Source organism: Papaver somniferum, chromosome 5 (genome assembly GCF_003573695.1).
Source record: "Papaver somniferum cultivar HN1 chromosome 5, ASM357369v1, whole genome shotgun sequence".
Lineage (NCBI taxonomy): Eukaryota > Viridiplantae > Streptophyta > Magnoliopsida > Ranunculales > Papaveraceae > Papaver > Papaver somniferum.
In genome coordinates, this window is record NC_039362.1 from 78,871,303 (window position 1) to 78,943,075 (window position 71,773).

The window sequence follows — 71,773 nt, forward strand, 5'->3', positions numbered from 1 at the left end:
ATAGAAAAACAAAGAAGTCAGTAACAAACAGATTCAACCTAGTTAATACTGAAATCCAAACCTTTGTTACTATTTTGTTTGATATCAACTTGAAGCATGCATCATTGTCATACGAAGTTCGAGTAAGGATATAATAAAGATAAGTTAACAAGTTGATTAACTATGTACTCTAATGTCTAATATTTTATGTTAAGTTATCATGTTAATGTTTAGTTTTTCTTTTTCAGAAAATGAAAGCTTGGATCGAGTACCGTGAAGACAAGAAGAAACCTTTTAAATTCGATGCATTGTATGAGAAATTGAAAGATGTTGTATCTTGCTATAATCTTGAATGAATATATCAGTGCGAACATTTATTTAAATAAGCTGAATAGTCTTAAATTCAAAAATCAAATGGATACAATAAGATTAAAGTTAACAAACACTTTAATTAAATAAAAGTTTCTTGAAATTAAAATTACAACTAATTAACAACACCAATAATTAACTAATAACCTGGACAACTAATTAACCATTAAACACGACAACTAATAACCAAGAAAACCAACTAACCTTCTTAAGAAAGTCAATTAAATAACTAATTACGAGGATCGTATCCCAATCGGGTACATATTTCCTCCTGCACCTTTGTTACTGCATATTTCTTCCATTCAGGCAGGTTTTCCACATCCATAAATAATATTTCCATATCTTTATGCCTAATGGACATTTCTTCATTGTGGGATTTTTTCTCTCTCGCCAAGGTATCCCTTGTCCCATTTTCAACTAGCTGGCGCATTAACTCATTTTCAACTAATTTTTCTTCATGTTTGGCTGCATCCTTCTTCTCAAAATACTGAATCATGTTGCTCCAGCCTCGTTCTGCAACTTTAGCCATGGAATTTTCCATCTTAGCCTTGTCTCTGCTAAGTCCCCTGGCTTTATCTTTGGAGAAAAAAACGTGGTTGTGTTTGGGTTTCCGTTGTTGTATCTGTGCCATCACCATCTTCACTTTCTGAAACAACCATAGGAGTCGGAGTGGGCTGACTAGGTTCACCATGATGGGACCTTAAATTCTCCGGGTCGCAACCTTCAACATGCTGCCTCAAAACAGCAAAAACCGCGTCATGTTTCCAAGGTTTTCCACCCCTTCCTTCAACAAACTTAGCCTTGTCTCTGATAAGTCCCCTGGCTTTATATTTGGCAAAAAAATGTGGTTGTGTTTGTGTTTTCGTTGCTGTATCTGTGTCATCACCATCTTCACTTTCTGAAACAACCATAGGAGTCGGGGTGGGCTGACTAGGTTCACCATGATGGGACCTTAAATTCTCCGGATCGCAACCTTCAACATGCTGCCTCAAAACAGCAAAAGCCGCATCATGTTTCCAAGGTTTTCCACCCCTTCCTTCAACAAACTTCATTCTTGATTCTATGTACTGCAGCCATATATTGAGAAAGTGTCAATGAAGTAAATCACTGTATTTATATTTTCGTATGAAATGAAATTAAAATTAATAACCTTGTTTGTATGAGGAAACTTACTATTTGTTCATCATTCCATCCACTAGGCGGGTTCCTGAGAAAAGCCGCCACTATTGCAGCAAATCTTCTGCAATCTGACTTGATGGCACTCATTCTATTTTGAAGCGCTTTCCGAGTCCGGTTTGTATGAGTGCCAAAAGTACGGTGGTATTCCGGTTCGATTTTATCCCAGAAAGTTTCTGAATCTTGATATTTACCGACTACTGAATCCGTTGCAAACATAACATAAGCCTTTACAATTGCCAAATCTTCTGCTCGTGTAAAATTAACCATTATGTTTTCGAGCAAGTACAATGAATTAAACCAAAATATAAAATAATTCCAAAAAGATAAGATTTTGAAGTGATTTTGAGCTTAGTGTGGTAATATGATGGCTAGAAAAAATCACATATATATAAGGCGTTTTGAAAAAATAACCGTTGGATAAAAACGGTTTATGATTAACCGTTTTTGATTTCTGTCCGCATGAACATTCAAGTCGTTGAAGATCTAATGGACTAGAATTTTAACGGCTAACAATCGACCGTTTAAACGGTTTATAGTTAGTCGTTTTACTTTGGCTGTTGTTAGATCATCAACGGTCTTTTAAATCTAACGATTATCTTTAATAACGGCTAACAATTAACTGTTTTTTCCAACAATTCAAATTTGAAACCATTATATATATCAGAAGCTGTGGTTTACTTCACTACCATCAAATATAAATCAAAAAAATTCACTACTCAAGTTTCAAAGTTCAATTTATCAAATTTTTTGGTTTACATTTTATTAATTTTTGTTTGTTTGTAGAAAAAATAATGGTTAATCTTAGTGAACAAGAAGATATTAAACTTGTGAGAAGCTTTTGCACTATAGTAGATCGATCAGATTTTTCGGATATGCAAGCTGAAATTTTTTGGAAGATCAGTCGGTAGAGTTTCATTCAGGAGGGGGTGTGACCCAAATATCTGCGAATGCTCTTCGGTGTCGCCTAGCTTTCCTTAAGATGAATTGCAGGGTTTTTAGGAACTGTGTACGCGAAGCAAGTAATGACATAGGGTTAGCCAGAGTTAAGTATACTGAGCAAGGAAGGGGAATATTTTGTCACTCAAGCATTAATGATATATTTGAAGTGCATTTTCATATCAATCCAGAACATATCTTATATTCTACCGAGTTATCTAGAGAATATAATATGCTTATTTTATAGGTTATCTTATTGTTGTGTGTTTCTAGGTTATGTTGTTTAATAAATGTAATGTATTGAATATTTTCCTGCAAATGTAATGTTTTGAATATTTTCCTGCAAATGTAATGTTCTTGTTAACTTAAATTTAAATTTGAATTTGTAGTAACCATGTCTCATCGCTCACATAAATAAAAAAATATTTAATAAAATCATTCTGAATCGGAGCCCAAAAAAACTTGTCTAGGGTCGTAGTGGTCTTGATCAACATCAACCTCGTCCGTGTCTTCTCCCGAATCCAGCTCGTTGTCTATCGCATCTCCAGGCATTTCACCATCCCGTAGACCTTGACCATGTCGTTCCCATATATGAGATGCAAGATCCGTACGAAGTCTCTCCTGAAGAACTGGGTTTTGTAATGACTCGCTTGTCTGCCTCAAGTATCCGACTATAGGTGCATGAGGTGGGTATGGCACATATTTCCACTCCGGGTCACGATGTTCATCCTCTACAACGATATTATGCAATATCAAGCAGGTTCTCATGATCGATTTCATATCTTGCTTTTCCCAGTAGTTACATCTATGGTAAAGGATCCTAAATTTACTTTGCAGTGTCCCAAATGCCCGTTCCACATCTTTCCTCTTTGCCATTTGATATTTGTTAAATAACTCGAGAATTGGAATACCACTGGGTGCACCGTAAGCTTGGACTAACACATAGTAACTCTTATAAATTCCATCCACTAAATAATACCCTTGCGTGTACTGGTTCCCAATGATAGTATAATGACAAGGTGGTGCAATACCATTGAGATTGTCATCAAACAAATTAGAGGACTTCAAAACATTAAGATCATTGCTTGATCCACCCACTCCAAAATACCCATGCCAAAACCACTTATCGTATGAAGCAACCGCCTCAAGAACACGAGTGGGATAACTTTTGTGTCATGTGTGTGTTCCCGCCTCGTCCATCGGACACACCCTCCAACCCCAATGCATACAGTACAGGCTACCAAGCATTCATGGAAAGCCTCTAGCTGTGTTTTCCTTCATCAACCACTTGATATCATTCACAGTTGGACGTCTCATGTATTCCGCATTAAACCCAAACATAATTGCATCACATAACTTCTTAATATAATAGTAAATAGTAGAAGCAGCCATACAAGTATAATCGTCAATGCTATCGGGTGGGATACCTTTATAAAGACACTTCATAATGGCATGCATTTTCATGTGTGGGCTATGACCTGGAATTCTTGCAGAATCTTTTCTTTGTCGAAAGTCGGGGTCAACCTCACATATTTTGTGCATAATCTTTAAGAAAAAGGGTCGATACATACCTAAACGACCATGAAAATTTGTCGGTCCCCAAGTGCAACCATCATTGAAATAATCCTGCATCAACCTTGCATCCGCTTCGACACGATTTCTATTGATTGATTCTCTCTTCGTCACTTGGGTTGGAACGGGTTGATGCAAATTATGAGTATGTTGTAGCATACATTGATATAGCATGAGAAGATTTTGATTTGTATCTTCGTCATATGAATCATCGGCCAGACGAACCCCCAATTTGTACATATATCTCCTTAAAGACATTCTTCAATCAACCACATGTTTGATGGTGAAAACAGTTTCTGCAGATTTTGGTAATTTCGAGTGTGTGGGTGATAAACGAGTCTAAACTCTAAACAATGTACTGCAAGGGAGTACTTTGATTCGAGAGATCAATCTGTACAAATCCAGCCTAAACAAATAAATGGCCGTTCCAGACTTGATTCGGTCACAAATTGAAGGAGAAGGGTTGGTCTAGGGAGGTAAGTGAAGAGAGTGTTGATACCAGAATAGTTGATTCTGGAAAAGTAGTTGTTTGACGACTTGTATCAGAAAGTGGAAAGCTAACAGACGGGAAAGCTAACAAGTGATTCTGAGTGTTGTATTCTCCTGACCAAAAAACTTGTCCTTTGGTGGAAATAGGTGAGACCTATATATACAAATCGCAACGAAACGTACCCTGGTCTCGTAAAAAGTGGAAACGGTTGAGTAAATGGAAGAAAGCGGTAACGGGTAATGCCTGGAATTGATGTTTCCATAATGAAGGAAACGTTTCACCATTACTTCTTGTATTTACTAACCGCCTCACTCTTATGACACTTTCTTGTAACGGGCGTAGTATACGCCGCACGCTGTAAACCGCCAGACCAATACTCTGATGAGTATCCCCCAGTTTGTGACATGTTTTGATGTATCGTGTGTTTTGTGTAGCAGGTTGCTATTGTTTGGCAAGTTGAGCTTGGGAGGCTTGTCGGCTCGGTGGTGACATTCGACGGTCGAGATTTTTCATCTTGAGAGTGGTTACCTTACGCTGGTAGCTAGTGGTGTGGCCACGGTGCTGGCATGGATTGTGCATGCTCTTGGCATGGATAATTAGGGTTTGGTGCCGTGACCATAGAATTGGCATAGCTAAGTGTGGTCGTGGCCAAAGAGTTGGAAGTGTATCCAAAGGTTGCCACAAGTCGTTTGGTTTAGTGGCGATCTTGTACGGATGAGATTTGCATCTCAAAAGGAAGGATAGCCGTTGATTGCTGCAACCTTCCGTTTGGCAGCCAGCGGCATGGAGGCATGGTTGTCATGGCTTTGGCGTGGCCAAATTAGGGCTTTGGCACCGTGGACAAATTAGGGTTTTTGGAACCGTGGCCAAGAGTTGGCACCGTAGCCAAGAGATTGCCACAAGTCGTTTGGTGGCAAATTTGTATGGCTGAGATTTGCATCTCAGAGGGAAGGGTAGTCGTTGATTGTTGCAACCCTCCGTTTGGTAGCCAGCGGCATGGAGGCATGGCCAGCGTGGCTTTGGCATGGTTTAGGCGCGACCAAGCTAGGATTTTGGCATAGTTTTAGGCGTGACCAAAATTAGGGTTTTGGCATAGTTTAGGCGCGACCAAAATTAGGGCTTGGCATTGGGCCAAAAGTTGCCACGCATTTGGTGGAGAACTTGGACGACTGAGATTTTCATCTCAGAATGAAGGGTGGCCGTTGATTCTTGCAACCCTTCGTTTGGCATCCAGCGGCATGGAGGCATGGACGACGTGGCTTTGACATGGTTTAGGCGCGACCAAGGTAGGATTTTGGCATAGTTTAGGCGCGGCCAAAATTAGGGGTTGGTATTGGGCCAAAAGTTGCCACGTGTTTGGTGGCGAACTTGGACGGCTGAGATTTTCATCTCAGAAGGAAGGGTGGTCGTTGATTGTTGCAACCCTTCATTTCGCAACCAGCGGCATGGAGGCATGGCCGGCGTGGCTTTGGTGCGGAGGTGTGGCTTGCATGGCATGCCATTGGCACAATGGTGCGGCTGGCATGGTTGGTATGTTTTTGGCGCAGAGATGTGGCTGGCATGGCATGCCATTGGCACGGTTGTGCTGCTGGCATGGTTGGCATGCCTTTGGCACGGAGATGTGGCTGGCATGGCACGTCATTGGAACGATGGTGCGGCTGGCATGGTTGGCATGCCTTTAGCGCGGAGATGTGGCTGGCATGGCATGCCATTGGCACAATGGTGCGTCTGGCATGGTTGGCATGCCCTTGGCGCGGAGTTGTGGCCGGCATGGCATGCCATTGGCACAGTGGTGCGGCTGGCATGGTTGTCATGTCTTTGGCGCGGAGTTGCTGCTGGCATGGCATGCCATTGGAACGGTGGTGCGGCTGGCATGGTTGGCATGCCTTTGGCACGGAGATGTGGCTGGCATGGCATGCCATTGGCACGGTGGTGCGGCTGGCATGGTTGGCATGCCATTGGCACGGTGGTGCGGTTGGCATGGTTGGCATGCCTTTGGCGCGGAGATGTGGCTGGCATGCCTTTGGCGCGGAGATGTGGCTGGCATGACATGTCATTGGCACGGTGGTGCGTCTGGCATGGTTGGCATGCCTTTAGCGCGGAGATTTGGCTGGCATGGCATGTCATTGGCACAGTGGTGCGTCTGGCATGGTTGGCATGCCTTTGGCATGGAGTTGTGGCCGGCATGGCATGCTATTGGCACGGTGGTGCGGCTGGCATGGTTGTCATGCCTTTGGCGCGGAGTTGTGGTTGGCATGGTGGTGCGGTTGGCATGGTTGGCATGCCTTTGGCGCGGAGATGTGGCTGGCATGGCATACCATTGGCACGGTGGTGCGGCTGGCATGGTTGTCATGCCTTTGGCGCGAAGTTGTGGCTGGCATGGCATGCCATTGGCACGGTGGTGCGGCTGGCATGGTTGGTATGACTTTGGCGCGGAGATATGGCTGGCATGGCATGCCATTGGCACGGTGGTGCGGCTGGCATGGTTGGCATGCCTTTAGCGCGGAGTTATGGCTGACATGGTTGGCATGCCTTTGGCGCGAAGATATGGTTGTTAGGGTTTAGTGTGTCGAAACCCTAGTTTAAAATATTTGGCACGCGTGATTGGTACGTTTGGCTAGCATGCACGGCTGGCATGTGTAGAGATGATGCCAGTCAGTATCGAGGGGTATGCCGTGGAGCATGGTATTTACATAAAAAAAGGTACCCCGGTAATTTTTCGCAGACATGTTGCATGGTTTAATAAATTTGCTAGTGGCGACATTATTACTCAAGTGTGACATCACTGTTTGACTAAGGTTTTACGATTATAACCCTAAACTAAAAACCACCATGAACATTAAGTCTCCTGCTTAGCTCGGAACAAGGGCATTATTGCGAGGTAAGCATAAGATGGTGACAGATAAGGACAAAACGAAATGGCAAGTCATGAAAAGATGGTCAGGAAGATTCGTCTAACCTTTTCGAGAGGTAAGGAGAATTCGTGATTCCTGTGTTGGTGGCTTTGCATAGATTCTGCTTGTGGTGCTGCTAGCTAGGCCGCAGAGTGGTAGTGGTGGTTGCTGTTCGGGATGCAAACAGTTGGAGTCAACTTGGCTAGGCTGGGGAACACGGAGTTGTTGGCGTTGCTGGATTGGCTTCGCAAGTCGTTGGCATGGTGTGGCTTAAAACAGATTCGCTGGCGTTGGTCGGCTTGGAATGGGAGCCGCAGGTATTGTGCGGCTTGGAATGGAGCCGCATGCATTGTATTGGCTCGGAATGGAGCCGCCAGCGTAGTATTGGCTTGGAACAGGGCTGTTAGCGTAAAATTTGGCGTGGGCGCTGGCTTGGGCTTGGTGTGGCGTGGGTGCTGGCATGGTGCGGCGTTGGCTTGGCACGACTCTGGCTTGGCGTGGCGCGGATTGTTGGCAACGTGAAACTTGTTCTTGCGGGCCCAATTTCCTTTTTCCATACATAGCTCAAATAGGAAATCCTTTCCTCATTCAAATTCCAAAAGTGTCACGCCTATAAAAGGGTTTGCTCTCCTTTTTATCTCGCATCTTTGTTCTCACGTCCTTGCGCTAGCGGTAGAGTGGTAGCAATAAAGCAGGCAAGCATATTCCAGGTATGTATTCCAGCGTTTCTCTTTCAATCTTTTTTTTTATTGGTGCAAACCCTAGCCATAGGTGTATCTTCCATGAACTTGTAGAAATATTTCAGCGTGAACACCGCAGTAATGTTAGCCACCTCAATGATTATGCAAAATAGGCGTGCACGGGCGGGTGACTGCCACCAATTCCTTTTCCACGAAAACCTAGTTTTTAGGGTTTCCTCCTTTTCCTTGGGGTGACTGTGTGCATAGTTTCCGCGGTGGGCGCGCTTTCTTGGCCGGGTGCGTACTTTCCGCTGCAAGGTCCGACTTTGGCAAGGGGCATGCTTTCCGCGGCAACGTATGGTTTGCTAGTCCCCATTTCTTCGGTTATGAGCGTTATGGCTTGCAACTTAAAACAAATTGGTCCGCGTCCAAAATGGATTCTCCTTTGTTGATAAAATAGTTTTCATGCACTTTGTAGTAACTTCTCTTCGTACCCCTTTCTTTGTTGTAGTTGAAAGCGTAAGCAGCTTAAGAAGGTTTCTTTAAGATGTCACCTGAGAAAATCTCTGCCGCGGCTTTGAAAAATATTGGCAGCTCTAAGCCAAACATGGATGATGAATTTTTCACAACGTCCGCCACAGCTAGGAGAAATCATCCTAAGTTTGTGCCCGTCCTTCTGACCGGTTCAGAGGGTGAAGGAGACACCCAGTCGGTTCGACCAGGTTGTGTAATAGGATTTTTCCTTCAGAGGTAAGAGTATCTTGCTTCTTCCATTGACTTCAGAATCTGTCAGAGTCCGTTGCGCTCTTTCGACAAGTGGATGCAATTCATGATAAGTCAGGATTGCGTAAAAGCAAATTAGATCAAAGTGCAAATCATTGGCGTTTTCACAGCTTCTGCGGCACTTCAAATCAGGAAAGATATCCCGAGATTAGTTGTTTTCATCTCCAGATGGTGTCCAGACACTCACACGGCCATATACAGGTGGGTGAAATGAATGTCTCTTTGGAAAGTGTGGCTGTCTTGCTGAACCTTCCCATAACAGGGAATCTTGATATCACCTTGTCTGAAGATGAAGAAAAAATGAACGCTGCTCTCGTTGCGAAGTCAAAAGGCTTTATCCGAAAGGAAAATGAGACGAGGTGTTTCTACAGCTGGTGGGTGTCTCAATGGTTCCCAGATGAGTCGGAGCCAGATAAAAAGAATAGTATGCTTCATGTCGCGACATTCTTGGTTCTTTGGTTATCCAGGGACATTTTTGACGACGACTCTGGTAAGAAGGAAATAAGACAGGGTCTCATTAAGTTTTCCATCAGATTAGCGAAAGGTGTTGTTCTCCCCATTGGCGGCTTGTTTCTCGGTTCTCTGTACACACATTTGGATCATCTGGTTGCGGACATGCGTGCTTCAAACGGCTACATGAAAGTGGAATCGTACGTCCATGTTGCTTTTCTTCAAGCGTGGTTGTGGGAGCATTTCGAGAAGTGCGCTCCCAAACCACTGGCTTTACTTCCCAAGTCTTGGGTTGGTTCTAGGATACTTCGCTGGGTGAACAGGCGCTCAAGATCTGGCTCGAACCTGGTTGACTTCCTTGACAACTCCTACACAATCAACTTTCGTCCATGGGATCCGGTGCATGGCTCCATAGTTCAAATAAACACTTTTGCCTCTGTTCCGAATACATCTTTGCTTTCTGAAAAGAATACAAGCATTGAGGAGGTTGTGTTCATGCGAAGTTGCACGCCTAGTTATGTACTGTCTTTCTTTCGAGGATCTTGTCAGGAAGTCTCTTACAACATTGACAGGGCGGCTCGACATATGGGATTTGACCAAGGGGTCCCGCTCTCTCGTCAGTAGGCCGTTCCAGAAAACTTGTTGCCACCTGCTTTTGATGCTAGTGCTCTTGCGCCAGGTATAAGTATTCCCTTCTTGCTCTCGACACGAAATACGATAACAACTTCTAAGTATAACATATTATGGCAGGAAGAGTTCCTTGATATTTATGGATTCGTGAATGACGTAGTGAAGAATACATGTTGTAAGCCTTCTGCTGCAACTTTAGCAAGACATCCATTGTTAAGGGATCCTTCCTCGCCCAAACGGAAATCTCCTAACACGGACACGGATAGTCCCCAAAAAAAGGTGCGAAGGTCGAAAGATCGCGTGGGTGGTTTTCGATCAGATTCAACGGCCCTTGTGACTTTCAGTTCTTCCAACGTTCGGGTATGTATTCTTTTTCTTGCCCACTCAGTCGGATTGTACAATTCTTTTGTTATTGAAAATATTTCCTTATTCCTTAACCAGGGCGTGAACGCCTTTCCCCAGCTTGCACGTAGTCAGAAAACGGCGGCTCTCGCAGCAGAGGGTGTCAATGCTGAGCCTCAAAGAACGGCGGCTCTCGCGGAAGAGGGTGACAATGCCGAGACTTCTTGCGGTGAAGAAGAGCTCGAAAAGTAGGAAAGCTCAGAATCTAGTGATGATGAAAATAACTCTTCCAACAGCAGCGCTGAGTCTTCTTCTAGTCAGTCTGAAAGTGAATCAGTGAGTCTTCCACGCATTCTTCTTCTTCCTTCCTCTTTTTTTTTTGTTTTGAAAAATGTCTAAACCACGATATCGCAGGGAGAACCCGCTCCTGAAGATGGCCCCGAGGCGGAATACCGTGGAGGTACAACTTTGTCTCCAACCGTGGCAGCTGCGCCTGGCGATCCGGAAATGAAGGTCGATCAAGATGAAGATGTTGTTGCGGCTCAAGTAGCGGAGAATGCTCCAGCGACCGCTGGCGTCATTGTAGCTAGGAATCCCTTGCCAGTTTCCGGTTCGGTTGCGGGTGTCGTTTTTACTCCTCCATACTTAGTTTCTTATCCAGATCATGTGTTGATCGGCGGCTTCAGCGTGCCAGCCAAATACGAGACGTTATATACCAAGATATGGGAAAGGCATGGACACATCACCACAACCAAAAAGGTTACTAGTCGGTTTGCGCTGGTCAAGCGTGTGGAGGAAGCTTTATCTTCAGTTGACGACATGTGCAGAGTGACTGGCCATACCGTTTCTGAGGACGTGGTCTCAAGCTGGAAGTTCCATCGTGATGTGTGCGTAGACCACGGGTTCAACGTTCCCTGGTTTGTTGAAGTTTTCTCTGAGATCGAAAAGTTGCAGACCATAGCGGCTGAAGGCCCTTCCGTGGATGAGGTCGCACAGTAGGAGCCAGAGATCAAAAGGTTGTCCACGGAGCTGAAGCCGAAACGGGCGGCTCTCGAAAGCACGGAGGAGGCTTTCTCCAAGAAGAGCAAGCCATTACTAGATGGTTTTCCTTGAATGTACTCCTGTCTTCTGAACTTCTTTATTTAGGCTTTTTTTTTTGAAAGGAGAACAGAGCGTCTGGTTCATGGTTCGATTTGAATTGATAGATAATCGTCTCTTATGAGAGTTTTGGATTATTCTTTTGGAATTAATTGTTTTCTTTTTTTTTTTTAGAATAATGTTGTTTTTGGTTATGACTATATGTGGCATAAATACCCCAGGAGAGTCATGGAGTTGTGAATGTTGTGTTTTCAGTAGAAAGTATGGGATGAAACATGGGGATAGCATGGCTGTCGGTTTCTACTTTCTATGTGAAAATTCTAGGTAGTAGAACATGCAACTCGTCTGACGAGACTTACTTGCTTTTCAGAGTCTCCCAACAAAATGGATCTCCCGGATGTAAATCTGAGTTTTTGTGGGCGGCGGCTCCGTGACTGTGAAAAGTCCCCAATCATTCCTAAGTCCCCAGTCGTTCCAGAGTCGTCTGATAACCGAGGCGGCGGCTCGTCTGCTTCCATCATCTCGATATCTGGGTTGAAAAGATGGAATCGAAAATCGGGAAATGATATTGTGACCGATAGATTAATCTCCCACTGTGGTCGCCAATTTTTTGAGGGTGAAAACAGTTTCTGCTGATTTTGGTAATTTCGAGTGTGTGGGTGAAAAATGAGTCTAAACCCTAAACAATGTACTGCAAGGGAGTACTTTGATTTGAGAGATCAATCTGTACAAATCCGGCCTAAACCAAGAAATGGCGGTTCCAGATTTGATTCGGTCACAAAGTGAAGGAGAAGGGTTGGTCTAGGGAGGGAAGCGGAGAGAGTGTTGAGACCAGAATAGTTGATTCGGGAAGAGTAGTTGTTTAACGACTTGTATCAGAAAGTGGAAAGCTAACAGACAGGAAAGCTAACAAGTGATTTATGAGTGTTGTATTCTCCTGACCAAAAAACTTGTCCTTTGGTGGAAATAGGTGAGACCTATTTATACAAGTCGCAACGAAACGTACCCTGGTCTCGTAAGAAGTGGAAACGGTTGAGTAAATGGAAGACAGCGGTAACTGGTAACGCCTGTAATTGATGTTTCCATAATGAAGGAAACGTTTCACCATTACTTATTGTATTTACTAACCACCTCACTCTTATGACACTTCCTTGTAACGGGCGTAGTGTACGCCGCACGCTGTAAACCGCCAGACCAATACCCTGATGAGTATCCCCTAGTTTGTGACATGTTTTGATGTCTCGTGTGTTTTGTATAACATGTTGCTATTGTTTGGAAAGTTGAGCTTGGGAGTCTTGCCGGATTGGTGGTGACCTTCGACGGTCGAGATTTTGCATCTTGAGAGGGAGGTTAGCCGTTGATTGTGGTTAACTTCCGTTGGTAGCCAGTGGCGTGGCCATGGTGGATAATTAGGGTTTGGTGCCGTGACCATAGAATTGGCATAGTTAAGTGTGTGTCGTGGCCAAAGAGTTGGCAGTGTAGCCAAAGGTTGCCACAAGTCGTTTGGTTTAGTGGCGAGCTTGTACGACTGAGATTTGCATCTAAGAAGGAAGGATAGTTGTTGATTGTTGCAACCTTCCGTTTGACAGCCAGCGGCACGGAGGCATGGCCGATGATGAGTGCCAAATATTGTATATATTTATCCCTTTTGTTGGCATTTTAACTCATCTTTTATGCATTAATTCTACATTTTATCCCATATTCTGTATTTTCATTGTTTTCAAGAATAAATATTTTTATTAATTAATTTTGCATTTTTAGGTAATAAATAAAGTTCGGATGAGTCGCGGAGCGAAAAGAGCAGAAAAGTAGTGAAAAGCCGGAAGAAATTACGCAAGGAAGCCGCGAAGAATGGTGCGCACAACCTCATTTTCTACACACAAAAGCGCCTCCGTTCTCAGCCATCAGATCATTTCTCAGAAGCATCCGACGGTCGCTCCCTCATAGAGCATCGAAATCTGATGTCTCTGCCGAGCACCACAGAGATGAAATTCCAAGCCTTCAGATTAGATGGTAGTTGAATCCAACGGTCGCTCCCTTGCTGTACATCGAAGATTGATATCTCCGCCTAACACTACAACACCTAACTCCATCTGGCATCGTTGATTTTGTTGTATCATATAATCCAACGGTCGCTCATCGCTTGCCTCCGCATCACCGTCCGATCTACCAATCATCATCGCATCCCACGGTCGAGATTCGCCAAACATCAAACTCGATGATCCCACTACACCTTAGTGACCGAACACTATACCCCAAACCAAACATCACCTAATCTCATTCTATCGACCCATCTCCACCATCACCACCCACCCTGTGCAGAACCACCACCATCTCCCTGTTCCCGCTCAACCACCACCACAACCACCTCTACCAACTCTCAAATCACTCAACCACTATAACCCATCTCCACTACCATCATTACCACCTATCTAGCCACCTAATTTCCCATTTTGATACACGTTTTTCTTCCAAAACCCTAACGTGTGAAAATTGGTAAATTAGGTTGATTTAGATGGACAATTGGACGTAGCTAGAGCATCAGGAGAGGAATTGGAGGCATGGGTCGACATCTACCAGTGTCATCAGTGATTAGGTAAACTTTAATAGAAATTTTTATATGAACCCTAATTCCATAAATTGGGGATTTTTGGGGGAAATGATGGTACTTCTAATTAGAAGCATGGGTCACGTATTAGGGGTGTTATCAGTGTGTTAGGTGAGTGAATTTTGGATTTTTGGGCAAAACCTAATTTCACTGATTTTGGGGGAAAATTGGGGGAAAGCCCTAATGATGTGGGTATAAATATGTGGTGAGGGATGTGTGTAAAAACTATGTTGGGATTAGCCTGCATCCAGAACTGCTAAGTTCTGTTAATTTTCATGTCCTGTTAATTTTCAGTTTACAACTCAATTTCAATTTCATGTTCAGTTCAATTCCCATGTTCTGTTAATATTGTTTTTCTTAGTTCAATCTGCTGCTTGTTTATGTCTAATGTTTTACAGTTCACTTGTTTTACAGTTCACTTGTTTAATGTTCATGTCTAATGTCTAATGCTTAATGTTTTACAGTTCACTTGTCATGTTTAATGTTTTTATTTTCATCTCCTGTTAACATGCATCCTGTTTAGATGTTGCTCACTGTTAGTATCAATTCACTATCATGTTTGTTGTTGCTCCTGTCACTGTCAGTTACATGATGGAATGCTAGGCTAGATTTCTTTGAAGCTTTATGCTAATTGTGCAATGGCAAGAAATCAGTGCTCATAGCAAGCTGATTTTCTTGCCATTCTTGTTGTATGCTTAGGTTGCTGTGTTGATTGTGCATTGGGAGAAACTAGTGCTTATAGCAAGCTAGTTCTCTTCCCATTCTATGTGATTGCCTGTTTTCTGCCTAGCTTGCTTCATTTCAGTTTCTTCACCACAACCCTGCCCTTGGCCTTAGGCCTTGGTTCATCTCATTTTGTTTTGCTTTTGTGCATTGTTTTGTTTTCTGCTGTTTAGTTCTTTCATTGCTTTGCATTGTTTGTTTCCCCTGCTGCTATTTCTTTTCCTGTTAATTGCTTCCTTTTTTTCTTGGCCTTGTGCTGCTGTGCAGTCCTGCTTTCACTACTGCACTGCTGTGCACTGCTTGTGCAGCTGCACTGCCAAGCTGCTACCTGGTGCTGCCACTTCCATTATGCCTTGCAACTGCTGTGCAGCTCTTGTTCTGCTGCAGCTGTTGCTGCCACTTCTTTCTTCTGCAGCTGCTGCTGCCATTGCTCTCTGTTGCTGCTGTAGCTGCCTCCCTGCAGCTCCACTGCTGCCTCCTCCCCAAAGGCTTAGCCACAGTTCACTAAGGCCCATTCCTTTAGTTAAAGCCCAAAGCCTAATTCATTGCTGTGCACTCAAGCCCAAAGCTCAACTCAAACTGAAGCCCAATTCAGTCAACTGTGGGCTTAACCAAAGCCCAGTTGTTTAAGACCAAAGCCCAAATTCATTAAGGCCCAATCCAATTCAGGCTTAATCAAAAGCCTAAGTTTAAGGCCTAAGCCCATTTGCACTTCAAAGAACAAACTGAGCCCAAGCTCAGTTCATTTTATTATGAACAAACCCATTAGTACTTTAAGCCCAACAGTTTCCAAAAGGCTTCTAAGCCCAAAGCAAATCTAGGAACCCAAATAGCTAAAACACTTCCGAAACACACCCGATCTCTGTGGATCGACCCGTACTTGCACGAGCTATAACTGACGACCGTGCACTTGCGGTATTACTGTAGGCCTCCGTTTTTATCACGCTTAATTTCTATGCCCTTTCGAGGCCTGCCAAGTTTTTGGCGCCGCTGCCGGGGATTGGTGTTGTGTTTTATCTGTGTTTTCTTAGCTATTTTGTATTTCACTGCATAGCATTTGCATCTGCATCTGCTTCATTTCATTTGTTGTTGGACCTGCTGATTCTGAACCTGTTTTTCCTCTGCTGGGACGCCACCAAGGAAAAGAACCAAAACCCAACTGGGTTTTTGCAACAATATCAGAGCAGCTGGGCTGTGCTAAAACGGTAAGCCTAAACCCATTCATTGAGAGAACCCAACCTGTGGGCTTCCAATTTTTAATTGTGGGCTTGTAATAATTAACCCAATTTTTTTGGGCTTTTTATTTTTCTATTTATGGTTTGTAATAATTTATTTGTGGGCTTGTATTTATTTTTTGTGGGCTTGTTTAAATTCTTTCATTGGACTTGTATTTTGAACTCTGGGTTTAAACCCAGCTGAGCTTGTAAGCATCAATTGGACTTGTATTCCACTCGAAAGTGGACCTCGAAACCAAAGTTTTAAAACAAACGTCGGGCCTTAACCAACTGGCCAAATTAAACTTTCAAAATTAAAACTTAGTGTTTCGTGGGCCGCAGCCTTCCATCCATTTCATTAGAGGCTTGCACAGTGGGCTTGCTCCCATACAAAAACCAAATTTTATTTTATTTATTTAAAAAAAAAAAAATTTTACTTTACTTTTTTCCCGTTTTAAAAAAAAAAAAAAAAAAAAAAAAAAAAAAACCTTTTGTTCCTTTTGTATATATTTTGCTAATCCAATTTGATCTCGGCTAAAATATGTTGGATTTTTGCCTTGAATAACGGAGTTTTAATTCTGCTTTCGCCGAAATCGGGTATTCTCTCTCCTTTTACTCTACTCAGCATGTCCCTTTCCATATGTTGCATTTTAATTCTTTCCATATTTTGAAACATTGAGGACAATGTTTAGTTTAGGTTTGGGGGTATAGAGTAGATACCATGATAATTTGCCATAATTGAAAACGAACTCCTTCTTTTTGAAAAAAATTGAAAAATTCCAAAAAAAAATTGAAAAATCAAAATTCTAAAAAAATTAAAAAATTGAAAAAAATCATAAAAATGGAGCTCATTTACCTTGAAATGTTGACTCTGTGCAAATATGTATTTTATTAGGAGTCTTAGTCTAGATATTTAGGCACCCTGATTCTAGCACAATTCACATAGTGATAAGAAATTTGCACGCGCACGATCTACCAATACATGTATGGCCTCGATCTTCAAGGTGTTGGATAGGAAGTTACGATTGCCAATCACTTTAGAATACTGAACGAAACTTGACTAGCTTGTTCTTTGGTTGGTTGGGATAGAAGGTGGAGGTTACATTAAGAAAGACAACCATCGAATTTAACTGGGTGCATCAAAAAGGGCTACCTCTTGCAAAGTGTCATGTAATCTTTTGTTTCCTTTTGTATATGTATCAAAAGTGTTTCCTCAAAAAAAAAAAAAAAAAAAAAAAAAAAAAAAAAAATCAAGTATTTATCAATTCCATCATCTCTTGTTCCAAAAATAAAAGAGAATAGTAAATGTAAATAAGAGTCATGTAATTTGTCATCTTTTGTTGTTTCTTTGTAATAAGCAAGGAGGGTGTATGCCATTGATGTACAACGCGAGAAATTGTGAAATACCTCCAACTCATTCACAATTCTCGTAAAGTCCGGACAGCTAGCTAGATTTCGACCTCAGTTCTTAGCCTGAGAAACTATCTCTTGGTGATTAGTAGTCATGACTTCAGATCTTTCTTTACACATGTGTAGATACACTTTACACTCTTATCACATGTCTTTTTTTGTTATCAGTGCTAGGATTGTGCCTTCGATAGCTAGATTGACATCTCCATTTTGCTGTGAGCTTAAACTGTTTTGCACATGTCACGTTTGATGGAATCTGAGCTTATATTTTGTCCTTAGGTTTTGTAGGCACACCTCTGGTAAACCTTCACGAGACTTCAACTCGTCCACTAGGGACACTTAGTGGTTTAAAAGGCTTAGTGCATACGCTAAATGCATTCGAGAGACCAGCGACAGTGGTATAGTTAGGATTTCCTTAGTTTTGTTTTACTTGAGGACAAGTAAAATTCAGGTTTGGGGGTATTTGATGAGTGCCAAATATTGTATATATTTATCCCTTTTGTTGGAATTTTAACTCATCTTTTATGCATTAATTCTACATTTTATCCCATATTCTGTATTTTCATTGTTTTCAAGAATAAATATTTTTATTAATTAATTTTGCATTTTTAGGTAATAAATAAAGTTCGGATGAGTCGCGGAGCGAAAAGAGCAGAAAAGTAGTGAAAAGCCGGAAGAAATTACGCAAGGAAGCCGCGAAGAATGGTGCGCACAACCTCATTTTCTACACACAAAAGCGCCTCCGTTCTCAGCCATCAGATCATTTCTCAGAAGCATCCGACGGTCGCTCCCTCATAGAGCATCGAAATCTGATGTCTCTGCCGAGCACCACAGAGATGAAATTCCAAGCCTTCAGATTAGATGGTAGTTGAATCCAACGGTCGCTCCCTTGCTGTACATCGAAGATTGATATCTCCGCCTAACACTACAACACCTAACTCCATCTGGCATCGTTGATTTTGTTGTATCATATAATCCAACGGTCGCTCATCGCTTGCCTCCGCATCACCGTCCGATCTACCAATCATCATCGCATCCCACGGTCGAGATTCGCCAAACATCAAACTAGATGATCCCACTACACACCTTAGTGACCGAACACTATACCCCAAACCAAACATCACCTAATCTCATTCTATCGACCCATCTCCACCATCACCACCCACCCTGTGCAGAACCACCACCATCTCCCTGTTCCCGCTCAACCACCACCACAACCACCTCTACCAACTCTCAAATCACTCAACCACTATAACCCATCTCCACTACCATCATTACCACCTATCTAGCCACCTAATTTCCCATTTTGATACACGTTTTTCTTCCAAAACCCTAACGTGTGAAAATTGGTAAATTAGGTTGATTTAGATGGACAATTGGACGTAGCTAGAGCATCAGGAGAGGAATTGGAGGCATGGGTCGACATCTACCAGTGTCATCAGTGATTAGGTAAACTTTAATAGAAATTTTTATATGAACCCTAATTCCATAAATTGGGGATTTTTGGGGGAAATTGATGGTACTTCTAATTAGAAGCATGGGTCACGTATTAGGGGTGTTATCAGTGTGTTAGGTGAGTGAATTTTGGATTTTTGGGCAAAACCTAATTTCACTGATTTTGGGGGAAAATTGGGGGAAAGCCCTAGTGATGTAATTGGGTATAAATATGTGGTGAGGGATGTGTGTAAAAACTATGTTGGGATTAGCCTGCATCCAGAACTGCTAAGTTCTGTTAATTTTCATGTCCTGTTAATTTTCAGTTTACAACTCAATTTCAATTTCATGTTCAGTTCAATTCCCATGTTCTGTTAATATTGTTTTTCTTAGTTCAATCTGCTGCTTGTTTATGTCTAATGTTTTACAGTTCACTTGTTTTACAGTTCACTTGTTTAATGTTCATGTCTAATGTCTAATGCTTAATGTTTTACAGTTCACTTGTCATGTTTAATGTTTTTATTTTCATCTCCTGTTAACATGCATCCTGTTTAGATGTTGCTCACTGTTAGTATCAATTCACTATCATGTTTGTTGTTGCTCCTGTCACTGTCAGTTACATGATGGAATGCTAGGCTAGATTTCTTTGAAGCTTTATGCTAATTGTGCAATGGCAAGAAATCAGTGCTCATAGCAAGCTGATTTTCTTGCCATTCTTGTTGTATGCTTAGGTTGCTGTGTTGATTGTGCATTGGGAGAAACTAGTGCTTATAGCAAGCTAGTTCTCTTCCCATTCTATGTGATTGCCTGTTTTCTGCCTAGCTTGCTTCATTTCAGTTTCTTCACCACAACCCTGCCCTTGGCCTTAGGCCTTGGTTCATCTCATTTTGTTTTGCTTTTGTGCATTGTTTTGTTTTCTGCTGTTTAGTTCTTTCATTGCTTTGCATTGTTTGTTTCCCCTGCTGCTATTTCTTTTCCTGTTAATTGCTTCCTTTTTTTCTCTTGGCCTTGTGCTGCTGTGCAGTCCTGCTTTCACTACTGCACTGCTGTGCACTGCTTGTGCAGCTGCACTGCCAAGCTGCTACCTGGTGCTGCCACTTCCATTACTGCCTTGCAACTGCTGTGCAACTCTTGTTCTGCTGCAGCTGTTGCTGCCACTTCTTTCTTCTGCAGCTGCTGCTGCCATTGCTCTCTGTTGCTGCTGTAGCTGCCTCCCTGCAGCTCCACTGCTGCCTCCTCCCCAAAGGCTTAGCCACAGTTCACTAAGGCCCATTCCTTTAGTTAAAGCCCAAAGCCTAATTCATTGCTGTGCACTCAAGCCCAAAGCTCAACTCAAACTGAAGCCCAATTCAGTCAACTGTGGGCTTAACCAAAGCCCAGTTGTTTAAGACCAAAGCCCAAATTCATTAAGGCCCAATCCAATTCAGGCTTAATCAAAAGCCTAAGTTTAAGGCCTAAGCCCATTTGCACTTCAAAGAACAAACTGAGCCCAAGCTCAGTTCATTTTATTATGAACAAACCCATTAGTACTTTAAGCCCAACAGTTTCCAAAAGGCTTCTAAGCCCAAAGCAAATCTAGGAACCCAAATAGCTAAAACACTTCCGAAACACACCCGATCTCTGTGGATCGACCCGTACTTGCACGAGCTATAACTGACGACCGTGCACTTGCGGTATTACTGTAGGCCTCCGTTTTTATCACGCTTAATTTCTATGCCCTTTCGAGGCCTGCCAGCCGACATGGCTTTGGCGTGGCCAAATTAGGGCTTTGGCACCGTGGCCAAATTAGGGTTTTTCGCACCGTGGCCAAGAGTTGGCACTGTAGCCAAGAGATTGCCACAAGTCGTTTGGTGGAAAGTTTGTACGGCTGAGATTTGCATCTCAGAGGGAAGGATAGCCATTGATTGTTGCAACCCTCCATTTGGTGGCCAGCGTGGCTTTGGCATGGTTTAGGCGCTACCAAGCTAGGATTTTGGCATAGTTTTAGGCGCGGCCAAAATTAAGGTTTTGGCATAGTTTAGGCGCGGCCAAAAATTAGGGCTTGGCATTGGGCCAAAAGTTGCCACGCATTTGGTGGCGAACTTGGACGACTGAGATTTGCATCTCGTAAGGAAGGGTGGTCGTTGATTGTTGCAACCCTTCGTTTGGCAGCCAGCGGCATGGAGGCATGGTCGGCGTAGCTTTGGCATGGTTTAGGCGCGGCCAAGCTAGGATTTTGGCATAGTTTTAGGCGTAGCCAAAATTAGGGTTTTGGCATAGTTTAGGCGCGACCAAAATTAACGCTTGGTATTGGGCCAAAAGTTGCCACGCGTTTGGTGGCGAACTTGGATGGCTGAGATTTGCATCTCAGAAGGAAGGGTGGCCGTTGATTGTTGCAACCCTTCATTTGGCAGCCAACGGCATGGAGGCATGGCCGGTGTGGCTTTGGTGGTGTGGCTGGCATGGCATGCCATTGGCACGGTGGTGCAGATGGCATGGCATGCCATTGGCACGGTGGTGCGGTTGGCATGGTTGGAATGCCTTTGGCGCGGAGATGTGGCTGGCATGGAATGTCATTGGCACGGTGGTGCGGCTGGCATGGTTGGCATGCCTTTGGCGCGGAGATGTGGCTGGCATGGCATGCTATTGGCACGGTGGTGCGGCTGGCATGGTTGATGTATGTGTAGATAATCCACAGGTCTAGGTGGAAAGATCCTAAGCTATGATACACCAAAGAAAAAAAGGCAGCGAAGCACATGATAGAACCGAACGGCGGAAAGAGCGAGGTATCACGTGGGTCGGACGTGATGGCCCAAAAGTTGTCGGATGTGACGTGACATTTATCTCCTAACAGGTCGGGTGAACGATCAGAAAGCACTCAGTCAGACGAAGGAAGATGGTCAAACAAAGAAACAAGAAGAAAGAAGGGCGACATCTTGTTAACCAAACAATCAATACTCGGCCTCGGGTGAAGAACTGTCAAAAACCAAGACTCTATCGGTCAAACCAGAAAGTCGGGCGAGTAGTGAAGGTCCGATAGGGAACAACTAAAGTTGATGTAATGTGACCAACATTGTAATTCTGTTATATGTCGACCTTGGCCTATAAATACAAGGGCTGGCCGAGAGAGAGAGGCAGGTTGAGAGAGAGAAAAAGAAGGCATCATACTCGAATTTTGAGCTTCATTATTTGAAAGGGAGAGAACAACTTGTAGTCAAAGAAAACAAATAATAACATTCATCCTTTCACCCCGTGGACGTAGGTAATCATACCGAACCACATATATCCTTGTGTCTATGTTTGCTTGTGTACCTTTACTTCGTGTTAAACCATCTTCTACTTCGTTGGATGTAGTGTGTGGTTTTATGCCACTACATTCTGGCGCCGACTAAGGGGACCGTCTAAGTTCTCCGGATACCTTGACTGCATGAGCCAACATAGACGATCCAAAAGCTCCTAAAAACATTTTGCGTGTTAGTTGATGTTATAGGATGAACTATGTTTGGTGAAGTCTGTTTATGTTTGTTTGATTTGAAGTCTGTTGATATAGTTGAGTTTTCATTGTTGAAGTCGTGTCGTTAGAAAATATTTTCAGTTGGGTCGATTCCGAACAGTCGACTAGTCTTGCTTGTAGGCGAGTCAATTTTCGTGTCTTAATCTTCATTTTCATAGTGTTTTTTGCACTGGTCTTCGTATTTCGATCTTAGTTTTTGTCTTACGAGTTCAACAACGGAAGTCCCATAAAACTCCCAAATAACATCTTTGATGTGTGGTTGAAGTTGCTTGAGGTTCCATGTTGGCTTGTGGAAGTGCCAAAACAACAGAACGACGAGATTATCGGTCACCGGTGAAAGAATCCAAGGAATCAAGGGAAGACATCCCTTTGTAGTTCCAAGGGAGTACATAAGTCTTGGTCCAGTTTTTGCCATGGCGTGCTGACCTCATAAAAGTACGAATTTGGACCTTTTACTCACAAAGAACTAGGTGTTAATGATTTAGAGTCTAGGGAATGTAGGACAAATTGTAGTTAATGCAGATTCGTGGTACTGAAAGCGACGCCGTGCAACCTTGAAAGCGACGTAGCATGATACCCGTCTAAAAGAAACACTTAGAGTCTAAACAGGGAAAACTGGCGAGGTCAGCGTAGTAGAATAGAGGGAATCGTACTTTTGAGACTCAGTTTTAGTGTCAGCCACCTTTTTCTTTAAAAAAAAAAACCGTATGTACTATAGAAACTTTTCAAAAACAGGTCAAAGTAAGGTGTTGTCTGTTTTCGCTGACGTAGGTAGGGACGACTCTCGGACTCACATCACACTGTGTCCGATGGCTAGCACGTCAGGGATGGAAAGAACTCTGAGGAACCGCACAATCACCGGAACTAGCATGCAAGGAGGAGTAACTGGGACGAGGCGAGGGAGTGACGGGCATCCACCACCAGAGGAATCACGAGCTGCCGTAAGGGGTATGCCAACTGTAGACGAGGAGATCGATCTGGGACGAAACGATGACCCATCGCCTCTGGAGCAAATCGCCTCGCCCCCAAGGAGGGATGACCAAATAGATGGACTTACCGCGTCAGACACAGAAGATGATGAAGAAGCGTTAATCCTGCATGCCCAGAGACGAAACATCAGACGACAAGCTGAGTATCAAGAAGCCCTCGGGCGAGAGAAAGAACGACTCGGGCGAGTACAACTAGGACGAGAAACAACTATCGGGGTCGATCCGGCGGCATCGACTCAGATACCCCCAACTGTACCACCTCCACCACCTGTGATGACGGCGCCACTCCCTGACCATTTAGGCCATCCAAATGGTCATTCTAGCCATGAGAGTACAGATCCGAAACTACTCGCAATTCTAGAAAGCCAAAGAAGGCAAGAGGCGGCTTTAAGGGATCTTCAGCAGAGGAACCTAGCTCTAGAGTTCGAGAACTATCAACTACGGAACTTAAGGTCGAGGTTGAGAGGATCTTCTAACCGAGGGACATCAGGTCACCAAGGCCGAATTGGGCAAGTACCACCAGCGGTAGGACTGAGCAATTCCGGTCGATCAGGACCACCCCCGACACCACCTATCAGAGGATACGGTCCACCCGAGGATTCATCAACGGAAGACGAGAGGCACGATAGGAATAATTAGCAGAGGAACAAAAGGTCCGACAATGCGACCGAAGCCAAGCTAAGAGAGTTAGATGAAAAGGTAAAGAAGCTGTCAGGAACCGGCGAAGAAGATAAGCTAGACGAGGTGATAAGCGAGGCCGAGAGGACCCCTTTCACCCAAGATCTAGAACTAAGGGCCTTCCCACCTAAGTGCACGCTCCCCACCTTCCCATTCAGGTTCGACGACACGGGAGACGCAGTTGAGCATTTGAAGATGTACACTATGTCCCTAATCCAATGGAAGAACCATGAGGTGGTAATGTGTAAGTTCTTCCGGGAAATCCTGGAAGGCGAGGCAAGGAAATGGTTCTACAACTTCTCGCCAGGAAAAGTTGACAGTTACGATACTCTAGTCGAAGCCTTCCTTGAAACGTACATGCACAACAACAGACCTCGGCCCAGGGTCAACATGTTATTCACCTTAGACCGACGGTTTATAGAGCCTCTCAGATCATTGACCGATCGATGGAGAAATTTGTGTACATAATTGGGAAGGTACCAGTCGACCAACGGATATTTGGGTTCGAAAATGCACTAGGGAGGTCGGATCCCATCTGGATAGCCATGTTCACTGAAAAGCCGCAAACATTGAAGGAAATGAGGAAAATGCAAGAAAATTTCATCGCCCTAGAAGAAATTCAGGAAGAATCAAGGGATAGGGGAGTGCAAGAGGCTAGTACGGCGCCCGAGTCGACATCAGACGATGTTCAACGTCGGCCCGAGAAGAGATCGAGCCCACCTACGGGAGGAAATGGGAAGAAGGAATAGGTAGCTAAAGGAAAGAGGCCGAGGCACGAGGCGAGAACATACACCCCTTTGAATGCTCCACTAGAAGAAATCTTCAAAGAGGTCGAGAAAAGGAGTGATAATATATACCCAGCTTCAAGAGGGATACGGTTCGAGGAGACAAAGGATCACCTAGAGTATTGTCATTATCATCAATATCGAGGCCACTCTACAAATAACTGCCGAGAAGTAAAAGACATCTTGCAACATCTTATTCGAGACGGTTACCTGAGACAGTTCGTCCGACACCCAACCCAGACGACCGCAGCGCCCGATGCACCCGTCCACCAGGTTAGAATCGACAGATCCACGCAGTTTGTTGACACGGTTTCGCATTCGACCACTCAAGCATACAATCTGAATCCTAAAATCATGTCTAGAATCCACAAGAGGAATCATAATGGGAAGGAAATTTTCAGTGTAGCAAAAACTTTGTCGATGGAACCCTGGATGCAGCGACCCATCTTTTTTTCGGCTCAAGATGTCCCGATGAACGACCAAGCTCACAGTGATCCCTTGGTTATCACCCTGTTGATTGAAGAATGGGGGGTAAGAAGGATACTAGTGGATAGTGGGAGCTCAGACAAAGTACTCTTCTACGACACGTTCAAGAGGATGGAGTTGTCAGATGATATACTCGTCCCATCTACATATCGTATCTACGGTTTTAATGGGACCGTGACCATCCCAAAGGGCGACGTAACCCTAAGGGTATCGGACGGAGGTGGCATGCCATTGGCACGGTGGTGCGGCTGGCATGGTTGCCATGCCTTTGGCGCGGAGTTGTGGCTGGCATGGCATGCCATTGGCACGGTGGTGCGGCTGGCATGGTTGGCATGCCTTTGGCGCGGAGATGTGGCTGTCATGGCATGCCATTGGCAGGGTGGTGTGGCTGGCATGGTTGGCATGCCTTTGGTGCGGAGATGTGGCTGGCATGGTGGTGCGGCTGGCATGGTTGGCATGCCTTTGGCGCGGAGATGTGGCTGGCATGGCATGCCATTGGCACGGTGGTGCGGCTGGCATGGTTGGCATGCCATTGGCACGGTGGTGCGGCTGGCATGGTTGGCATGCCTTTGGCGCGGAGATATGGCTGTTAGAGTTTAGCGTGTCGAAACCCTAGTTTAAAATATGTGGCACGCGTGATTGGCACGTTTGGCTGGCATGCGCGGCTGGCATGTGTAGAGATGATGTCAGTCAGTACCGAGGGGTCTGCCGTGGAGCATGCCATTTACATAAAAAAAGATACCCCGGTAATTTTACGCAGACATGTTGAATGGTTTTATAAATGTGCTATTGGCGATATTATTACTCAAGTGTGACGTCACTGTTTGACTAAGGTTTTACGATTTTAACCCTAAACTAAAAACCACAATCAACACAACAACACCGGAGTGACAATAAAATGGTGTCAAAATTGATATCTAACAAACTTCACACAACAATTCAAGTAAAATTGACATATGCAAATTAATTCCAACTAAAGTGCAGCGTTTTATGACCATAATAATATCTATAACGTGTAAATTACATATACAATTAGACATACAATCTAAATTATCTCATTTTCAATCACACCAAATCATATAACTTGTAAATAACCTATAGAATTAGACATACTAAGTAAAGTCCCTAAAATTAACAATCTTAACCAAATTCAAGTCCTCAGATGGTTGTAAAACTAATTTAATTTATGGTACTCATCAAATAATTAATGAAAATTTATTCAATTGATATTTTTTTAAAAAAAATTAGGGTTTTAAGTTTATTGGATTACTTTTGATTATTGAGATGATTAACCTCCTCAAAAATAACCCCCACTTTCAATAAGAGCTTCCTCAACAAACCCAAATCCCGAAATTGTGTAGGTGATGTTTATTTGGTTATTTAGTTTTGGTTGAGAAGAGAAGGAAGAAAGGAGAGGGGAAGAACAACAACATGACGAGGGAGGAATGAACTGTGTTCGTTCTTCCTGGAACTTTTGCTTCAAAAGGGAACGGTTAATGATTAGCCGGTTCAATTGATTTTAACCGGTCAAGATATAAAAACGATTAACCATTAACCGTTTCCTTCAAAACGGACGATTAGTGACCGTTATATGGAGAACGGCTGATGAATGCCCGTTCTTTAGGGTTAGAACGGCTAATCATTAGCCGTTCCAGAAAGTCTCTGGGAAAAACCGTAAGACCCAAACCCTTTTCAGACTGATGTGTAAAGGGGTGTGGGAAGTGGCTGGAAAGCAGTACCACTGTACCCATTCTAGTAAGCTTGCTTTTAAAAGAGAGAGTCCAAACTTGGATTCTTCCGAAATTTCCACTTCTAGTTTTATCCGAAATTTCCACTTCTAGTTTTAGGATGTCATCGGTTTCTCTATATTTTCACGACTTAAAAGCAAATCTTCAACAGCCTGTATCCAAAACACCGACCTGCCCAATTAAAATCTACATTGACTGTTAGGCATAAACAAACGTGAATCTGAACGCTTTCATCGTCAGTCTGTATAATCGAGAAGGATCTCTAAGAGTTCTTGAGATCAAGATGGCATCCATGTACTTTCTGTTTCTCCTTTTAATCCTCATAATTCCTCTTTTAATCCTCATAATCCTAACCATAATCTTAAAACCTAGACCTACTAAAATCCCAATCAAAGGTCGTCATGTATTCATTACTGGTGGTTCAAGTGGTATTGGATATGCTTTAGCTCATGAAGCTGCATCGCAAGGAGCTCGTGTATCAATACTTGCTCGTAATGTTGATAAATTAGAAGAAGCTCGTAATTCTATACGATTATCAACTGGTATTGATGTTTCTGTATTCAGTGTTGATGTTCGGAATTTTGATGATGTGAAAAAAGCGATTAGCGAAGCTGATCCAATTGATGTATTGATTTGTAATCAAGGTGTTTTTATTCCTGAAGAATTTGATAAACAAGAAGTAGATACTATTAAGTTTATGATGGATGTTAATTTAATGGGTACATTTCATCTGATTAAAGCTGTGTTGCCGTCTATGAAGAGTAGGAAAGATCGCGGTCCTTGTTCTATTGCTTTGATGTCTTCACAAGCTGGTCAGGTATATAATATCATACTTTCAATCTTTACTTAGTAATCACTATTCATAGATGGGTCGATTGTTCTTGAGTACAATGTATGTCAATCTAGATTGATGCATATCTAGTTTGTTGTTTTTTATAGGAATTAGTATATCGTGATGAAAGATACTGCATTGTTACAATGCTGGCACATTTGGCGCAGGACGCTGCCCTATTGTGATTCAGCATAGATGCCGGGATAACACTGAAACATGTTGTCCAACCAACAGCAAATAGGGCGTCCATGTGAGACGCGCGCATCCTAGCAAAACTCTTCTGAACTGTGTTGGAACTAGTTTGAGTTTATTTTGTTTAGCTCATCATGCTTCTTGATAATAGTTAAGTTGTTAGCAACAATGGACTGAGATTCACTGGAGATTGTTTTTTTCTGGTTAGCTAGTCATGGAAATATCACATATGGGAACATTTCAGTAATCACATAATGGGATCTGTTCAATGTATTAGTGTGAATTATAGTAGTAGAAATTATTTTTGTTCTAGAATCTGATCGCTTTCTCTATACGAAGTAGTAAAATATTTTTAGTTTATTTGCTTTATAGCATGTTATGTTTTGGGCCCTTGCAAGCACTACTTGGTATCAATGTGGATCCTTAACACTGATATCGTTTCCAATTCAGCTGCCTTCTAAGTCAAGAAATTGAGTATCTAAGTTAAAATGTCTGAGGTGCTATGTACTGGTGCGACTCATCTTCTTAATCTCAGTATTAAGTGTTTGTACTTATATTCTATAGGTTGGAATCTATGGTTATGCGGCTTACGCGGCTAGTAAATTTGGTCTTCGGGGTTTAGCAGAATCCTTGCAGCAAGAGGTTATTTCTGATAACATCCACATCTCACTTATATTTCCTCCAGACACCGAAACCCCTGGCTTAGCTGAAGGTATGAAACAATGCTTTCTAGTTTTTTTGTTTTCCGCTCTTTTATAGTTTATAATCATATGATTTGGATGCATGGGAGAGATAGGATATTCAACTGAGAAATTCGAGACTATAAAAAGTTTTTTGCTGATTATCTAATCAAAATAAGAAAAATATTTTGCAATTGATTAAGAAACTAAGTTTTCATGTTTAAAAACACATTTTTATTGTATATGTTGAAGATGTCCCGTGTACCTATCTTGTTAATAACATGATCTTTACCCAAATTCTTATAAACACCACTATAAAATAGAGATCGCGGTGGACTGAGCTTTCTATTTATGATTCAGTCACTTGTAACTGACAATCAACATATTAAACTGAGAAATACTGACCTGCCGCAGAGAACAAGACAAAACCAGAGATTACTAGTATAATTGCCGCCTCTTCTGGCGCGAAGAAAGCTGATGAAGTAGCCATAACAGCTTTAAATGGCATCAAGTCTGGAAGCTTTATCATCCCATGCAATTTTGATGGACTAATGCTGTCTCTCGCAACTGCTGGAATGAGTCCCCAGAGATCACCTGCAATGGCACTTCTGGAGGTGGCCACGACTAGTCTTTTGCGTTTCGTGGGTTTTTTCTATCTATGGAATTGGTATGCAAGTATAGAGAAATGGAATGCACAAAAAATCCGTAAGTTCATATTTAAGTAGAGTACTTATTTATATCCCAGTATTTTTCTTTATTTTTCATTGTCTCCACTGAGTCTCCAGATGTACGAGTCTATGACCACTATGTGGCCTCTTTATTCTGTCTTGTTGAAGGGCTAAAAGTAAATGTATAACATTATCACAACATTGATATGGATTACACTTGAATCAGAATCAAATTATTTATTTTTCTTAGCAGTTTGGGAATGCAGGAAATAAGTATACTCCCGAAATAAGAAACACAATCTGAAATTTCTGAACGGTGCTGAACCTATGCACAGATTTTCCGAATCCATCAAGTGTCACCAGTGACTAAAGTCCACCACATCTAAACCTGTCCCAACTTAAGAGTATGTCTTTTGAATCCACCAGTCCAACCTCATTATTTTTGTCCCCCAGTTATGTTAAACACATTGTTATCTTACAAACTTCATGACCCTATCATCTATACTATTCTAATCTCCATACGTTTTGACTTCTTCACTTCTCACAATTGTTGCCGAAACCTTCACAATTCATGATCATCTGATTCTTTACAGGAAAGCAGTAATTCTTATGATTTCAAAAGAGTGAAAAAACATGTTTATGTAATGACCAGTCAGTGTAAAATGTAACCATGAGAGTCAATAAACACACCACACTTTTTCGATATTGGAAACAGATTGGGAATTAAAGTAGCTAATGGTTGACCATTTTGTTTTCAGTGTACACCCTTTGCAATTTATTTTGGATATGATCTGACTCGTATTCATGATTCAATGACTATAGGGACCTAAAGAGGAATTTGTTGGATAGGAGGTACCTGTTGTACAATGAGGGTTGGAATTGATCTTCTCGATTTTGAAGAGCAGGTTATGGTGCCAGAAACAAATTGAAGCATTGATATTATGATGCAACCCAGTCTTTTTATTTATTTTTCTGTGACCCATTCGATATATCTTCATTCATATCTGTCTTCTTAATGTGTTGTTTGCTTCAGCAGTAACATAGTTTTGCTACCTTCTTCGTGCCGGCTAGGTTTTTCATCTAATAAGTTAAGTTCTATTTCAGTACATGGCAGGTAATAAGTTAAGTCCTATTTCATCTAATAAGTTAAGTTTGTATTCAAATCTGTTAATAACTTCTGTTTCGCACATTATGACTTCTATCTGTTAATCTAAAAATTGTTTTGGTATATCAAGAGTTCATTAACTTTTTTAGCCAGAAGTTCCCCTGTTTAAGTAAATATTTCTTTAGGAGTTTTAAAAATGCAGATTCAGGTGTAGAAACAGGATTCGCAATCTCTAGATGGCAGAAAATTCGTCTCTTCTGATGTCATGGCAATGCAAAGGAGACATCCCTGTTATAGAAACTTACATGAACAAGATGGTGAAAGGCGGAATTTTAAGCCTAACCCTGTCAATTATTCCTCATATTTTCTTCTATGGGTACTTGTATTGTATTATTTTGTAGTACTTTTCTCCCATACTTCTAACTCATACTGTGCCAACCTTAACAATAAGTCTAGCCCACCAAACTTTCATCCCGCAGGCATCTTTAATATAAGAAACGCGCATCTTGGAACAATCTCAAATATGGCCAATTGTGTAGAGCGTACTTAGAGAAATGTTTATGCAATCTAGTCCAATGAATTCAATGTTCTACCTTGATTCGTATAAAAGTCAGATTTCCTGTAGAGGCAGAGGTATTTCAGTTGTGCAGCTTACTATTCAAGGCATACAGCTATTGATTAGGCATCCCTTGTGTGACGTATTCAACCATCAACATCTCGTTGTATCGGTTCTCAACTCTTCGATCCAATACTACATGCCATAAGTTTCTTTTCTCAGTATTATAGATATGCATTTGTGCTCATGTGTCAACATTTTTATTGGTCTTGGAATTGTTATATTGGTTCGTATGTTCGTCCCACAATTCTCTTTCATTATCATCCATTCTAAATTTATGCATTCATATTTCCAATGCGTGGCTTACAAACATTTGACTTCAAAGTTTTTCTACGAAGTATTGTTTGTGTCGGGTGGAATGTCTCCATCTCTTAGAGCATCACCAACCGAAGGTGTAAAAAGTTCTACGTGGTTTTTTTATTTAGTCTTTTTATTTATGTGGTGAAAATTTTAACCCTTAAAATTAAAAGAAAATTGGTTAAAAACATGATATGGAGGTGTAGATAACACTTTCTTGAACACCTTCATAATTAATAATTGGTCCCTCCTAACTTGTAGGACCCTACTGTTGGAGATTGATTTATGCCAAACGGGGGTCTAAAATCCTATATGTCACTAACAATAAATAGATCCACCCTCTCTTGGAGATGCTCTTAGTTATCCGATGAAAATTCCGCTTCACCATGGTTAAGATGAATGAGTTGCGCCGAGTTTTGAGAACGCATTAGGATCGTTGTTGCACAAACATGAAAGATTTCACTATTGCTTTCCAAAACAACCACCTTCCTCAACTGGCACGAATTATTGGACTCCTCTCTCAAACTGATTGAATTAGGTGCATGAGTTAGCCTCTTAGGCTAATCAGACTCACATTGCCGGACCATCCATCTCCCCTGGGCCTTGGTTTTGTACGTTGTCCTTTTGAGGACACAAACTCGTAGCTAAGGTACCAGTTCTAGGAGCCTAGTCTATGGTACCTTATCTTAATCTTATTCGTTTGTCTACCACGAAAAAACAAAAAAGAGGAAGCTTCTCGTTGAATTTCCGAGGCCTATTTTTAAATAACTAAACAGGGATATTTGTCATTCTAATGGGTGAAAGGCATACATCCTTTGTCAGGAATAGAATTGGAATCATGGCCACTAGTAAAAGTAAAACTGACATGATTCGAGGTAATCACCCACGAGCCACCCAACCGAACTAGAGTAACGTACAGCAAAAATAATATTTCTTGTACGGGGTTAATGTATAAACTTATGGATATGCTCTTAACCATTGTTCATCCCATGTCTGTGACCTAACTACACTTTGGAGGTTGAAACAGATACTAATATCATTTTTTATTTTATTTTTTAATTGGACATATTTTTAGGCAAAAATAGAAAGCGACAGTATCTCTTTCCAGAATCGGAGAATTGAAGGGGAGTATTATTTTGACATTAGTATCAGTGAAGTGGTTAACCACTTATCAAAGATTTGTAAATAGTCTCATTTCTCGTTCCATAGTTATCGAAACTTAACCAAAGGATGAGGTTGAAATGTTAGGTGAAAGTGAAACTCAGAGTGTCTCACCATGAGAGTCTTTCCTTTGTGAGAAATAGTTCCATAGTCACGTGGCTGAATTTAGTTGGAAGTAGAAACATCACGTCGGGTCCCACTATATTCGATCTTGAATGGACGGACGAATGATTGTGATTTTTGCCGTTTGTTGGTTAGAGTTCAGAGAGCCAGTTAGAAGAGACCCTCTCCCTCTATATTACTCTTTTGGTTATAAAGTCAAACTCGGCCGAGCTAGAGAAGAGCTCTGACTCGTGAGAAGCTAGAACAGAAAGAAAGAAAGGAACGAGAGAAGAATTATAGAAATAATCTTCAATCAATCTCTTCTTCTTCTTCTTCTTCTTCTTCTTCTTCTTCTTTACAATCTAGGGTTTTGTTTGTTTCTCACTCAGGTCAGACTTTTGCAAACATGACTTCATCGGTAATACAGGTACTGAAATCATATCAGAACTCAGTGAACGACTTTTATTTTTGATTTTTTAATGACTTATTGATCATAACTCGATGTGTAATTGTGTTTAAATTTTGTGATTAGGGTTTTACTAAATCTCTTGCGATGACAGTTTTATCTGAGATCGGAGATAAGACCTTCTTTGCGGCCGCAGTAAGTCTTGTTGATTTTTTCTATTTTTAATTTGATAACAAATATAGTAGTGATCTTTTTTTGCTATTTCAAAAATGTCCTTTAACACGTTTGAATTTGATTGCGTGTTTTTGAAGATCTTGGCAATGCGTCATCCAAGGAGACTTGTTTTAGCTGGTTGCTTAGGAGCTTTAATTGTAAGTACCAAGCTCTTCCTCTTATGTTCCTAGGAATTGGAGTAGTGGACAGACTTCATGGGAGGTTTTTTTTTTGTTATTTTGACAAATTGTGTATCGGTTGATTGTAGGTAATGACGATTCTCTCTGCTCTAGTAGGTTGGGCTGCCCCAAATTTGGTAAGCATTTTGAGTTAATTTTGAAATGATTCTTCATGTCTATTATTAGAGTTGATTATTATGATTTGTAAGTTCTTTTTGAGTGTACGGAAACCATTGTATGTGGATTAATTTTGAAATGATTCTTCATGTCTGTTATTTGAGTTGATTATTATGAGTTGTGAAGTTCTTTTGAGTCTACGGAAACAATCATATGTCAATTTGAGCTGTAACTAAGGTTATTTGCGTTTAATGGTGGTTTTATATTTAGTGAACTTTTTTTTCTTTACAACTGCAAGTAGGATAATTGTGTTGCTGAGTACTACTACCACTACACTGGTCAAGATAGTACAGACCAGGATGAGTACGATTGTTCGTAGTGGTGAAGGCCTATGTGGCTGTGAGATATCCTATTTATATCAGTCTCTTTGCTTTTATGTAGTTAAAATGACATAAGCCGATGATTGTAATCAGTTTAGAGTTAACAAGTTTAGCATATCATGCTATTTTATTTTCTGTTTGTGTGGGTCCTTTACTGCTTCCAGTGTTCATATTTGGTTATAATGATGCAGATTCCTCGTGTATGGACTCACCATATAACCACCATTTTATTCTTTGGTTTTGGGCTTTGGACATTGTGGGAAGGATTTTCAGACAAGGGGTATGCTTGCCCCTCAACTTTGCCTTAGAATACCTGTGGTTTCTGTAGATTACTCATCTTCTTATTGTTTTTATAAGTTCTTTTAATTCCTGAGATGTAATAAGTGCTATTCTGTTTCACCTGATAGGGATGAAGATGAGTTGGCTGAAGTAGAGGCAAAACTGGTTGGTATTTCGTACCTCATATCTAATACGTGTTTTACCTTTTCTTCTTTTCTGATGTCACTGGTGATGATGGATTGTTAGGATTCGGATATGAAGACAACTGCTGCAAAAGCCACAAAAGGATCTAAGGTAAGGTCATAAAACACTTTTAATGTGAAGCCATCCATGTTTTTCCTCTCAACAGAACACGCTTATTTTTCTTCTGGTTACTTGTTCTGAAGTTCATCATTTGATTGTTCTTCTTCTAATTTATTATTTATAGAAAAACACTTTGTGCTGAAATGTATGGATATGCACAAAGTATTGTTTTGTTGGATCATTTTTTACATTTATCTGGATCTCACTTTTGTTACCCTTACCCCGCATGAAATTGTACTGGTCAATTTGCAAATCAATATGCATTATGTCAGCATCTGTTTAGTTTTTAAAGATATATTCCGTAAGTACATTGAGTGGATTTGGCTGTATTTTTCAGGGAGACGATGACTTGAAAAAGCAGAAGAGACCATTCCTCACATCCCTCTTCTCCCCCATCTTGTTGAAGGTAGTAAAGTTTATTAAACACACATGGCTTGAATCGTAAAGAGGAAGTTTACTTCATTAACTTTCTTTCAATTCTGCAGGCATTTTCCATTACATTCTTTGGGGAATGGGGTGATAAGAGCCAGGTAAGCAACTGAAGAGGAAGTTATGCATATATGAGATTATGATCTATTATTAAGATCAAAGCTCTTGGTCCATATTCACTGTTGACTAAGTTTCATTGTCTTTCCAGCTTGCTACGATTGGATTGGCTGCGGATGAGAATCCATATGGTGTTGTTCTTGGTGGAATCTTGTAAGTTCCCTTTATTTTTCACGCACATATGTACTTGACTAGGCCATAGTACAAAGGGTACCTTTTCCAAGCTTGAAGCAAAATCATATAACGTCCACTCTTCTTCCATCTTTAAGAAATTTAATGTACATATATTGAAAATGAGAAAATGAAAATCACTAGCATAGTTGTGGGCTTAGTTCCTATTTTTGTTAGATTTGTTCCTATATGCTCTTAAATGAATGTTTTGGTTGTGGAACCTTCCCAAAGAGGAATTTTACCATGTCAAAAAGTTGTTGTATATGGTGATTCAGCAAGTTGATGTACTTGCAATCTAGTCCAGTGAATTATTAGTCCTTCTATGTTTCAGTGAAAGGTTTTCTGGATTCTGCACACATGTCTTGCTCCAATTTTTCATATAACTTCTATTGTAATTGCTGACTAGGTTATTTCTTATTTGAGCAGAGGTCAAGCATTGTGTACTACTGCAGCTGTTCTTGGTGGCAAGAGTTTGGCTTCAAACATATCTGAGAAAATGGTGATTTATTGTTTCTGTTATCTGGTTTCAGCTGTTCCATCTCAAAAAATCCCTCAGATGTTATTGTCTAGTACTGACCCATATGTTTGTCAATGTAGGTTGCAATCTCAGGTGGGATTCTATTTCTTATTTTCGGTATGCAATCCTTTCTTTCAACAGTCGAACCATAGTGCCTGACTCATTTCAACTGTAAGTATCTCAGTTCTGCTACATATGCCGGCTGTATTAATCCCATGTTTTCCACTTTAAGCCTGAATTTTGATTTCTTTCATTATCTTTAGCCAGAACCTCTCCATATTTTCATTCGTCTGCACCTCCTTTTTCTTGTTACTGATTCCTAACTTCTTTTTGCCTCATTTGCTTGCTTGCTTGCAGAGTGCATCAACACCATCAAACTAGACATGTAGCAAAGCATCATCCTCCATGGGTTTGTGAGATGATTCATAGAAACGTGTATTTATTTTGGATCCAAGCAGCAGCAATGTATATCATTTTGAATGACTTGTGAAAATCAGTAACATATTCTGAAGTTGATAAGTTTTATATGCACATTTTATTTTGTCTTCAATCTTGAGAGCATCCAAGCGAGCCTTGTCAAATCTTGTAGATTAAATTGAACTGTGTCTTACAGTACCAAAATTTGTAGATTTAACTGTTGCGAGAAACAGAAAACTGAAGCTAAAATGTACTAAAAAAAAGACGTAGAATTGATATTATCGAATTTATACATGTGCAAACGGCAAACCTGATGTGTATTCTGTTTGGTTGTCTGGATATGATGTAAACCTGGTGTAACTATACACAATCAGGGATGTATTATAAAACTGATCCTGACTCCATTTCGTGCCTCTAACCACAACATTATCTCTTCTCATTTCTCCTGCTCTTGAACCCTGAACCTTGTTATGGCTTTGGAAGCTCTTTCTCTATCTTTCTCCTCCCAAGCTCTGTTCTCCAGGAAAACCTTCCATGGTCGTTCACTCAGAAGCTGTTGCTTCTCCAGAACCAGTTTGTCAATCAACATTTGTAACCGCATTGAACGTTGGTACAATCCCAACAGTAATAAAACATTCGTTCATCCGAAGATTATTAGGCGTTGGGTTGAATCTGATTCTCCACCACCTCACTCTAACGGTAAAAACTCAAAAATCTCTAGCTAGTTTTCATTTCTGGAGAAGTTATTACAAGCTAATAGCTCTAGCGTAATTATTTGTTTTTGAATGTTTGCTGTAAATTTGAAATCCAGATAAGTTTACGGTTGTTTCATATAACGCATTGAGCGAGAAGAATGCTTCGAAACATGGAGGTTTATACTCAAATGTGGCTTCTCAGTTTGTGAATTGGGATTACAGGAAGAAACTTATTTGTGAGGAACTTATTGGATTGGACTCTGATATCATCTGTTTGCAAGTATGTCCATCTGCTTCTTGAATTGATGTTTCAGTTTCTTTTGTTGTTTTTTTGGTCCGATGTTCTGCTGATAATATATAAGTTTGTTGAATCTATTTGTAGGAGGTGGACAGATACAATGATCTTTTGGCGACCATGGAGAAAGAAGGCTATGTTGGCAATTATAAGGTGAAATTTGAAACTTAGGGTTTTTGGATGTGCAGAAAATTGGAACTAGAAGTTATTCTTTTCATCACATTCTCTCTTTGGTTTTAACTCAATCAAATGATGAACATTGTAGAGACGCACCGGAGATGCCACAGATGGTTGTGCTATGTTCTGGAAACCAAATGTGTAAGAATTTCTGAGTGACTTCTCTCACTCCTTTTGTTTATTTGTTTTAGCTTACAAAATTCCAAGTGAATTGAATCTAAATGGCTATGTTTCTTACTTTAATGAATTAGATTCAAGTTATTGGAAGGAGAGAGCATCGAGTTCAAGGAGTTCGAACTCCGTGATAATATTGCTCAACTGTCTGTTTTCGAGGTAGTAGATACATTTGTTTAAGTACTTTCAGAGTATCTTATTTAATGACCATGTTCATGGGCTGGTTGTCTGTTCATTATGATCTCTCCATTACAGTTTGCTGACTATGTTCATGGGCTGTTCTGCTGTCGAACTGTTTGAACAAAGTTTTGTTTGTATGAACCATCAGTTTCCATAGCTTATTTATGTTTTGAAACAGGTAGATGTGTAATGCAGACACAAGCCGAATTTTAGTTGGCAATATACATGTTCTTTTCAATCAAAACCGAGGCGACATGAAATTAGGCCAAGTAAGTACCATAACATTTCATTTTATGCATGAAATACTGTATGTACTTTCACTGAGATTCCTATGGTAGAATGCAACAGTATGTTAGAAGTTCGTTTATCTAATCCGTCACTATTTTTTTTTTCTTCCTATTAATCAGTCAAGAGAGTCTAATATTTGAATGTTCCATTTTCAGATTCGCTTGCTTTTGTCGAGGGCACATGCCCTGTCAGAAAAATGGGGAAATATCCCCATGGTGCTAGCTGGTGATTTCAATATCACTCCTCAGGTTACCACCTTATGACATACTGCTTTTATCCGAAGCTTAATATTACTTCGGGATTCAGATATATATTATATACTGTCATCTGTTTCAATTGTATTAACTAGTGTTCTTTTGAATCTCTACAGAGTGCCGTCTACAAGTTCTTGTCATCTTCAGAGGTGAAAATTTTGCTTCTTATTGTTTAATGATACTTCTGGTCATTCTGTACTGTATAGGCGATTCAGAATATACGTCGGTACTAAGGTGGTTGTATATATTTGTTCTGCCTCCTCATTTGCAGCTGAATATCACGTTACACGATCGCAAGGACTTATCTGGCCAGAAGAGTCGTCACCCTGCTCAATTTACTGGTGGAAAAATCAAACCAGGCATTTTGAAGGACAGGCATGTTCTTGTTTTTCATTTGCAAATACTTTCCCCCATTTTCATGGAATCAAATTTGGAAGACTCAGTTTTGGGTTTGCAACTGAATATAAATCAAAGTTGTGCTGGCTTGGTGATTATGTTAAGTTAACAACGCGGCGACTCTTTTCATTTCAGTGATTTTGAGTATTGCTGGACTGATGAAGAGATTGAAAATGCTACTGGAGATTCAAGTAAAACTGTACTAGAAAACCCTTTAGAGCTGCGCAGCTCCTATGCCACAGTGAAGGTTGACGGCACCCCTTTCACCTTTTTCCTATTTTCTGTAGTGAACATATTTTTTTCTTGGTATCTACTTCAATTGGTGAATATGTCTTAACATTATTCGTATGAAAATTTACACCAAAGGTTAATATTTCAGGGAACCGCGAGAGATTCTCTTGGGGAACCCGCAGCTACTTCATATCACTCAATGTTCCTTGGAACTGTCGATTATCTTTGGTAATTCAGTTTCTTTCTGTAACTTCTTACCTTCCATCTATAAATACAGACTTCGCTTAAATGATTTTGGAATAACTCAAAAAACAGGTACTCAAACGATCTTGTTCCTACGAGGGTTCTTGATACTCCATCAATCGATATTTTGTTGAAGACACGCGGATTACCAAACAAGGTACACACACACGCTTTTGACATCGTCGTCTTAAATTCTTTGTGATATGGCTTAAATTTCTTTAACTTGATGAGCATTGAAGGAGGATTATGTAGTACACTGTGAGTGGTGCTACTGAACAATTTGAAACCATCCTATGTCTCGGATTTTCGCTTTATCATATTAATACAACAATAGCATAATTTCACATCTGACAGGAATATTTGTTAGACTCACAGACCACTTTACTTAATTGATACAGCATTTGGGCAGCGATCACCTGGCATTGGGTTCAGAGTTTTCTTTCACTCAATGTAATAAAGAAGATACAAATGGCTCAACAACAACTGCAGCCTCAACAGCAGCAACAGAAATTGTAGAATGAGATCTGGGAAGTGGTGATGCAAGAGAAATAGAGAGAGACTTAAAATAGAAATAAGCTTGAGGAGTGTAGTACATTATAACCCTTAGATTGTTGTTGGACAACACTGCATAGAGATTGGTAGTTTGTTATCACTATTAAGAGTAAGAACTATATGTGGAGGAATCGATGATAATATTCTGTAACTTACGTGTTGTTGAAGCAAATATGCATCCCTGAAATTATGCAAAAAACTGCCACTTATTACCGTAATTACCCAATTAAGAAACCATGGCTGACTGAATTTGCTCGGTTTCTCAATAGCCAGCCACAATTTACATAGAAGCTGCATAATGTCATGCTAATGCATCAGTTATTGGATTAACTTCGTTATAATCAGACCCGTCCAGGTAAGTATGTTTTCCTGTTCTTATGTCTCCTCTCTTTGTACTCTATTTTCTCGTTCTTGTACTAACAGGTTTGTGCGTTGCGAAGCTCAGCACCAATGTTCTAGTGGTAAATCACATGTACTCTTAGTTTTCGCATCACTGGTAGTCTGGTACATGATCAATCATGTATAGTATGGATGCATATAAAGAACTAGTGCTTGGTGTAAAAACAGCTTTCCCGTTTTCTATCGACTCATTTTGCATTATTGTTATTGGTATTAGTTATGCTGGTTTATTTTCAGCCTAGAGCAGTACTCATCTAAATTATTTCTGATAGATTATCCATATTAGCCAGTGGCCCAGTGCACATCAAACACACACAGAGAGATACAAATCTACCCATGCATGTGCTAACCATATATTCAGGAAATTGTATAGCAGGAAAATAGCCAAATTAGTAACTCTTGCGGTAGAACAGTGTTTTCTATAGCGTAATGTCTCTGCAGTGTCGATTGAATCAATGAAGAACATGCTCCGTTCTTTGAGTATCCATTTGCCATCTTATAAATAATAAGCAAGTTGATTGCATCGCGACCAATAACATATCCCATTAATGTTTACAAGATTTGCGGATCCATTGTGCTCTGGTTAATTATTGTTCTGAGTATACACTGCTCATATGGCCAAGTTGGTGTTTGCAGCAACCAAGAAAATTTTCCATTCTTTGCTTATTTCTTCTCAGAATTTAATACTGGCACTGGATTTACTCAACCACATGAAATTGCTAAGTATAAATTAAGCAAAATGAAAATTCAGAACACTTAAGAACACCCATTTGTTACACATATAGACATAAATTGACCACTTGTACAGATTTTTAAGTTGACTTGCAGGCCCTTTATAAACCTGGCTAAATTGGGGCCTATACCACTTAATTTGGGTCTATAGCTAGATGACAAAAAAGATCATTAGAAATAACCTTCACACCACCCCTTATCAAAATACTTACCTAAGTACCTATTTTATCCTTGATTAATTAACATTAATTGATCGTATTAGGGGTTAATTATGTTTTGGATGTGAGATTAACTAATGTTAGAGAGTTCTTCAAAACATCAAACATTTTAAATTTTTTTTCGTAAACAATACTCAAAATTAGTTTACGTTCATGCACTTGTAAACCGATTCTGGATTGGTGTTTCCAAATTAACAGAGGACATCTATAATCGGTTAACGTTGCCATATATATAATCCGATTTTTTTAATCGGGTTTTACATATTACACATATAAACCGATTGTTTCCCTTCATACGATTTTTTTTCACTCATTCCGTTATTATTGTAGGATGCATTTAGCACATGCATCAAGCCTTTAAACCCATAGGCGACCCCAGTGGACGAGTTATAGTCTCGTGAGGGTTTACATAGAGGTCTACCCACAAAACCTATACAAAAACTTCTAAAGCCATCAATTTTCCCCCGAAGACAATACACGATCCATGAAGTCCGGGTCATCCTCCAGGATTTTTTCTACCAAGAAGTGATAGCTTGCATCGAATGCGAATGCTTCCCCCTTTTCCTCCAAGTAGCGCGCTTTCACGACTTCGTGCTACAAAAACACAAAAACAAACTTACATTTGTTAGTGGTGTTTCATTGGTAGATAAAACAACATGGGTTATGTAAAACAAACCACAAAAATACTTACAAATCATTCAATGGACAAGTTGAAGGGGCGAGTGTTAAAAATTCGAGGTTGCATAGCTAAATAAGCAAGTATCGCATTTTCGATGACTAGGTGCCTATCATGGACTTGTTGAACACTTTTTCCATTAGGATTTCCAAACTCTTGGCTAAATTTGTTGTGTACCCTAGCCCAAAAGGTTACGGAATCCACCCTTACGGAGGACTGACGTCTAACTCGAGTTTCCGCGTACCATGCTTTGGTGATTGCCAAATCTTCGTTTGAATCAAATGATGTCATTTCTTGTATGTGGAGGTATGAAATGAGTAGTTGTGGAGTATATGGAGTGAGGGGGAATAAAATGATCAATTTTGGGGAAAATGGGGTCCAAGGGTGAGGTCTCTATTTATAGAGAAAGTCCCTAACAACTATTTTTTTTGAAAAACGTGAAATAATTTGGTATAATCGGTCTTCTCGAAGGTCAGTATAACCCGATTCTATTTTAATGCCACAAGGAGTCGGTCTTTCTGGTGACCAACATAAACCGATTAAAGACATGTTAAAATTTTGAATTTTCACCGACACTAATCGATTTATATATATTCATATGTGACCCGATTCTAGCTTGAAAAACATACAGGAAAAATATCTTGAACAATCGGTTTATGTTGACATATCGAGTAGACCGATTGTTGGCATGTCAGGCTGGTATTATCGAGCAACACATAATTATAATTAAACAAGTACATTAAGTTCAACACAGAGATCATCCAAAATACAAATCTTAACCATCCCAAAAGACTTAAAACAACCACAAGTCTTATAAACTTAAAGTTTTAATATTTAAAAGTTAAACTTAAAAACTTAACGAGCACCAGCACCACCAGGAGCATTTGATACAGCAACAACATCAGGAGCAGCACCACCACCACCAGCACCAGCATTAGGAGCAGCATCAGCAGCTTGTGCTTGAGCCATTTCATCCCACAAACCTTCCATAAATCCATGGCGATCCCTCTCAGCTGAAATCATGTTTTTCCTCATCCTAGTGAACCTCATGACCTCATGAAGCTCCTCCAGTGCAAGCTTGTCAATCAATGTGAGGGCTTGTTCAAGACGGGTCTCACCCCCATAAGCAAACTTATAGAGGCTTCTTTATGGCACTCGTTGTGGTTCCTTAAGAATATCCTCTAAGGTGAGCTCTCGAGTGTAAAACTCCAGGTGTCCGAAGTCCATATCTACATAAAAAATAAACAAAAAACAAGTAAGAAATCGGCACATAAAGAAACATATGTAATCCGATTCTGAACAACAAAACACACAAGAATGTCAAACATAACAATCGGTTTATGTGGTACATGTATAAAACCCTATTAAGGGAAGGAATCTGAAGAGACTTTCTTAATCAGTAAATTAACAAGCACATAAAACCCGATTATGGGTTAGCATAGTTTAAAAAAAACTTCACTAGAATCGGATTATTCCGAAGAAGATATTAACCGATTATGGTGATATATTTTCATATTTCGTTTCTTAACCTAGAACCGATTGATGTTAATAATCATGTTAACTGATTATTGTGCATGCTCTTCATGGACGAAAACAAAACCGATTCTGAGTGTAATCAGAGATTTTGATTTTTCAAAATCGAAGATTCAAACATGTAATTCAATAAAGATATACTAATCATAGAATGGGTTGATGGAGATTTACCTTTTTCTTGGGTGGATCGAAGATTCGTTGGAGAAGAGGATGGAAATTCTTTTTGATTAGGGTTTGGAGAATTTGGAAAGATTAGGAGGAAAATAGAAAGTTTTTTAGGTATAGGTTTTTTTTTGTGTTTGGATTTACTGAAAATTGAAAGATTAGTATTTATATGAGATTGTTTTAGGAATTAATGTGGGGGTAAATTAGTATTTTTTAGAAGTTTGGGTGCCCAGAATAATTTGGTGGTGTGGGAAGGAAAATTTGATAGGCCCCAATTAAGTGGTATAGGCCTCAATTTAGCCAGGTTTATAAATAAAACTCATGCATGTCTAGTTTTTATCATCTTCTAAATCCCATGACTTCTTCTTTTACTCTAAAGAGTCCAAATTTGTGCACCCCTCTAAAACCGGGGTGCACATTCCGGCCCTTCTATTGGAGAATTCTTTAACTAAAAACAACCTATTTTGAATAAAAACATCCTGCTATCACTTCGAAACACAAGGCAAAACAAATATTCTTCACTTGCTCTCTCTCTTTCGTATTTTAAGTTATGATGTCTTGGCTAAAAGAAAATTTGTTCTTGAAATTTCGCATCTAAACATCTAATACGAATCTCTTAATACTTTTTTTAGTCACTTTTATGAACATATAAATTTGTAACTATCTCCACAAATTAGTTCTCATATTGAGAATAACCCAATGGTGATTCTAGAGGAGTTGTCAAATTTAGAATTTCTGATCATGATTAGTACATGGGAAAGAACATGATTTGCTCGCAAGAAGGATTTATTCGTCTTCAATTTTTGAAAATTTGTGGGGGCTTAATGCAATTAGAGGGTGGGCAATGGAATATATCAGTGAAAAGTCCGGTTTAATCTGGCAATCTAAAAGCTAGATCATTCTTACTCTTTCTTCCTTCCAATCGATATATTCGATACTCAATTGATCAAAACTCTTTCTTTACTTATTTAAATACTATACCAATACCAAATTCAAACAAACCTTGACATAAAATCTTTAGTTCTTCTAAGTAATCTTCTTTCCCCAAAATTACACGCTAGTATGTACTTTTCCTTTTAGATCTAATAAGATGAGGCGAGAATTTTCTCTATCTACATTATACTGCACTTTGTGTTTCGAAGATTATTAGAACATTGATGCCCATAGAATCTGGTTGAAGAGAAAAAAAACAACTTCAAAACCGGGGAGCACATTCCGACCCTCCCTACTTGAGGATTTATTTTAGTAAACCGCTTTTGGTTTATCTTCCAAAAGTTTTCTCTCCCTGCTTTTATTCTTTGTCATTCTATATTCCAGGAAGTGAGTTCATCTTCTGATCATCATAATATCTAGTTGGGTTCTTCTTGATTATTAAGTGGTTTTTTTTTCTCTTCAGTCCAGATTCTATGGGCATCAATGTTCTAATAATCTTCGAAACACAAAGTGCAGTATAATATAGATAGAGAAAATTCTCGCCTCATCTTATTGGATCTAAAAGGAAAAGTGTATATATACTAGTGTGTAATTTTGGGGAAAGAAGATTACTTAAAAGAACTAAAGATTTTATTTCAAGTCCTGTTTGAATTTGGTATTGGTATGGTATTTAAATAAGTAGAGAAAGAGTTTTTGATCAATTTTGTATCGAATATATCGATTGGAAGGAAGAAAGAGTAAGAATGATCTGGATTTTAGATTGCGAGATTAAACCGGGCTTTTCACTGATATATTCCGTTGCGCACCCTCTAATTGCATTAATCCCCCACATATTTTGAAAAGTTGATGACGAATAAATCCTTCTTGCGAGCAAATCATGTTCTTTCCCATGTACTAATCACGATCAGAAATTCTAAATTTGACAACTCCTTTAGAATCACCATTGGGTTATCCTCAATATGAGAACTCATCTGTGGAGATAGTTACATATTTATATGTTCATAAGAGTGACTAAAAAAAGTATCAAGAGATTCGTATTATATGTTTAGATGCGAAATTTCAAGAACAAATTTTCTTTCAGCCAAGACATCATAACTTAAAATACGAAAGAGAGAGAGAAGAACCCAACTAAATATTATGATGATCAGGAGATGAACTCACTTCCTGGAATATAGAATGACAAAGAATAAAAGCAGAGAGAGAAATCTTTTGGAAGATAAACCAAAAGCGGTTTACTAAAAATAAATCTTCCAATAGGGAGGGCCGGAATGTGCACCCCGGTTTTGGAGGGGTGCAAAAATTTGGACTATATTATGTAAATATCTAGAAATAACCCGTGTCGTAACGGCATGTCATGAAACGGGATAACTTTTAGTTATAATGATTTTAATAATTACCACACACTATGAGGCTTAATTCGAACTATGAAAACTTATAGACATGAAAATTTTAATCCAAATAATCATAAATTCGGTTACGCTTAAATAATAGGTTAATAATTCCTAACGATACTCCTTAGACTTAAAATAATTTTTTTGATAAAAAATCCCTAGACTTCGAGTCATCAAATTCAATAAAGGAAAAGGCATGCATGGGGATGTCTCCGGTATCCCCCAACAAACAAGCAACCTCGGTATCCCATTTGAATAATAACCGATGATCATTCTTTGATGGACGAAATCTGGATTTCTCCGTTGTGGTCTTGAACTTAGAGAGTGAATAGATCCCTCCCTTATGAACCAATGACCCGAACTTCCTTATCAATTTCTTAGGGACGACGTCATGCATAGTATCTTCTATGTAGGATGTAAAGATTGATTAGAATGCATGCCTAATATTTAAAAAAAAACATTAGTTTGATTTGGATTGAAATAATAATATACTCACGTTTTCGTCAATCATTAGTAAATACAAAGTAGTGACTTCGTTGGTCGCCATGAAATCAACCTCTTCCCATTTTCTTGCAACAAACCTAAGTACTGCATGTTTGTTTTCATCGCAATCATACATTCTCGAAAAGGAAGCAAACACGTTTTGGGCAACGGTTTTTGTGAGGCTGCAACTGATCATGTTTGACATGTTGATACGCTTAAACTAAAAACTTCGTCAAAAGAATAAGTTGGGAATGAGTAAATGAGTGAATGAGCGAATATGTGTGGTTGAAGAAATAAATTCCTCTATTCATACACCTCATTAAATAATTGTCATTAGTGACACATTTACTTTTTTTTTGACGTTTTTTCTTTTTGGAATGGATTATTATGTGTTAATCACTAGAAATAACCCGTGTCATAACGGCACGGCATGAGACGGAATAATTTTTGGTCAGAATGATTTAAATAAATACTATAAACTATGATAAGATTTATTTTGACCCATGAGACTTGTATCTATGAAGATCTTAGATATTTGTCATCAAAATAATTATAAATTCAGTTACACTTGAAATTGATTAAAATAATAATTTTTGATAAAAAAAGCTAGGTAAATTATTTTATGTTGTCCTGAAATAATAATTTTTTAGTCGATACCCAAATTGGCGGTCTTTGATACTGATTTCTGTTTTATTTAGATCTTTATGTTGAATCTTTATCGGACGAGAAATACAACATCCTCTCAGAAATTCTTCCTCGATCGCTGGCACTATCGTCATGTGTTCATTATCCATATGTTCTAGTGATTCTGTTCATATATTATCCCAGGTCATCTCCATTGCACGGTTTCGGTGAAGCCTAAAATCTATCCTCTCATTCTCTTCACGGATCATCACTATTTTCGTGTATATATGATGCATGAAGTATGGTTTTCCTTCATTTTCCTCCTCAAAAGAACATCGATATTCTCTCGTCGATATCATTGTCTCGATTCCTTACGATATTTTTCAACAGTCTCGATAAGTTTCGTTATATTTTTGTCAGTTTTAGATTTAGACGTCTCCAAAGGGTGTTCTGGTCTAATTTTGGCAGGAGAACTGTTCGTTTCGTCTCATCTTGGTTCACAGATTCCAAGTGTTTGTATGCCTCATTGTTCATTGCAAAGTCTTGGCCGTATAGTTGTCGTAGCCATGGTTTCTTATTTGATCTCTCCTGACTTCTTTCCCTCATCCTGGACATTTGATTTGTCTGAGTTTCAACTTCCATTGCGCTCCTTTGGTTTTTCTAATAATATGTTAATCATAAAGCAGTCGTATTATACATGCCTACTTTATACTACGAACGTTATTTTCTTAATTGGTAAGTATTTCAGTAAAATGAATTGTGATGGTAAATTAGTGATTATAGGTGGATAATACGTGTATGTAGGGAGGATGATTAGGGGGATGAGGATTATAATCAAGCAAAGAAAACCGGTAGTGGAGAGGAAGACCAAAGGAGTTAGATCTTGTTCAAGGCATTGCTTTTAGCCCTAAGTCTACTCTGCCCTTATTTCTTCCATAAATATTTGTCTCCGATCTACTTAAAGTAGGAAAAAAGTGAGTTATATGAACCCTAATTATGTAATGCACGTTCTAAATTTTAGCCTCAATTATGATGCCCATGTTTGTAACGTATATTAGTGGAGTAAGTTCTGAAAAGGCTAGCAGCCAGGGCCGTCTCTGAAGTTTCAATGGCCTTGTGCGAAAGAGATCGGAACGCCTTTCTATCCAATTTTTTTCACACGTAAATAAAATTGACTTAATAGCATTGAAACAAAGTAATTTGTGCCGCATAACTTAAGAAGAACGTATGATAAAAAGTATTAGGAAGTTGAGAACTTTCCATCAAAAATGAAAACAAACACATAACTACTTGGGACTAAACTACGTTAATTAACAGATTGAAACGGAAATAAAATTTGAGGACTAAACTATATCCAAAAACAGACCGAAGCAAATAGCCATCAGCCAAATACTCTTTCACTTTAAAACTTGCGATGTTGTTTTCTCGCTCTAGGTAGTTCTTGACATACCTGCATTAAAGGAAGAAAAGAGCTCAAACAAGGAAACTAAAACGAAAAATGTTGTAGTCAACAAGTAAACTATAGTTGAACGGAGTAGTAGAAATGCACGGTGTAAGAAAAATTCAAATTACTAAGCAATGCGCTAAACATTATAAAGACCTGAATGTATTATGCACGGTGTAAGCAAAATTCTACAACTATAATAATAAATTGGTGTTGTAAGGGATATACATATAAACAAATGTGAAAATTACTTAGCTAAATGTATTATGCAGTGAAAATTGAAATGATATTGCTAACAGAGAAGAACATGTAGTATTAAATACTGACCTCTTATTAATGGTGTGTCCATCGTCATTTAAACTTCACTCGCCTTGCGTTTTTGCTAGCCTGCTAAATTGTGAACGAAGGGAAGCGACTAACATGTTGGAATGAACTTTTTCTTGTCTCTCTGGTTTCAATTTTATTTTGAGATGCTTGTTAATTGCCTTCTAGGGTTTTCGTTAGATGTAAGAGAAGTTAAATTATCCAAAATGGGCTTTTAGTTCAATTTCAACAAAAAAAAATAGTGAATCAGTTGGGCCCAATACTGAAGAACGCATAAAAATACGCCTTCACAAATGGTACGCCTTGTGCGGGAGCACACCTTGCTCCCCTTCAGAACCAACCATGCTAGAAGCAAAAGCGACCGAGATACCAAATGACTGATTTAGATAAATTAAAATAGTTAAATGCAGAGAATCGAGTTTCATTTCGTTCAATAATACCGAGAATGATGAAGGTATTGCTTATAGCCTTAAATCTATTGAATCTCTTAATCTTCTCCATAAAAATAACACCAAATCAGGAGTTGAAAATCTGGAGGTAAATCATGAGAATAAAAAAAAAAATTGGTGATAACAATGGGTCACTAATTGAAGATTTAGATGACAACGCTTAATCGTGTTTTTATGGAGGAAAAGACAATCATGATCAAGAATATATAAAAAAAAAAAAAAAAGCAGATTTAGAGGAAAAATGAAACCACCCAAAAAGTTAGGAAGGTTTATGAAAAGATTGGGGTTCAATGTAAGTGTAGCTTTGAAAAGGAATGCGACTCCAAGCTAGATTGTTGTGTCATTTGCAAGGCTGCAAAGAATTCAAGCTTGCGAGTCTTCATGACTTTAAAATAATATTTCTTTTTTCACCAAAATTAAATTAGGCCTACGATTGAAGTGAATAGTGTTGGCGATTCATTATTTGGATAGTTCTCAATTGTATGTATTTATTTTTATTTTTCGATTATTTCCAAAAAATATGAATCAAATGAAAATAATTGTATGTATTCTTAACATAATGTTATTTGTTCTTTGCAGGTTGATGAAGGACAATTAATTTATTTCAAGGCATAAATAAGGATTTTACATGTTGTAACCACAAATGTTCTAATATTATTTGTTGTAGGTTGATGAAGGTGAGCTAGTTCGGATATGAGTCAATTTTTAAAAAAATAAAATAAATAAAAAATATGAATTTTACATAGTTGTAGCATTTAAATGCTAAGGATTTTTTTGTTGGCATACAAATTTTTTTAACTGGTGAGGAACTAATTATGAGGGTTATCAATGCATATATCAATAATTGAAGGAAGTTACGAATCTTACATCTGTCGAATGTCTTTGGCTGGGATGAGACTGGGATGATAGGAAGAAACGTTTGTCTCTCAAAATATTACCCAACCGTCAAAGCCTCAAAAACCTTTCTGTTTTGTAATTTTTTTTTTTGACTCGTATCTTTTTGCATTCGACTGTATTTGAACCAACATACGTGCATATTATTATTCAAAATCATATTTAGCTGTATATGAAATAAATAAATAAATTATTTTTATTTTTTATGTTGACAAAAGTTCTAACGATGTTCTTCATTTCCGGGTTGATAGAAGATGGCTAATCTGTTAAGATATCTTTTAACAAATAAATTTTTTGTATGCTTTTTATAGGATATGTTAGTTTTTTTTATCAATTAAAGGTAAGGATTTTCATTGTCATATTAATTTTTTTAATTGGTCAGGAGCTAATTATGAGGGTTATGAATGTATATATCCATAATTGAAGGAGATTACAAATCTTACATCCGTCGGATGTCTTTGAATGAGATGAATTCTTTCCCTCTGCTACCGGGAACCATTATTCTGAAACCCAAGATTAAGCTGAATTAGGTTTTTTGTCCAAAATAATGTCCATACCTACACTGTAAAATTAGCCATATAAATGATCCAAAAAACGAACACTTAATCATTATGCACGTACATTTATAAATATATATCTCACTTATGCTTTAGAAAAATAAAAAACAAAGTCTCACTTCCCATCAGATTCACATTGCCACCACCAAATACAATCAATGCATAAATGGTATTATGATTTCATTTAATGTTTCTTTAAATATCATGAGTTAAGTGGTTATCCACTAATTAAAGGTTAATAAATTTGAATTCATAATATAATAGGTAACAAAAACGACAACCATCGGATGTCTTTGGATGAGATGAGATTGGGATGGTCGGATGCAACGTTTGTCTCTCAAAATGTTATCCGACCGTCCAAGGATCAAAAACCCATTATATTTTGTATATTATAGATAAAAAAACCGTTTCACTGCATGCGGACTATATAACATGGACGGTTTTATCTTATTTATAGGACTTACAAAAGTTATTTAAGAATAATGATGGGAGTAAATAGAAAAGTAAGTGAATGATCGTGGGAGCCTGGGAGGATAATGAGGGGAGTAAATAGAGGATGAAAAGTAAGTGAAAAAATTAGCCATAATTTCGGTCAAAGAAAAAGAAATAGGCGAGCTGTATACCTTCCATATGGTTGCAAATATTAGCGTGAACCAGTGAATTCGTCTCAATTCAAACGGGTAATGGGCCAGAAAGAGGAAATAAGTGAGCTTTATACCTTAATTACCCGGTGTATGGCCAAAATTTTAGCCCCAATGGAACTTTTTGTAACGTTTCCTTTTTGAGCTTCTCTTTTTTTGGTTTGTGCTGTAGATCACCAAAAAAAAATAAAAAAAATATACCAACCGTGAACTATGTGAGCTTGGTAAAAAGATACCCGATCACAAAGATGCCTGATCAAGATTTTTCTTTTTTTGCTTGTTTGAGTTTATCTTCTTTTTGTTTGTGCTGTAGATTTTGATTAAACTATTAGGGGTGATTTGCGTTACTTCCCCTGCCGAAGATTATAATTTGAGTTACCTCCCCTACAGAGATTACATTAGCAAAAACTCCCTTCGTTAATATTCCGTCCAAGGTCAGTTAGGTGAGTCATCATCTATGCACAAGTGGACAAAAACATACACGTGAACCTCCAGTTTCCCAAAATACCCACTCGTCTTCTTTCTTCATATCTCTCTTTTACTCTAGCAACGACACCACCGCCAGCTTCACTGTAATACACTCCACCTCCACAAAAAACGTGCAATATGATTAACACGTCTTCACCAAGATCAAAAGTTCATCACCACCAAGCTAAAATAGAAATCTATCACCACCAATCAGTTAGGATAATCAACATCCGTCAGTGAAACTAGATTTACCCACTGAAAAAAGAAAAAAAAACACTAGATAATCTGAAATACTTGTCCAGAGGAAAGATGATTAAAACTAATGATAGGTAGTACTGATCTTCAACGGGGTTTGTGAAAATGGGAAAGGTGTAATCTCAATGAGAGTACTGTTTGCTAGTAAGGTTACAGAATCCTAATTATCTACCCTTTAATCCCTCGGCCTTATCTTCAATACTCAATTTTACAAAAATCAAAATATCAAACTGACTCCTAACTCTCAACAACTCCACCACTGATTCATCAATTACATCACCATCGAGCAAACAGAAAAAATAATCATGTGCCCTGATTTAACCCAAAACATTAAACAACAAAGAGTCCAATTAACCCAATCTAATCCCTAATTTAGACCCAGATCTCGCCTAATGATTTCCCCAGTTCTCTGCCCCAAAACGAATTTTCTGTAAATTTGTCCCAAAATGTTCTCACCTCTAGGTTACCCATTACTAATTCTAAAAACCTTAAACAAGTAGTAATAGTAATTACAGATCAGAAATCTTCTTTGATAATCAAAACCAGGTTCCAATTGGTTTTGCTGAGTCTGTATATTTGAATTGAAACTAAGAAATTCAACAATTGATAACAAAACCACATAAGTATCAAATTCAAATCTAGGGTTTGTAGATGAATTGGAGGCTACTGAAAGGGGACTAGTCGTTTGAGTTCTAAAAATAATGAATTGAAGATTTATAGATATAAGAAACGCTAAGAAAGACGACGCCATTAATCTTGTGAAGTAAGTGGCGGAGCATGGTGGTGGTGATTGAGGGTAAGAATGCTCCTGTTGGTGGCGGCTGTCGTTGGGTATTTATCAGCTTGGGAAGAGAAAATGTGATTGTTAATATCCACCACTGATTCTTTGACTTTAGCTACAACCGTTGGATTATATTAGTATATGAGGGCATTTGGGGTACTATGTTTACCACGTGTCTATTTTTTCCAGGTGTCACTTTCACTGACTCGGCTAACTGGAAAATGGACGGAATACTTGACGAGAGGAGGTTTTGCTAATGTAATCTCTGTAGGGGAGATAACTCAAATCTCTGTAGGGGATATAACTCAAATTATAATCTTCACCAGGGGAAGTAACGCAAATTACCCCAAACTATTATTTAAGGCATTAAGATCTGATGAAAAGATAGTCATGATCTTGTTTGTTTTGTTTGAGTATATCTTCTTTTTGTTTGTGCTGCAAATTTCGATTAAACTATTATTTATGGCATTAAAATCTGATGAAAAGATAGTCATGATCTCGATTGTTTTGGCTAAAGTTGATATGGATGAAAACAAGGTTCATCTTTCGACCGGTTAAATGTGTTATTCGAAAATGATTTGTTATGGATGCTAGAAAATGATTCTAAAGTGCTTTGTTCTTTGGGTTTTACACATTGTAACTCTAATGTTATTTGTTTTTTTTTTTTTGTTTTTTTGCAGGTTGATGAAAATAGACTTATTCGACTACTATAATTAAAATCAATCCTATGACATAAGAGTAAATTTTTAGTGAGTCATTGTTTGGTTATATATTCGTTTTTGGTTGTTCCATTTGTACAATAAAGATAATCAAAAATATTCTTCGTATTCTTCGATTTTTCCCTTTAAAAAGAATTGAGTATAATGATAAATTATTCTTAGTATTTTTTTTTTTAAATAATTGTTTTGTGTTTTACAGGTTGTTGAAGGCTGGCAAATATGTCTTTTCAAAGATATGGCTCGATTTTTTTTTCTATGGTTTAGTATTTTAAAAAAAATTTTAAAAAAAATTTGTTTGTGTTTTAGAGGTTGTTGAAGGCTGACTAATAAGTTTTTTTAAAGATATGGCTCAAAGTTTATTTTTTTTTCTATGGTCGAAAGATGGTTAAGTATTTTTAAAGAATAAGAAATTGGGGAATAAAAAAAGTAATTGGGGGATATTGATTACTTCCCCCAACCCATGGTGTGTGCTAAGGGGTGATTTTTGTGTATGAAAATACTAAAATACCATTTGATTAATTAAAAAACATTATGAAAAGACCATTATACCCTTTTTCCTAAAACATAAAAATCAAATAACCAAAACATATCCCCCATTCTCTGAATTCACTACCGACACTCTTAGGTTAGGTTTTGATTTTTTTCATCGTTCTTCATCGATTCTTCGCCGATTAATCGTCGATTCAAAAAATTTCTTCGTCGATTAACCTACCCGAATCATAAACAATGCATCCACGAAAGAAAACAAATGCCCAATCGAACTCAAAATCAATTGCTCAACAAAAACAGGAACCAAGAATTGCTAAGATTGCTCAAGAGCAAGAAGAAGAAGATTCGGAGAATCAACCTCTCACAACCATGGGTTCTGTGAGAAGGTAAGTGATTTTAAACTACTTTATGAGTGTTTAAATCGATTTATAGCAATGGGTTCAGGTTAGAATCGCGAACCCTAACTGAAACAATTGAGTTTCAGTGAGTACCGGCACTGAAATATGTATGAATACAGTGCCGGTTTTGTGTTCTGGAATTTAATCTTGGATGAATTCAATGCCGTTTCCAACCCCAGATTCGCCTGAAACTGAATTTTTTCTACCGGCATAGAATTTGGGTCGAAGTATATGCCGGTTTTTAGTACCGGCAGTCTTTAATAATAATTCGTGTATGCCGGTAGTGGACTTAAAACATACAGGAGAGTTTATGAATTTGTCACCAGTACCGGCATAGATTTTGGGTTGCATTATCTGCCGGTTATGGGTACCGGCATTCTTTTGTAATAATTCGAGCATGCCGGTAGTGGACTTAAAACATACAAGAAAACTTAAGAATTTTTCACCTATACCGGCACAGACTTTAGGTTGATTTGTTTGCCAGTACAAAGTTACGGCATGAAATTGATTTATTTCAAGAGTGCCGGTAGTAGTCTTTTGATATCCAGGAGAATTACATATGACACCGGCATTCTCGACAGTCAATGTTCACTGCCAGAACATTTAACCGGCGTGGTTAGTTAAAGTAAGTCAATGTCGATATAAAAAATAAAAGTGAGTTGTCTCACATTCATTTCGTGTGCTTATGAAATAGGTCAAAAGCCAAGGAAGCTAGCAAAAGAAAAACTAAAGATGCGGTCACTAAGAGAAGAAGGAAGGGCGGTCTTGATACTCCTCAATCTCTCCCTCCTCGAGGGAAAGATGAAGGTCGCAAAAATTGTTTGGGGGATGAGACAAGAGGGATAATTTGGGAGAGTGGTGGTGACCGTAGTCGAGTTGTAATCCATGAGCACGATGATCAAGATGAGCAGGATGAAGAGAAAAGTGAGGATGAAGATAATGTGGTTCCTCCAAGTCAATTAGCAAGCCAAAGCGAAGTTGGTGGGCCAAGTCAACAACCAACACAAGGCAATGGCAAGAAGGGCAAAGGCAAAGTGAAAGTTAAAGGTTCCCACCTTCCTCATATTAATGACATGATACCTGACCTTGAACGTGGTAGAATTTGAGGTGAAGCTCCGGAACCGAAAATACTATTTGGATACAAGCACTCGTGGGCTCGTACTATCTATCAAACCTATGTAAGCATTTTTTATCGTGTGCATATGTATTGTTGTGTATTTATGTAAAATATCTTAATTGTATTGTCTCTTAATTGTAGGATCATAAGAAGGCTGTGCGTGTTTGCCGAAACCAAGCCGCGGATTGTTGGAAATTGTCTGAGGAATGTGAAGAGGTCCAACAAATAGTAATGGATTCTGGTCTATGTGCTTTGGTTGAAAATTATGTGAAGCCTGATTCAGTGACTGTCGATTGCTTCGTCGAAAGTTATCATGGTAAAACCGATACCATGCACTTCCCTTTTGGGGAGATGACCTTCATCCCTGAAGATGCTCAGAACATTCTAGGCTTGAGTGTTATCGGCAAATCAATTGCAGAAGGAGTTGAGTCTCTGGACCTAGAATGGTCGAAGTTGCACACTTTGACTAAAAAGCTGTTTGGTTGGGACTACAAAACTTCTGTGGAGAGCTTTTATGAATCCACGTTTGGTAAGACAAAGACAATCAAGTTGGCGCTACTTAAGAAGAAGTTTGAAAACACAAAGCAAAGAATTTTGGAGGATGGATGGGACCCTAAACAAATTCGTTATACTGCCGCTGCATACCTGTTATACATCTTGGGCACTATGGTATTCCCTAACACTAATGGCAACAGGGTTAGTGCGAACTACTTTCAGTACTTGGATCTGTTGGAAGATGTCTATGGGTATTCTTGGGGCACCTCGGTAATGGCACATTTGATGACGGAGATGAGAAGGGCCTCCAAGGCTAAAACCAACCAATTTGTCGGGAATTTCACTCTACTGCGGGTAATTTTGTTTTTAAACTTATGTTATTATGTATATTGTTCACATGTACCCTTATCGTGAACTTAGAAACAAAACTTATTGCTTCACCTTGGAATAGGTGTGGGCTTATGAACACTTCCCAACCTTGTTCAAGGACTGGACCTCCTTGAAGATCAAAGACCTTCCCGAACCCGATACGCCTATAGCTAAGAGATACGAGTTCAACAATACTCCGAAGCCCGGTAACATTGGTAGAATGATCGATATGAGATTGGCTTTGGACGCGATGAGTACCAAAGATGTTGTGTTCGACCATTACAAGGAGGTTAGAGGAAACCACCAAGTTTTGAGGTTTGGTAACGTTGCATTCTACCATGGGCCGTTGTTCCACCCAAAAGGATACGTTATGGCCAATCCTACACGTGTGATGCGCCAACTTGGATATAAGCAATTATCACATATCAAGACGGAATCTTTTCAATGTTTTGTTCTTGACCTTTCTCGGTGCTTTTCAACTCCTAATCAGTTGCATGTAGAGTATAATCCAAAACCGGATCCAACAGATTGGAGGGATAGGGAACCATGTCGTTTGGTAGATATTAGTCAGTGGGATAAGTGGGAGCTTGCGGAAAACGGTGATGAGGTTGATGCCGACTACATGGAAGATTACCTGCAATGGTCACATCCTTTTGTCGTCCGCCCGGATGACGTCCAAGTTCCACCCCGGAAACACCCTCCCGTTCCAACTCCCGCACAGGCACCACCTACGATCGCCCAACTTAATAAGACTGTTGGATTGCTAGTAAGTATTGTTAATTACTTAGTCGTTTAATGTACACATAATCTTATATTAGCATATATATACTAATTATGTGTTGTATGTATGAAACTAGCGGCGTCGGCTTGGAAAGTTGAGGAAGCAGTTATGTTGCAAGTACGATGAAGGAGAGGGGATATCCAATGAAAAAGTGAAGGAAGTCGTGGAGAAGCTTGATAAAATTGAAGAAACCGACCCTTGTGCAAGAGATTTGTTCGGGGAAATTAAGAAGAAACCGGCATAAAATAAGCAAAAGACCAAGTGATTAACTATTTAGTTGTGTTTCTTTTTCTGGATGGTGGTTGTTATATCTTGAACAATTCCGAACTTGTTTTCGTTTGTACCTCATGGTTAACTCTTTAGTTTTTTGGCTTGCTTTTAGTTGATGTTACCTGGATTAAGAACATTTAAGCAGAATCCAATGTTGAACATGTTTAGATTTCTAGTGATTGCTTTATGTTGAACATGTTTAGATTTCTAGTGAAATGTTATTTTTGCAAGATTTATTTACGACTGCTGCCGGCATGGAAAATCTTAGTTCCACAACGCCGGTACTCGTTTCGGCATGCACGGAAATTACAGTTCATTGCCGGTTCCTCGTACCGGCAATGAAATGTTTTATAAAACCATACCGTAACTAGAAGATTAAAAATATCATGTTCCTGTATAGAAATTGGAAGGTACCGGCATAGTCGTTTTTCTAACATCTATGCCGGTTTTATGATTTTTTTCCAAACTTTCATAGTTGACAGAAAACCGGCACTGTAAGCTTGGTTGCTTCTATACCGGCACTCTGCTAGTTTTGAGTATAAATCCATTTCAAACACTCTTTTATTTCATTCCTAAGTAGTCGATTACATTGGATTTGAAACTTTAAATTAAAACATGCTAAAAACATAGAATGGGTTACATTTGGTTAAAGATTATTTATTTCCATCCCTTTTCAACAATTGCGGAACCTTTGAGCGTTTCCCGAATCTGTTCGAAGACATCGTCCTGGATGGGGGTGTCAAGGATCATCTTCATTGGTTCTTCTTCTCTTTCAACATATTCCTTTCCCTTCATATAACACCCATCACACCCATCGATAGGCTTGCATTGGCCCTTGTGGTTTTCTCTTGACTCTGCTAGTTCAACATCTTTGTCAAACCATTGAAACTCATCGCACTTTGGGTGATTCAAACACCTTAGAAACATTCTTCCATTTTCATCATCATCAGTTTTTGCAATCCAAAACCGGCGTGTCCCATCACAACTTCTACACTTTGAATAAATAAAAGGACAGTCCATGGCTAGATGAGAAGGTGACTTGCAAATTCGACACTTGCAATGATGACTCTGTAAGAGAAGATTATATTAGTTATGCGTCATAGTAGTGAAGATTATATTGTTAGTAATGTTTAATCTACTTACTTTGCAAATAGAGCTAGATGATGAATCTCCCATCCCTTGTGAAGCTTTAACCGTGCTTGCTTGCTTTCTTGAGAGAAGGATTTTTTTTATTTGGTGGGTGGTTTGTGTAGATTTTTCCCAAGGAATGGGGAGTATTATATAGAAATGAATCACCAACGGTCTTATTTTTCAAAAAACTAGCCGTTTTTTTTAATCTCACAAACGCCGGCGTAGTCGCTATTATAGATCCAATGCCGGTTCCGTGTAACGGCATTGATTATTATTGTAAAACCATGCCGGTAATGGTTGCATATTTGGCCCAATCTCTGTAAAGAAATTCCCTTGTACCGGCATGATTAGCTTATGGGAACACTGTACCGGTACTTGGTGCCGACATCTTATGTCACAATTACTACAATGCCGGTTTTGGTGATTTCCAAAAAAAAATAGTCGTTGAGGTTTTTCTCTATATCAAGTAAGCTAATACTTGGACCCAAAAGTCCTAAACTGCTGTGTTCTTATATATCTCCTTGAGACTCTTAACTTAGAAACCCTATACCCTAGAATAATTATCTATAAATAGCTTAGTATAGTACCTAATCCCATATACAACAAATGGCATCGTTCGACTCGGAGGAAGATTTATAAATCACCCAAGCATGGTACGCCGAAACTCGTCCTTCAACTATAGATAACATCACGCGGGATTCCATGTGGTTGAAGATTTTTAACAAATTTATTCACTATTACGGTAACCCGAAAGGAAGAACTGCCAAACAAATCGAGGAACGACACGACATCATCCTAAATGCGGTGGTTGAGTATCTAAAAATGAAACACCGGATCAATCACGCTACCCGCAATACATTGTCCCCTCAACAACTCGTAAGTATCTTTATGATTAATTCGACATAATCTACTCGTTTGCAATTTTTATGTAACAAACAAAGTTTGTGTGTTGTTTTTGTAGCATGAAGCCGTGAAAACGCGTTACTTACAAGAAAAGGGCGAAGCATTCATGTTTGAAGCCAACGTCAACCATATTGTAACCAAAGTCACGGAGTACCACCAGCTGGGTGAATCAGAGACGGATTCTTCTTAATAAGATTGATAGTTTAGTGGTGTTTGCTTAGGTTTTTAGGGAATTTGGTTAGGTATTTCTTAAGGTTTTGTGGGTAGATCTCTATGTAAACCCTCACGAGACTATAACTCATCCACTAGGGTCGCCTAGGGGTTTAAAGGCTTGATGCACGTGCTAAGTGCATTCGTTGTTCCGTCGACAAGGATTACATTTGAAATAAATTAAATTTCCGGCATACTATGTTTACATAATTCCATGCCGGTATCCTGTACCGGAGTAGATCTTATATATTTATTACATGCCGGTATATAATGTCAAAAATTATATGGTTTCTGTGTATAATAAACCATGTACCGGCATTTGATGTTATAGATGAACAATGCCATCTCCATTTTCCGGCGGTCCGTTTATCCTTACTACTATGCCGGCAAAATCAAAATTTAAATTTTTGCAAGTACAACTTCATTGATTGAGTACAATAACGGCCATATTTGGGCACCATCCTATAAATACACTTGCTCTCCCTACAAAACAACACACACCTGGTTCCATATACTCTCCAAATCTGATATCATTATATAATATTTCTAACTCTCCCAATACCTCAACATACAAAGCAATGGCATCCTTTGATTCAAATGAATATTTGGCGATCACCAAAGCTTGGTACGCGGAAACTCGATCTAGGAGGCAGTCCCCCGTAAGGGTGGATTCCATAACCTTTTGGGGTAAGGTATACAACAAATATATGCAAGAGTTTGGGAATCCGAATAAAAGAAGTGTTCAATAGATTCATGATAGGCACCAAGTCATTGAAAGTGCGATACTTGCTTATTTAGACATCCAAAAACCAATTTTCAACGATCCCCACTTTAACTTGTCCATTGACCAATTTGTAAGTATTGTTGTGGTTTATTTTACGGGATCCATGTTGTTTGATCTTCCTACTAAACACCACTAACCAAGTAAGTTTGTGTTATGTTTTTGTAGCATGAAGTCGTCAAAGCGCGCTACTTGGAGGAAAAGGGGGAAGCATTCGCATTCGATGCAAGCTACCAATTCATGGAATCCAAAATCCCGGAGTATTCCCCTGAGACGATGGAGAGTGTATCGTCCTCGGACGAGGATTGATGGCTTTAGAAATTTTAGTGTAGGTTTTGTGGGTAAATTTCTATGTAAACCCTCACAAGACTATAACTCGTCCACTAGGGTCGCCTAGGGGTTCAAAGGCTTGATGCACATGCTAAGTGCATTCGTTTTTCCGTCGACAAGGATTACATTTGAAATAAATTACATTTCAGGCATTCTATGTTTACATAATTCCATGCCGGTATCTGGTACCGGTGTAGATCTTATATATACTCTATATTATTGTATGCCGGAATTCAGTGTCAAAATTCTGAGTGCAATAAACAATGTTCCGGCTTTTTAGTTATATACATTCCAGTTGTCGGCATTGTCGAAAATCTATCGTATACTGCCGGAATAGAGTATTCAATGCATAACGGCTATCTTTTTTGAACCATAAACCAGTAAAGACCATTTCCGGCGTGGGATCTAGGATACTGACAAGACTTGCCATCTTACCAATGTGCCACGTGAGTAAGCTTCGAAGAATTCCTTTGCTTCGTTCGTATCCCATGGAGATTGCCCGGGATCTCCCAAAGGGGGAGGGTCGAAAGATAGTTGCTTCCAAAACGGATCAATAACCTCAATAGGTATCACTTCTTCATACTTCACAATCATATGACGACACAGAAGCCCCAATGAAGACATGTCGGGACAAATACACACATCACCGGTTTTCTGTAATTTTTCTCATATTCCGTTTGTCTCATCATATGTTTTATTGCCCAATGAGATACGTTGAATTTTATTCCTTGGAGCAACTTACCATAACGAAAAAATTGAGTCATCCTTTCCATTGAGCTTTTCTCAAAATCCTCCTTGATCCTATTGATATCAACCTTAAAGTATTGCTCAATTGCCTCGGTGACCGTAACCACATTTCCTTGACTAGACTGGATGAGATCTTTAAATCTCCCATGAGCGGACTCCGCTGCACTAGTTGCTTCATTCTTGAAGTGTCTATACCGGTTTGTCCATGCACGCACAAATTTTTCCTTGAACTTATCCAACCATTGAGTCCTACAATACCAGACGGCAGTCGGATAAACTTCATTCCAATCGACAATAAACTTCTCTAATCTCTTTTCGTACATAACCTCGGTAAGAGACCAATAAACTTTGTCCCAATATCTTAAAAATTCCAACTACTTTTTATGATTTTACGCATGTTCTTTGTCCACTCGCTCCTTTACCTTGCCTCTCTCATCTTCTTCTTCTTCGGGGGATAGTTTGTTCTTTCGAACATCTTCCTCTAGTTGAACAATCATTCTCTTCTTAATATCCTCCTTAGTGGGTTCAAACAAGGCATGACAAGTTTTTATGATATTTTGACGTATATGATATGTACATAGGAAATTTTGTGCGTCCGGGAAGACGTCGGATATTGCTTTCACTAATGCGTCATCTTGATTGGTTACGATGACCCTCGGAAGTTGATTTTCCCGGAAGAATAATTTCAATTGTCGTAATGCCCAATGATAATTATAGTCCCTATCGTTTTCCATTAAACACCAAGCCAATGTGAATGTTACCTTGTCCGAGGTTTGCCCCACGATGTTGAACAACGACATATTGTACTTGTTTGTCTTGTAGGTACAATCCATCAAAAGAACACCACAACATGTATTTTCCAATTGTGAAAGAAAAGGATGCGAAATGAATATTTGAACGACCCTCTTTTAATGATACGCGTGTAGTTGTAATCTCAAGATATCTTCTCAAATTCTTGCATAACGGACCTCCCTTCCCATTCCACCCTTCTAATAGTTTCTTGTGCGCTATAAGTTGTACGTAGAGAAGACACGTTAGACGCATCATTTTCCTTGAAGCCTCTGAGAATTTGTCTCGGTTTGATAAGTGCTTTGGTCAATATCTTTACATCCTCGAACTCATGAGGTTTTAGCTTCGCAACTAGGGAGTGACCAAAAAAGTCTTTCGGATCCCGGTGGTTATGACAGCCACACAAAACCTCACAATCCCAATTGTTCATGTCATTTAAACGGAATACAAGCTTACACGGGAAATTATTCTTCCTCGTACGAGTCTTGTATATCCTATTAGTCTTCTTTGGATATACATAATCCTTTCTCTTGTGGCTATTCTTCTCCTTGTGTTTCCCACTTCTCTTGCAAGCCATCTCAAAACGCCTCTTTGAACCTTCGGTATTCCTCACCAACACACACATGTTCTTAAGAGCCGTCTCTTTAGCCCAAGCGATTGCTTGATTTCGATCTATTATTCCCTACATAAGATCAATTTCACGTTCATTAGAAGGTTCATTACTAGCAATCCATTAGTGAAGTTCAAGATACTAGGTGAAAAGTATTCTTTGGTCACATACCGGAGGTATTTTATAATATTCCGACGTATCCCGATGAAGCGGCTTTGCATTTGTTGGATCAATATATGTCACTACCTAAAGATCGAATGAAAATTAGTTCCAAACGAAATTAAAACACTATGCCGGAAACCCGTACCGGCATGCTCGACCAATGTTCCTGCATTGTCGAACTTAACCAAAACTGAAGACCAAATTTGAAACATATTCCGGCATAAAAGATTCATTAGACAGCAACGCCGGAAGCCAAGGTGCCGGCATTCTCGTAATTTATTGGCCCAAGCCGGTACATGCTTCCGGCATTAAAAATTATTGATATGTAATGCCGGTATTTAGCTTTGGAAAACATTTATTCTTGTGTGTTTCTTGGTAGGTATCGGCATTGTAAAATTGAAACTTAACAACGTCGGTTGCGCTGCCGGCATTTTCGATATTGATGGTACCACGCCGGTACGGAGTTCCGGCGTTGATGTTTATTAATTTTCCATGCCGGTGTTTGGTTTTAGATGGAAATGTTTCCTGTATGTTTTTCATGCAGTTCCGGCATAAAAACCTATTAATGAAACCATGTCGGTTGAATATTCAGTAGTATATTCCTTGGTAGGTAAAAAAGTTAACTGCATACCGGCATAGTCTTTTGGTAGAATACTATGCCGGATCAATACTCAAAATGGGGGATATCGGTCTACCGGCATGGTCGTAGCATGAATACCATGCCGGTATTGAGTCTGCCGGCATGGTATTCATACCATTTCTATGCCGGCACCTAGGTTTTACAGTTGAAAAAATGGCGGGTTTGAAGAAAAAAATCGATTTTCAACCTCCTAGCAGCTTTACCTGTGTATTGGGGATGCTTGCATGTTGTGCAAGTTTACTTTCTTGTGTAGCTTCTTCGAAAAACTCTCCATACTCGTCAAAATCATCATTCAAGGGTGTTGGCTCAACAAAGAGTTGCAATCGCGAGTTGTTGTCGTTAGCTCCTTGTTGTTGTTGAGTTAAAGATTCATCAGCTGCAATTCTCTCCTCAAAATCATCTTCCATTTTCACAAAAAAATTTCCACTCAAAATATTTTTCCCTCCTTCTACTCTCACCTCACTCACCCAAATTCAAATAAAACACACACTAATCATTTATCAAAAATCTTATGATTTTACTAATTATTATTAATCACTAATCCTGATTAGTGAGGGGTAGATCAGGTAATATGTAAAATACTTAGATAAGGGGTGACCCCGAATTGATATCTGGATCCAGTTTTGTCCTTTTCTTATATCCCCCAATTGTTTTTTTATCCCCCAATTTCGTATTCTTTTTAAAAAGAACAATTGTTTGTGTTATGAAATGAACGAAATAAAAAAAATAAATTATTTTTCTATGTTTGAAAGATGGTTGTAACATTTATTTTTTCTATTTATTTTTTAATAGCGCATTTATTCTTTAACTTATGAGGAACTAATTAAGAGGGTTATTAATGGTGCATCATGAAAGGAGGTTACAAACACCATAGCCGCTATATGTCTTTGGCTGGGATGAGACTGGGATGGTCGGATCACTTATTTGTCTCTCAAAATGTTATCCGGCCGTCCAATGCTCAAAAACCCATTTTGTTTTGTATTATAGATTATGTCTTTCCAATAACTCTTGATATATCATTATGGAATTCTTGTATACATGTCAATCATAATTATTTTAGTTATGAACGAGGACATAAGTGATGTCGGGACCAGTAATAGTAAGATATAGAAGACGACCAATTAATCAACAGCAAATTGAGGGATCATCAAGGAGTAAACCATACGTGGGTTGGAGACAAGGATTTTGATCCATAGGAAAATCTGCAATGTTACTACCATATTGTCCTGCGTCATTGAGGATATCAATGATGTATTTTCTTTGACATAAAAATAAACCTTTCGGTGAATGAGAGACTTTTATTCCCAAAAAATATTGCAAAGGACCTAAACCTTTGATAGGAAAAGTACTTGCTAATAATGTTTTGGATTAGAGATAGCTAATTCGTCATTACTAGTGATGATAATGTCATCATCGTAAACTAAAATAAAGATTGAGATATCACCTTGATGAAAAGTGAATAAAGAATAATCTGAGTAAGATTGTTTACAACCGTGATGCAATAAAGTTGATGAAAATTTTGCATACCATTGGCGAGATGCTTGCTTAAGACCATAGATAAATTTTCGTAGTCGACGAACTCTTGTATCACTAGGGAAAGAAAAACCGGGTGGAACCTTCATGCAAATCTCCTCTTCTAAGTCACATTGTAAAAAAGCATTATTAACATCCAATTGATAAAGATTCCAATATTTGATGGTTGCGACCGATAATAAGGCACGAATAACGACCAATTTTTTCACAGGAGCAAAGGTCTCAAATCAACACCTTCAACTTGCACTACACGAAATCAGGGAATTTGTAACGCCCGATTTTGTAACGGATATTTTTTTAAGTAACGTTGTATCGACGTTGGTAATTTTGTAACGTTGGATAATCATTGCAATAATTGGTATTTGTTACAGAGTTTCGAGAGGGTTGTGGGTAATTTCCTTCCTATCCTCAACTTAAATTGCCAAGTTGCATTATTACCTTCCATTACTACTATTAGCGCCTCTATTACTACTATCAGCTCCCAATTTCATCTCACACTCAAGGGCTACCCAGCCTCCCAACGATTCTGGATTTTTTCTCCAACATTTTTTCCCATTATAACTATTCATTTTAATTACCGAAAATCAGAAAACAAAATTAAAATCCGAAAACGAATTTAAAATCGTCTGAAATTAGTTTTTCGTTTAATATGTCTGAAAGTTGGGAGGTAGATAAACAACTTAATATTTTGATAGAAAAACGGTTGAGACATTACTACATCATATCTTTCACCTCCATTTATTTCACATCTCACCCACTTCTTGGTATATCCCAGCAGCCGCCATCGATTTCACCAGAAAATTCATCAGATTCAATTTGAGATTCAGTTGCAGGAAACTTCATCAACAAAATTGATTCAACCGATTCTTCCGTGACTCGTCGATTTCATTAAAGATTTAAGCTTAATCGAGTTATCACAGAAGGATTGAGTTTGATTAAGATTTCTGAATTTATCGATTCTCTTGGGTTATCTTCAGCTAATTATTAAGGTATTTCTTTTATTGTTTTCTTAATCGACATTTTTTCAACATCCGGGGTTTATTAGTTTTAGAAATTGATGTTGTTGTGAGTTGTATTCTATTGTTGTGTGTTGATAAATCTGTGGCATTTTTAGGTTTAGTTGATAAACTTAGGTTACTAAGACATAGTACTTTACTTATTTGTAGGATGTCAAATTTTGTGCATAAATCTTGGATGCGTATAACAGACAATTATAGCCCAGAATACAAAGAAGGGGTTAGAAAATTCATTGATTTTGCAATGGCAAATGGTACTTGTGCAAAAACGTGTGATTGCCCTTGTAGGAAGCGTGGAAATAGACATCGACGTGGATTCTCGACTGTTAAGACCCATCTATATGAGCATTGTGTCGACAAGACATACACCACCTGGAGCTTACATGGTGATAGAAATGATGGTGCTTCAACAAGTCGTTCTAAGGGGAAGGCCGTAGTCGAAGAAACGCCTGATAAGCAATCATATTGTTTGAATTTGAATGATTTTATTGACTCTTCCTTTGGTATTCATCATGACCATGGAACACAAATTGGAGAATCACCCTTAGAAGATCCAGATGTCGAGAAGTGTTATAATAGTTACAAATCGTTAGCGGCAGAGAAGTTATACCCTTCATGTGAAGACAATCTCACAATCCTCTTTGCTATGGTAGAACTGCACAATGTGAAGAAAACTTATAAAATTTCGGGTAACTGTGTCAACAGTTTGTTGGATTTGTTAAGAGAGTGGCTTCCGAAAACTAACAAGTTGCCCAAAAACTATGATGTTATGAGGTCAATGCTTAAGGATCTGGGGATGAAAGCGAAGGATATTCATTCTTGTGAGAATCATTGTATTCTGCATTACGAGGAGAATGGGGATTTAATAGAGTGTTCGGTATGCAAAACTCCGAGGTTTAAGTTGAAAGCTACTAAAGATGGTCCTGTGGTGACAAATAAACCTTGCAAAGTGTTGAGATACTTTCCTGTAGACGAAAAACTAAAGAAAATGTATTCTCTACCTTGGATATCAGATGCAATGTTGTGGCACGATCGAGCGCAAGTTTCATCTGAATATATGCGTCATCCAATCGATTCATCTCAGTGGGCACAAACAAAACTGAAGTTTCCGTTGTTTTCCGTGAAAGGATGAAATGTTTGGCTTGGAATATCAATAGATGGGTTTAATCCACATGGTGTACAGACTTTGAGTTGGAGTTGTTGGCCTGTGATCCTTGTGGTTTATAATCTTCCGCATTCTATGTGTATGAAGTATGAATTCCAAATGACGACTCTGTTGATACCTGGGCGTAAGTCACCGGGTCAAGACATTGATGTTTTTTTGCGGCCGCTGGTCAACACGCTAAAAAAACTTTGGCATCAAGGTGTACAAGATTTTGACTCTTTGAAAAGGGAGTAGTTTCCTCTGAAAGCAACTCTGATGTTTGGCATTCATGACTTGCCTGCTCAAGGTGTTTTAAGTGGATGTACCACTCATGGCTACTGTGCGTGTGTTTGCTGCGTAGACGAAACTCGAAGTACTTATCTAGGTTACGGCAACAAGATTGTGTACACTAAATATCGTATATTCCTTAAGTCAAGGCACCCATTTAGGGATGGGACTCTTTTGGTATTAGAGACACAAGAGCATAAAAGTGCACCGCTGAGACTAACAGGAGCGCAGTCGCTTGAGAAGTTGGCCGATGTTCGTTACGAACCTGGTAAGTTAGTTGTCCGCAGGACATGTAAACGAAAGAGATATCAGTCTGATGAAGAGGAAGGTGATTCTGAGCTTGTCACAGGTGCTTTCTTCAACAAGTGTATTCTTTGGAACTTGAGTCATATTGTGCCTTGACTATACGGCATTGTGTCGACGTGATGCACACGGAAAAGAATGTCATGGAACACATTATCTACAGTATCTTTGATAAGGATAATAAGGCTATTGTTGCATAGAATAATCGTGACAAATTGAAGAAGAACAAACTAAACTGTGGAGTGCGGAAAGAGAAGAAAACAAAGAAAGGAGTAGAGAAGGTTTCGCTGTTTGTTTTCAGCCAAAAAGAGAAAACCGATTTTTGTCAGATTCTTAAAGATCTAAAAGTTCCCACAAGCTTTTCTTCGAATATAAGTAACAATGTATATATGGAGCAATTGAACTTGAGCATCTTGAAGTCACATGACTACCATGTGATTATGGGGTACTTATTACCTGTTCTGCTTCAACATGCCTTTCCAGGAGAGAAAGACTTGCGTAATGCGCTTCAACAAGTCAGTTTGTATTTTAGAATTTTGTGCTCAAAGGTGGTTAGCAGAGAGTATCTGAACCAGGCTAAGTGGATGATCGCAGGGGAAATGTGTGTGCTCGAAAAGTATTTCCCGACTGGACTTTTTGATATAAGCGTGCACAACATGGTTCATTTGGCTGATGAGGCCTTAGTTTGTGGACCTGTTAGGTATCGATGGATGTACCCATTCAAAAGGTGAATTGTTATTTTACCATTTGTCCTTAATTTTTATTTATTTTTGTTGTTTTTTGTGCTGAACTTTACGCGTACATACTGAATCAGCGCAATGAAGGAGTGCAAAAACACCATAAATAACATCATATACATTGAAGGGTCAATTACGAAGTCGACTGAAATGGATGACTGTGTTAGATTTGCCATGGAGCACATGAAAAATGCTGATCAAGAAGGTCACAAAGCAAATTTGGAGACCTTCTTAAAGGATGAACATGAATTCAGCGATGTGGGTTCTCTGCTTGATGAAAAGCCGGTTCAGGTGAGCACTATTCAGTGTATGCAGATACGTCGGTGGGTAATTTTTAATCCAGAAGGTCTCGATGTTTATTACAGGCATTTGTTGGCCGTGTTTTGTTTGTATGTGGACAATGGGTTATTATATTTAGATTTTAATACTATGTATGCTAAATATAGGTATTATTGCGAGAACTGTGAAGCTGATGGGGTTGCAATGGAGGAAGTCGACATGCAAACCAAGTTCCTTAGTTGGCAAGGTTTGTATTGGCGCTCCTGTTTGTTAGCGTAATAATGATGCAGTATGCTGATGTGTTGATTTTATTTTCGCTTTCATAGCTTAGATCAAAAGACAAAATGGATACAGATTTGTGGCGTTACGTTAGAGGTCCAGTGTCTCAGAAAGAGTACAAAAGATACTGTGTGAATGGATTTAGTTTTTGTTCCCAAGCAAACCAGGAAAAAGCTAAGACCCAGGACAGTGGTGTCACCGTGGTTGCATCAACCACTTTTAGGAGCTCGAAAAGGGACAAAAGACCTGTTACTAACCTAACCCGGTGGTATGGGGTGATCAGACAAATCCTGGAGTTGAACTATGGTACATTTAAAGAAACTGTCTTCTTCTGTGATTGGGTGAAGGTAAATAATGGAATAAAGATCTGTCAGGATTCAGATTTTCCTTTGGTCAATCTTTCAATATTGAAAAGTCATACCAACATTTCGGACGAGCCCGTGATTCTCGCTGAAGAGGCTACCCAAGTTTTCTACTCTAGAGACGTGAAACATCCAGATTGGTGGGTTGTTATTCATAGGCCGAGAGGAATGAATGCAGATGTGGACAAAGCAGAGATACCAGGTCGCGACAGTTTTCAAGATATTTTAGCAGAGGAACCACATCTACGTAAATTGATGGAGAAAAAGCGTGTCTCTAGAACAAAGAAATGAAATCTCCAATATATGTGTGATCAATAAGTTTCCTTTATAATGCTGGTCTTGAATATATGCAGATTCCAATTGCAAGATACTTTGCATTTGTTCAGATTAATGCTGGTCTTGAATAAAAATTTGTATTTTTTCACCCCCACAATTTTTACACATATTTGCTTACAAATCCCTGTGTAAGTTACTTTATTATTTCTGTTATAGAATAGCTCGGTCGACCTCGCATGCGTTGCTATCTCAAGCATGTTTGTCAATGTTAGTGATCAAAACTATGAGTCTTGATTTCTAGCCTACATAGCCAAGTCTCGGACTAGGATAGAAAAGTGTAGTTGAGCTCAAGGACTTCATGGCGATTCATCATACAACGACGAAGATCTATACAAGGAACCGTGGAACTTCATCAACAAAAAGGTATGTGGAGACTTGAACTTATCTATCACTCAAAAGTCTATCTATTCTATCTCCTACTTCTTATGAGACAAAAGTCGTATGCTATATAGACTAGATCATACACATTTGACATTTCGAGCTGAAGATATTACCATTAAGTACAAGTTCAAAAGAACTCTCCCCCATTTGATGTCATTCCCGAGAGAACAACAAGAGCGACCTTAATTTCGAAAGAAAAGAAGGATTTTTTATTGGACACCAAAAACCATAGGAATGATTTCCTATATCCAAAGCTCAACCAAATTAATCACAAGTAAACCCATGATTAATTCAATTGGAATACGCAACTAAATCAAACCACAAAAGTGATCAATTTAATTGAAAGTGCTCAACATAAGTAAACTGACGGAGCTACGACTAAGTCAATCACACGGAGATGACTAACTTAACCGTTCAAATACTCAACATAAGGAAAACCTTACGAAATATATGACTACATTAACCAAAGATCATGATAGTGTAGCCTTTCATATACTCAACACAAAAATTTGTGGAATATATGAAAACTCAACTAGATTAATTACAAGAAAACCTATAATTAATCTAATTGGAATACAAACAACCAAACTAATCACCGAAGTAATCAATTTAATTATTTTGGGCTCAACATAAGAGAACTTATGGAACCCCGACTAAGTTCATCATAGAATATGACAACCTTAACCGTACATGTACTCAACATAAGAAAGAAAACTTATGGAGTACTAACTAAATAACCAAACTAGTTGATTAATTTAGTTCATAATGCTCGACATATATAATCTTATGGAACAACCAACAAAGCCAAGGTAAATCGACTTAGTTGTAAGGTTCTCAACATAAGACACACAATGGAGCCTTCACGGTAAAACATAATAAAATGGATCAATGAAGATCAATACAGTGGATAACATACAAGGATCTATTCTATTTTCCATCATAATGACATAGTAGACTTTATCCTTGTTGAACAAAAGATTTTATCAGATTTTCCATCAAATTAATGATTACATAGGCTTAACTTTTGTATATGTCAAAAGTCTATTCGTCCTTTCATCCATACGAATATCGATTCATGAACGACTTTACTTTTGACTGCAATATGGGACCTTCAAGTTCACGGACGTAAACAATACATATCCCATAAAAATATTGCAATATCACAAACCATTAAAATCCTGCAATAAACATCATCCTCCAAATTTTTTTAGAATTTAATAACCAATAAACCTAAAAAATAAACATAAGAAGATGAAAACAAAAATAGCTATGTGTAGTCACAATCATCGCTATTCAAAGCACTAGTTATTCTTCCAACTAATCTAAAAAGAAGACTTACTAGACATTTATACTTCTTATTAATCATTTCACTTACCTTGAATATTCTTCTCATATTCCCTATATTCTTTAAGCTCATCTTCGATTAGGACAATCCTTGATTCAAGACTATCCATTTTCTCCTCAAGTTTTTTGGAAGACACTTCAAGTTCATTTTTCAGAACACGAACTTGTTCCAAAACGAGATTCATGGTTAGAGAGAGCTTATCAAACTGAGAGACAGAAGGGTTCTC

The 71,773-nt window shown here is 39.0% G+C and overlaps 5 protein-coding genes across 5 annotated transcripts; all 5 read left to right on the plus strand.

Annotated features, from left to right (window-relative positions):
• Positions 1–27,043: 27,043 nt before the first annotated feature.
• On the plus strand, positions 27,044–30,570 carry LOC113281995 (3-dehydrosphinganine reductase TSC10A-like). The gene is made up of 4 exons (XM_026530906.1): positions 27,044–27,787; positions 28,559–28,706; positions 29,089–29,379; positions 30,165–30,570. Exons 1-4 carry the CDS (start codon positions 27,254–27,256, stop codon positions 30,170–30,172), a joined length of 981 nt encoding a protein of 326 aa, XP_026386691.1. The 5' UTR covers positions 27,044–27,253; the 3' UTR covers positions 30,173–30,570.
• Positions 30,571–32,813: 2,243 nt separating this feature from the next.
• On the plus strand, positions 32,814–36,445 carry LOC113281996 (GDT1-like protein 5). Its single transcript, XM_026530907.1, has 13 exons — positions 32,814–33,050; positions 33,156–33,224; positions 33,341–33,400; positions 33,511–33,558; positions 34,110–34,198; positions 34,326–34,362; positions 34,444–34,491; positions 34,838–34,906; positions 34,986–35,030; positions 35,138–35,199; positions 35,644–35,716; positions 35,815–35,905; positions 36,092–36,445. Exons 1-12 carry the CDS (start codon positions 33,030–33,032, stop codon positions 35,884–35,886), a joined length of 693 nt encoding a protein of 230 aa, XP_026386692.1. The 5' UTR covers positions 32,814–33,029; the 3' UTR covers positions 35,887–35,905; positions 36,092–36,445.
• A 139-nt stretch (positions 36,446–36,584) lies between these two features.
• Positions 36,585–39,885, plus strand: LOC113277566 (carbon catabolite repressor protein 4 homolog 3-like). Its single transcript, XM_026526629.1, has 13 exons — positions 36,585–36,850; positions 36,963–37,126; positions 37,229–37,294; positions 37,407–37,459; positions 37,570–37,651; positions 37,855–37,941; positions 38,116–38,208; positions 38,331–38,363; positions 38,486–38,589; positions 38,746–38,857; positions 38,990–39,069; positions 39,157–39,241; positions 39,483–39,885. The coding sequence occupies exons 1-13, from the start codon at positions 36,622–36,624 to the stop codon at positions 39,603–39,605; spliced, it is 1,311 nt and encodes a 436-aa protein (XP_026382414.1). The 5' UTR covers positions 36,585–36,621; the 3' UTR covers positions 39,606–39,885.
• A 26,359-nt stretch (positions 39,886–66,244) lies between these two features.
• LOC113279216 lies at positions 66,245–67,225 on the plus strand. The gene has a single exon (XM_026527915.1). It carries the CDS (start codon positions 66,245–66,247, stop codon positions 67,223–67,225), a length of 981 nt encoding a protein of 326 aa, XP_026383700.1.
• A 288-nt stretch (positions 67,226–67,513) lies between these two features.
• LOC113279217 lies at positions 67,514–69,776 on the plus strand. Its single transcript, XM_026527916.1, has 5 exons — positions 67,514–67,874; positions 68,312–68,555; positions 68,643–68,930; positions 69,012–69,091; positions 69,199–69,776. Exons 1-5 carry the CDS (start codon positions 67,514–67,516, stop codon positions 69,774–69,776), a joined length of 1,551 nt encoding a protein of 516 aa, XP_026383701.1.
• Positions 69,777–71,773: the final 1,997 nt, after the last annotated feature.

Excerpts from the sequence above, each read along its gene's own strand:
- LOC113277566 (XM_026526629.1), top strand. The coding sequence starts at position 36,622 with ATGGCTTTGGAAGCTCTTTCTCTATCTTTCTCCTCCCAAGCTCTGTTC. Across the intron at positions 37,127-37,228 it reads CTGATATCATCTGTTTGCAA|GAGGTGGACAGATACAATGA; the intron begins GTATGTCCATCT and ends ATCTATTTGTAG. Across the intron at positions 37,460-37,569 it reads ATGTTCTGGAAACCAAATGT|ATTCAAGTTATTGGAAGGAG; the intron begins GTAAGAATTTCT and ends TTAATGAATTAG.
- LOC113279216 (XM_026527915.1), top strand. The coding sequence starts at position 66,245 with ATGTCAAATTTTGTGCATAAATCTTGGATGCGTATAACAGACAATTAT.
- LOC113281995 (XM_026530906.1), top strand. The coding sequence starts at position 27,254 with ATGGCATCCATGTACTTTCTGTTTCTCCTTTTAATCCTCATAATTCCT. Across the intron at positions 27,788-28,558 it reads TGTCTTCACAAGCTGGTCAG|GTTGGAATCTATGGTTATGC; the intron begins GTATATAATATC and ends TATATTCTATAG. Across the intron at positions 28,707-29,088 it reads AACCCCTGGCTTAGCTGAAG|AGAACAAGACAAAACCAGAG; the intron begins GTATGAAACAAT and ends GACCTGCCGCAG.
- LOC113281996 (XM_026530907.1), top strand. The coding sequence starts at position 33,030 with ATGACTTCATCGGTAATACAG. Across the intron at positions 35,031-35,137 it reads AATGGGGTGATAAGAGCCAG|CTTGCTACGATTGGATTGGC; the intron begins GTAAGCAACTGA and ends TTGTCTTTCCAG. Across the intron at positions 35,200-35,643 it reads GTTGTTCTTGGTGGAATCTT|AGGTCAAGCATTGTGTACTA; the intron begins GTAAGTTCCCTT and ends TTATTTGAGCAG.
- LOC113279217 (XM_026527916.1), top strand. The coding sequence starts at position 67,514 with ATGTTTGGCATTCATGACTTGCCTGCTCAAGGTGTTTTAAGTGGATGT. Across the intron at positions 68,556-68,642 it reads TGGATGTACCCATTCAAAAG|CGCAATGAAGGAGTGCAAAA; the intron begins GTGAATTGTTAT and ends ATACTGAATCAG. Across the intron at positions 68,931-69,011 it reads GGTCTCGATGTTTATTACAG|GTATTATTGCGAGAACTGTG; the intron begins GCATTTGTTGGC and ends TGCTAAATATAG.